The sequence below is a fragment of the Cyanistes caeruleus genome, chromosome 6 (assembly GCF_971803275.1).
Source record: "Cyanistes caeruleus chromosome 6, bCyaCae1.hap1.1, whole genome shotgun sequence".
Lineage (NCBI taxonomy): Eukaryota > Metazoa > Chordata > Aves > Passeriformes > Paridae > Cyanistes > Cyanistes caeruleus.
In genome coordinates this window covers 44,202,031-44,274,119 of record NC_141706.1, presented here as the reverse complement: position 1 = coordinate 44,274,119, position 72,089 = coordinate 44,202,031, and the positions used below count along the sequence as shown (strand labels likewise).

General features: G+C 37.2%; 1 protein-coding gene and 2 long non-coding RNA genes across 11 annotated transcripts; 1 reads left to right on the top strand and 2 right to left on the bottom strand.

Annotated features, from left to right (window-relative positions):
- Nucleotides 1-14,706: 14,706 nt before the first annotated feature.
- LOC147652638 (uncharacterized) lies at nt 14,707-21,819 on the bottom strand. Its single transcript, XR_015288346.1, has 2 exons — nt 18,408-21,819; nt 14,707-17,631 (listed from the first exon to the last, which is right to left on the bottom strand). It is a non-coding gene; the product is annotated as an uncharacterized LOC147652638 (long non-coding RNA).
- Nucleotides 21,820-24,995: 3,176 nt separating this feature from the next.
- LOC111930008 (uncharacterized) lies at nt 24,996-50,663 on the bottom strand. 2 transcript variants are annotated; one of them, XR_002864984.2, is made up of 6 exons: nt 50,486-50,663; nt 49,145-49,325; nt 43,704-43,756; nt 41,119-41,200; nt 40,706-40,779; nt 24,996-31,623 (listed from the first exon to the last, which is right to left on the bottom strand). It is a non-coding gene; the product is annotated as an uncharacterized LOC111930008 (long non-coding RNA). The 2 variants fall into 2 exon arrangements; XR_002864983.2 differs by lacking the exon at nt 24,996-31,623 and adding an exon at nt 37,507-38,106.
- Nucleotides 50,613-66,838, top strand: MBIP (MAP3K12 binding inhibitory protein 1). 8 transcript variants are annotated; one of them, XM_086894112.1, is made up of 11 exons: nt 50,768-50,906; nt 52,033-52,089; nt 55,228-55,347; nt 56,118-56,240; nt 57,013-57,225; nt 57,331-57,427; nt 58,898-58,963; nt 60,641-60,793; nt 63,329-63,426; nt 64,728-64,766; nt 65,908-66,838. In XM_086894112.1, the coding sequence occupies exons 1-11, from the start codon at nt 50,784-50,786 to the stop codon at nt 66,013-66,015; spliced, it is 1,197 nt and encodes a 398-aa protein (XP_086750238.1). In that variant the 5' UTR covers nt 50,768-50,783; the 3' UTR covers nt 66,016-66,838. The 8 variants fall into 8 exon arrangements, with proteins under 8 accessions (XP_086750244.1, XP_086750239.1, XP_086750245.1 ...); XM_086894111.1 differs by having other exon boundaries at nt 65,905-66,838; XM_086894113.1 differs by lacking the exon at nt 52,033-52,089 and having other exon boundaries at nt 50,621-50,906; nt 65,905-66,838.
- The last annotated feature ends 5,251 nt before the right edge of the window (nt 66,839-72,089 follow it).

Below are 72,089 nucleotides of genomic sequence, written 5' to 3'. Positions count from 1 at the left end.
TCCACTCTTTATAAAAGGTCGTTTTCAGGCTATTGAAAGGGCTTATTCCAGGCTATTGACAGGGCAATGACAATCACCCAAATTGTCCTGTTGAATTAATTCCCTACACTGAAACTATTTATTATTTCCTACTATGTAATTGGGGATTGAACAGCAAAAACATTCATATTTTTTCAAAGCTTTTAGGGCATGGTTCCTCATCTCTGTTGGAATCTTTCTTATACTCAGTATCATAGTGAGGCCACTTTGTCATCTTTGAAGGGTCAAAGAGTTCAGGGGGATGACCATGATAACTGGAGAAGGGCAAATGCTGAAACCATCTTCAAAACAGGGGCAATCTGGGAAAGTACAGGCCTTGTTTCAGTCACCAGGACAATCACAGAGTGTCTTCTTGAATGAATACATGGATATAGGAAGGTAGTGGTTATTGGAAAGTCAGCAGTTAAAATTATGCTTTTCCAAATTGCTTTTGATGATGAAATGACTGGATCTGTTGATGAGGGGAGTGCACTGGATTTCATTTCTCTTGTCTTTATCAGGACTTGGACAATCCCTCCAACATTCCTGTGTCCGAGGTGGAATGTTAGGGTCCAGACTGTTGAACAAATGGCTGAGTAAATAACTGTTTGGGTGATCAGGCTCAGCTGGTAGTGATTAGTAAATCCTGCTCTCTCTGGAGGCCAGTTTCAAATGTAGTACAGCAGGCATCTCTCATGGGACTGGTCCTGTTAACCACTTCTATCAATGATCTGAAGCAGACAGTAGAGTTTAATGAGAGTAAAGCTCTCTCATTAGGTGTGATGTGACACCAAGCCAGCAGGACCACTTGATGCATTTGAAGGCAGGGCCACCACCTGAAGGGACTCAAGATGGGCTGGAAGAAGAAGCCAACTTTACAAAATTCAACATGGACATTCAACAGTCTTTCCCCTGGAAGAAAGAATCCCTTGTAGCAGTCCTTCTGTGCTTCAGTTGAGCTGGTGGTCTTGTGGGCAGTGAACTGAGCATGAGCCTTCAGTATGTGACCCTGTGCAAGAGCATCCAGGGCAAAAATCACATCAGTATAGCCAGCAGACTGGAGAATGATTATTCCCCTCTACTCACCCCCCAGAGACCACATCTAGACACTGTCCAGCTAAGGGAGCACCAGTAAAAAGAAAGGTAATGATCAGCCAGAGGGTGTTCAGCAAAGTGACACAGAAATGGTCAGATGTTGGAGCATTTGCCCTGTAAGGAGAGGCTGTGGCACTGGGGATTGTTCAGCCTGGAAAAAACACAGCTTTGGAGGAGTCTAATAGCAGGCCCCCTGTATCTGCAGCGTGGGCATTGTTTCTCTGGACTGACCTACCAGCTTTACATCAACAGCCTCTGGTACTGGCTTTGGGAAGAACACCTGTCAGCCACGATGGTGGTGAGGGTCATTCAACTCTGTATAGAGGAGGTGGAATTTGGGTAGTGCTGCCAAGCAATCAAAATAACAACCTATAGGAAAAGCAATCAATTAAACATCTCAAAGCAAAACGAAACAATACAGGAAAGGACAAAGAGAAGGCACTGATCAATGATTAGAGTAAACCAGCATTTTAGAATTAAAAAAGCATATTTTGAACAGGCAATGAAGAAAATTTTGAACTAGTACACAGGGAAAGAATACCTCCAGAAACATCAAGGTAAATTAGCTCATCACAAACCCAAAGTGGTCAGCAATTTAGAACATCAAACCCTCACTTTGAAAGACTTCACATGTATTCTGAAGTCCTGAGTTTTATTTGTTTTTAATTTTCCCATTAACTGCATTCAATAGAAATGAAGAGTATTTAGTAGCCCACAGAAACTCCCCAACAATTTAAAGGATTGACACTACTACAAACTTTCTGAGAGATTTTGGGCATCTGGGAAAGGTTTCTTATTTGAACATCTCTTAAAGGTGTGGCCTCTTGCCCAGCACAGGAGTAATTTGGAAGCTCTGGAAATTTATAATCCGTATTCCAAAGACACAGGATAGGACCATCCACCATAAAAAACACAGCACTATAAAATAAGGTAAAATATTTACCTGAGACAAAAGCAAGATCATATTTTGTTCTGTTTTCAGAGTATCTGAGCCCTAAATATCTACATGTCACCTTCATCATTGTTGCAATAATTATTACAATGTAAGGCAATTTACTCCAGATTGCTGGATAAGAAGTGAACAGTACTTTCAAACTAATTAAAACAACTCAAGATAATGCAAATTACATCTGAGAACTACAGATAAAAACTCTACTCACACAAATGAAAATCAGTTTAGAACAGCCATTATATTTTATATGCTTACTAGTAAAGAGTTTTTCTGTTTTCAGAAAAATGTGCATGTCTACACATATAATGATCTGTGATAATAAGGAACCTCCACACAGTTGAAAAAATTACAACTTTCTGTTCCTAAGATTGTACATTTGCATATAATTTTTCAAAATATATGCATATTTGTATTAACAAATTATTCATGTTTTCATAAAATTATATATTTAAAATATATGTTCAGGCTTTTGAATGCACTTAATATTTTTGAAAAATGGTGCATAGAGAAATGAAGGAAAGAAACTCCTCCACTTTTTTCAAAAACATTGTTCTATCATCAGTTATTATGAGCAAGTTTATTATGAAATTTTAAAGTTGGTTTTGTGAATTTTCCTGTAGCAGTAACATTACATGAAAAACTTAAAATCACTGTGAAAAATTCAGGGTGATCTAAGACAGCTGTCTGGTAGCAGACCCTGACTTTTGAGGATCAGTCTATGCATTAAAAGGGAGGAAAAGTTCAGCCTTAGCATTATAGTGAAAACTAAGAAGCCGGGAGGTTGGCAACATTTCAGTGAAGATGGAAGCAATGAGGTTTTATGTATATGCATCTTATTTGTTTCCCTCTTAAGGTAATTATTCAAATTGTCCCCCAGCTTTCCAAAAAAAGGAATAAAATAAAATATTATAATAGTAAACTTGAAGAGGTGCTCTCATAATTTTTCACATACTGCCAAGACCATTCAGTCAATGTTTATGACAAATAGCATTTATGGCACCTATCACAATACTTTAAATGTCTTTTTCTAGCGAGAGACTCATCAAAAATGATTAAGGAGATTTTCTACATGTGATGTATTTCTCTTTATTGCAGCCCATGCTTCAGAGACCTGATTACTGGTAAAGCACAGATAAAAGCTATAGCAGAATGGTGGTCAAACAAGTGGAGCCTATAAAGTATGCACTCCTCTTTTGTTTGCTGCTATACAAAAAGTGAATAGACAAGCCCTTTTGCAAACTTGCGGAGGAGCAACTTTTTCCCTACCCCCCACTCCTGGGAATAAGCCATTTTAATTATTGAAGTTTTTTTGTTTAATCTACCACCAACAAGTAATATGAATATTTTATACAACACTGATGAATGCTTAACTAATACAGTTCTTCATACAAATGCAAACTTCCTTTTTACTGGCCTCTGGTGACTATGCATCTAGTGCCAGAGTGGCATCATTCAGCTCCAGTTGCTATAGCATTTTCAAGAACCTCTCTGTTCTTGTCATAAATTATCTTTAAGTGAAAAAAGCTCCAAGGAGGTCTGCAGCAAACTGTATCATATAATGGATTTCTAAGCTTTGGTGGAAAACACTCATCTTACTTATATTCTTCTACCATCAATTGTTTAGTGACCCTTCTTTGGGATACAGATGAGCATAACCCTGAAAAATGTTTGTGTTGTCTTTCTCTTGTTGGCAGCCTGCAGCCTGCATGATCTAATAAATATTGGCAGGACCAAATGAAATAATATAGAAGAGCTTCTCTTCTTTAAAGTCCATAGACCAAGAGACTCTTGTCACTTGTTAATATCTCCATCAAACAGTGAAGTGTTAACATATGTGATACGACCACGCAATCAAGTAAGGACCGATTTGTTGACTAATTAAACCAACACAACAAGCTCTTTAGCACCTACAAGTGACAAGTTTAGAGCAGGCAAGTGGAAACTCTCAATTGAGTCCCCTTTTATGAGACTATCATGCCAAATTCAATTCTGACTGAGTAGTATTTGAATGTACTTGACTTCCACTATGTGCTGACATGCTTACAATAATTCATCATGTGTGACAATAGCCCAATATTAGAGATTTATGATATATACAAAACAGTTACAAATGAAATGTAGCCCTAACATGTGTCTGCTTTACTTATCCACAGCCTATTGATATTATAATTAATGGTCAATTACTTAGGGATAAAGAATAGAAAATAGTCATTACCAGTTTCAGTCATCATCTGTTTTTGGCAAATTCTGGAAGTAAATGAAACCATTTTCATAGTGTTTGGCGGTTGCTGGAAAGTACACTGTTGCTCACTGTTGCAAGAAGGAATGGGTTTGCTATCTGTTTTACAGTTGAAGAGTTATTTTAGGAATAGAGTATTTATTTTATTATTACCATAATGTCAGTAAGTTTTGGAAAGTGTATCTGGGAATAAGAAAATATAGCGAACACTGCATGAGACTATTTTACAGAGATTGCTAGCACCGACCAATTTTACACACACTCAAAGCCAACCCCCAAAGCAATTTAAAAATGCAAATTCAAATTCTTTTCATTGGGAAAGAAGAACTTCCTGTTGATCTTTCACAGTTTTAGGTACTGCCTTAATAATGACAAGATTACTGTGAATCTAATAGTCCAGTTCATGGGGGAGTTCAAACCACTGGGAAAAAGAGATCTGAATCACTTTTGGGTCACTGATTGTGCAAATGGTTATAAATACTCTCCTTTTAAATTTTAATAGTTCAACTGAACTCCCTGAGGTTACTGATATGCTATTGATATATGTTTTGGTATTGATATATTGCAGTATGTGGATCCTTGTCTTCAACAAGCAGCAACCAAAAGCCCAGACACTTCCAGGTTCTCAGAAGGCTCATTCCAAGGTTCAATCTACTCTCCGCTAAACTTTCATCCTTGAGAGAAATGGTGGCTTTCCACAGTCAGGAGAGATTCAGACACCAGGGAAAATATTTTCAGGGATGAATCAAATGGTAGCCACTTTCTTAAGTTCCCAAGGAGACCAATGTGTAGAAGAGGCACTTTCCTGGCTCACCTGTTGAATCCAGTTGGTAGGCCACAGAAGAAGACTCCCTTATCTCAGGATTCTCAATTATAAACCTTCCCTGGAGTATACTCAAAAATGAAATACACTTAGGAGATCTGGTCTAGAGGAAACCACATCTTCAACACACACTTTTTGATAATTGCTCAAGTATGGAAATGAAGTCAGGAAGACAAAAAAAGGAACTCAGAAAAAGCAGAAGTAATCTCCCTAATGTTGCCATTTTAAAGACATGGTCTATCTACTGACCTGGTGTGGAATGCACCCTGTAAACAGATCATTATAGCAATACACAAATGATATAGGCAGTATCTTGGTTTGGGTATTGGCATGCCTGTGCTTGAAAGAAAAGAGGAAAAATGAGAAATAACCTTGGATTTATATCTGGCAAATTGCTCTAACTGTTAATTTCAGCACTGATATTTGCAGAGTGCTTTGACATCATCAGTTGGAAGAATTGCAGAATATTTTTTTTCTGCCTCAGAGGCTGGCAGGGACATAAGGACTTCTTTCCAACCCCAGAGGATAATAATTTCAGTAATCCCATTCATATATTGCTGCTAAGCATCTATTACCAGCAAAACTTTTAATATGATTTTTTTAATGTCTTTAAAAGTGTAGAGTTTGTCCCTAGATGTAAGTGCATTATTTTTCAGTATTCTCAATTCACTTTAAAATTACATCCAAATAACTAAAAAACCCTAATTCATCAAACATATAAAAATAAATTGTCCTAATTTTATATAATAATGATCTGGACTCTAGAAAAGCATATTTTATTTCAGAAGTACAGTCATTCATATTTGGAAAAGAAAAGCTTCGATTCAGTTCTCATTGATATTAGTACAAACAGAGCAACAATGTAACACTGAACTCATACAAACCAACTCCATGTTTAACATACAAATTCATTTAGATATTTTATTACCTTAAATCCTAAAAGCATTAAATAAAAATGCAATTATTTCAGTAACCTTAAAGAAGACGAGATCTTACAGACTTGTGTTGATATTTGCATCTCCAGAGGAATCAATGCAATTTCAACAAAAGAATTGTATCACATTGAGTTGTTTCATATAATGCCATTGCAATGTAAGAGGTTCACAAAGGGTTGATTAAATTTAAGTGGAAGAAACACAATGAGCAAAATTCATCGCTGGTGTAATTCTGTTGTCTCCTGCAGTTCCACCATGAATGGATAGGACCCATGACAGTCTGAGCTTTTTCTGTACTGTGACAACTGAATTAGCTAAATTAAAATCCTTTAAATTCTAAAAAATCCCAGCAACCAAAAATCCAATCCCTGCCCGCATATTATACAAATCAAATAGAATTAAAGAAAATTACATTTAAATAATGTTAAGAATTTGATTTGCTAAGACAAGAACATACACAGAGGAAGCTCCATCACTAACATCCACTGTAATCATTATTGATCTTGTAGGTCACATCAAAAGTGTTTCAAATCTGTCTAAAGATACCAGCTGCATGATAAAACTACTGATATTATTGAGACAAACCTACCATCTATTTTTCTTTCTTTTCGTTGTCTTAAGGGAAGAAGAGAACAGGGGTTTGTTACAGATTTTCAACTGAATTCTTAAAGAATATTTCTAAAAGAGAAGTCAGCAGGAACTACAGATAGTCATTATCTCACAGAGCTGGGGATTTAATTTCTTTTCCCAATTAATCATGTGTAAGATCCATCAGTTGCAATAGCAATTGCAGAGATGGATCAGTAAAGAACATCTAAGTACATTCTATAAGATTTATGTTTGCAGTGGCACATGTGTTTATTAAGTGAAGCTATTTTGAACTGCAGCTAGCACTAGGGCTTCTTGCACCTAGCCTATATTTATTGTGAAAATGAATATGCAGTTCCCCTCCCAGGTACCTCAGAATTGTTCAAAATTTTATTTCTAAAGAGAGTTACCCACTGCTGAAATTCATCTAACCACATCTTTCTTTTTCACACAAAAAGCATAACCTACTTTTATTGGAATAGAATTTGCATACTAGCTCCATCAGCATGGTTTTGGTAATCATACAAATAGCTGCATTCAGTTATTTATTCATTTAGACACTATAATTGGGAGACCAGAAAAGCTTCCAAAAGGAGAGATAAGATACTAGGAAAAAGCCCCTTGAATTTCTTTTAAAATGAAGTCAGCAGATCTCTTAGTTTGTAGATAAATTATTGGATTTGAATGTAAAAGCCTCAGAGAAAAATAGTTCTATGAATGTCAGAATTAGGGAACCTGGTTCTATGGTCTCTCTCCTGTGTTAGCCCTGATGTCTTGTGGCTTGATGGCTGATGTCGTCCCACGATCTTACTGGCAATGAGGACACTTATTTTGCACCCCCGCTCAGCTGCCTGCTTTCATGTATCTCCTACTCAGCTTGAATCTGAAATCGCTCTTTTAAGAATTCCAACCTTTCTGTATAATTTCATTGAAATTAGACTACATATTGAGGAATTACTAAGGGGAGTGGGGAGCAGCAGGAGGAGAGGCAGAGCAATTACACAAACCTTTTTTACCTTTAGAAAAAGCTAAAAGTCCCTCCTATTATTTGGGCTTCCATGACTTCAGAAAGTCCATTTCTTTCACTTTTAATCAATACAGTTGAATCAATATTGGTATATTTTTGGATTATTTTCAATCCACTGTTAAAAAATAACTAAATATTGAAGAAATTATTTAACCCATTTTCAGTAACTGCACAGAGTTGTCTTGTGGAGTAGAAAAGTTACAAGACCAGAGCATATATAGGATGTTTATAGATTCTTTTGTCTGGAATTTTATGTTAAGACTTTTTGAGGTTTGGGGATATTCTTGGGACATATATCAGTAAGAAATTAAAAACTCTATCAATAGGATCATGGTTGAAAGGGTATACTTGGCCATAGTTTTGCAAGTACAATGATTTTTACTTCTAAGAGACAGAATTGTAGTGTAATCAAATTTGAGTAAGCTCATATTAGATCTGGATCAGACTGTATTTCTTCTCCCAACTTGACTCAAAAATATTGCATAGTCTGTTTTATTTAACATCCATATGAAACAAAGAATATGTCAGACAGTGTATTTTTCACTTTATTTTAGATACATAGTGCCATGTAAAATTTCCTTATTCCATTTACACCAGATTTGTATTTGGATAATGTATCAATTTCAATGAAAATATACCTAATTTTTATTGATACAGATTGACTACTGACAGCCTATATTGGCAAATGTCACAATGAGTAACCACAAGTCAATGGATAAAACTAAAGGTGTCAAATCGAATTATTAGTAATTTCTGTTACTTATAACATGCCAGTCTGAGGATATGCCTTTCACTGACAGATTTATGAACATAAACTCTGCCTTGGAGAGTGACAAGACCTGCTAGAGGAGTCTCAGCTGTCTAATGTGACATCAACATCCCTGTCACAATGCTAAATATCTTGGATATCTGCCTGCATTCCCACCTTTCTCTCTCTCTTCCCTTCACCATATTTTTTTCCTTTATTATACTGCCACATAGCAGCACTGGACTTTGATCAAAATGAAGCCGTTTCAAAACTCAGGCTTGCATTTTTGACAAGAAAAGGAAGAATTAAGGGATATGGTAGTTCAGAATGATACAGTTCAATGGCTTCATTAAATTCACTTTCTCTTAATAAAGGTTGAGTAGTGTTGCTATGAACTGATTGAAATAGGTCTATATGCACATGGGCAGTTCCAGCAGTACAGTGAATGCTGGGTATTCAGACCATGTATAGTCTGTGCCCTTGGGTAGTGTTATATACTATGGTGTATATCCATTAGTGCCACTGAATGCTGTAATATGAAGCCTTGCCTGCCTTGAAGCCAAAATGATTGACCTAAATGATGGCTACAGTCTCTCATCATCTTAGCTCCACTCATTAAGATCATAATCCACTGCAAGTCATGGAGTGCTGTTGATTGGAACGGAGTTCATGTCAGCTGTGGGTCTGGCCTGGTGATGTCAGTGGGCCACCTGCAATGCACAAGCTATGTGCAGAAGCTTTGAAGGGGTAGCACCTTAAGAAAAAAATGTTCTTCAGATATTAGAATAGGTCCTGATCTGCTTTAGTTCTTACCAAAACAACAGTTGTTTCATTTACATAAATAAATTGAAGACAATAACTGTGGGTGCCAAACACCATGTCTGTGACAATCTCAGCTCCTGAGGTGTCATCTCATCACCCTGTTTGGGATTACCACTGCCACAGGAAAGGAGGACAAACAGTATTTCAGACAATGAACTTAAGATTTAAGCACAGGATCTCTCTGCTTCAGTGTTACAGCAGTAGTAACCTTTGTCAGCAAGGCTAAGGAACATTTGTGTGTGGTTACACTTGAAAACAGGTCAGTAAGATCTGCCAGTGACATTCCCCAGGAACTGCAGAGATGCTTGCTTCCTTAACTGAGCTTCAGCTCAATCCTCCACCTGAGGAAAATTATTTATGAAAAATAAATAATACTTATGTAAATAACAGCCAGAATGATATTCTATGGGCTGTGTTTTTGTGCTTGGGTTTTTTTTAATAATTTGACCTTGAAACTCAGTAACAGAATTCTTACAGCCAAACATTTTTTTAGTAGAACTCAGGTCAAGTTTAAAACCCTCCACCTCTGGAATCTTGAGATGGAATATTACTTATGTCAAAAGAGAAAATTACTACAGTGACATGAATTTACTAACAGGAGCCTTCCATGTCTTCAGTAGGATTGTTGGTTTCTGTTTAAGTGAAGGCCAGGGATTTGAACAGCAGGGATGTTTGAGCCCAGGACTCAGGTGCATTAGAATAAGCAGAGGATACTCATCAGTTTCCATTTTTAAAATATTATATTAGATTTTGTGAGACAAAGAAACCAATGTAGGACTCCAATCTACAAATCAATTAACATTCATATAGCAAAACACTTAATATATGCTGCTGCTGAAAGGAGAAATCCAGGATATTAATGTGGACTTAATTGTTCCTGTCCATTTGAATGTATCCAGCACTCTCTCCCCATTTTGTAAATGGAAATTGAGACAGAGGCTGAGTGATCCACTTCTGCACACAACAGTAAACAACTATGTTAGTTCAAGACATTTCTTGTTCCATCTGTTCTCCCCTTTCCTTTGAAGAGGTTGCTGCCACCACTGCAGGAAAAGAGATTTGCTCATTCCCCAGCTGCTGCACTTCCTATTTCAACCTCAAACTTTGATAGCCATGAAGTTAATAGCCAGATTAGAATGGCTGAAGTCCAGCTGCATATTCCTTTTGCCATTACTGAGACTGGGTCAGTTATCTGCAGAAGAAAGGTGAGGCAGGGAGCTTACAGTGGTGATGTGCAAGACTACCCCAGCAATAATAACCGAAACTAGCTCTCGGAGCTTGACAATCTAACTCTACAAAAGGACAGCTATGAGTCCCACATAGTCCAGGATTAAAATCCTCAAAATTCTTGTTTGTCCATGAAAGTGTTCCTAAGAAACACATAATTTTCTGTTTTCCTAGGTTTATAAGTGATGGGCTACCCAGTTTCTCCATCTCAATAGTGGCAAACTATCCCATCATGCTAAGACATATCAGGATCTACAAAATGTTCCCCTGTCTGTCACACCTGGATCTCATTCATATAGATCTCATAGAGCACTCTAATAGACCAAGGTCTGCACAAACAGAGGCAGGAAAGAGTACACTGCCTTTTGTAACACAGAGGAATAGGCAGAGGATTTTAATGCATTATGGGAGATTTTTGTTTATATTCTTTCCAAGCTGAAAACTTCAAAGTCTATCTCAAAGTACCAGAAAGCCAAAACTTGTTCTGGGCTTGGTGATGTCTCTCTGTGCTGTGATGGATGGCCACCAGATGAAAGCAGCACATAAAAAGATGGGATGCAATTCTTCAGCTCAGTTGACAGGGCAATACAAACGGTGGAGGGAAGCAGGTAGCTGGGCTTTAACGCCTCCTCTGTTGCCTAGGTATGTATTGTATTCTAGGAATTTACTGAAATTAAGTGCATTTGGTGAACAGAGTTCTGGTGAAGTCACAAGGGAAATCTATGTTGGACTTGAATATCAAGTTTCCCAGCACAGCTAATGCCCCAGCACTAGGTTGTGAGTTTTTTCTGAGCAAAATTTTACATCAAGACAATTCAGTAACCTCAATATTTCCCCAGATCATGGCCAGCATCTTCCAAGACAAAGATCTTAATTGCTAAAGTGTAGCTAGAAAAGCAAAAGAAACCTGTAATATTTTTTATCTTTATTGAATTACTATAATGGCTGGCAGAAGACACAGACTGTACTCTCAGGCCAGCAAAGTTATTTGTCCATCTGCAATAATGGGGGGTTAAATTCCCAGTTGAGAATCAATCTGCCCTAAGAGAAGATTAAAGAAAAATTAGGATTTCATACTTGTAAGGAGAAAATTATAGAGCAAGCTGAAACGAAGGGGTGCAATTTTGAGTGAGGCAAGGGGAACCAACCAACAGAGTTTGTTTCACTCTGGGAAGTAATACCAAGACTATTTTTGGTATTTTGAGACCCTGCCTAAACTCATGTGGCAAGACTGCTGTATGCCTATGCATATGCATATGCATATTCCATTTGGCAATACACTCAATACGGCACTCAGCCACCTACTAAATAATAGAACTTAAAAATGGAAAATCAAATGACAGAAAAATCTATTTCCAGGTATTTAATCAAAGGGAGGCTCGGAGTACAAAGCTCAAGACAGGCCCAGCACACAACTCTGGCTGAACTGTCACTCTACAGCGGGCTTCAAACATCTGCATTACTTTGACTGAAATACCATGAATAATTTATAATAGAATACAGAATTTAAGAAAAATAGATTTTAGAAAAATTAATTCCCCACAGTAATCACCTGGCTTCATGTTTATTAGCAAGGTGCTCTGGGGTAGAAATTCATTGATTTTATGAACCTTTGGGGATGTTTCTTTTTAAAAATTAACATTTCAGCTTGATATTATTTTAGTATTTACCACTCGGTATTGTCTTAGATGTCATCTTGGCAAAGGGCTTCTAAACAACTGCCACTTTTAGCACTGCTGCCAAAAGGCCCCCTTTCACAATAAAGCATGCTGTGCTTTGGCAGGAAATCAATAAAGTGAAAATCTGTTCTCATCATCCATACATTTACCATCACAATCAACAATCAAAGGCAAGACCTGGGTTCTTTATCCACAGGCTCCAGCCTCCCAATTTTCTGCTATGAAAGGCAGCATAAATTAGAACCCTTGGTTCCTGTTAGCTGGGCTTAATGGGTATGATTTATGAACCATTAAATGAGGTTATGTAAATTGATCCTTAGCAGAATGCTAGCACACAGGTGACAGGTGCAGTACATTTGAATGATGAGTCCACAAGGGTTCTGTTCAAATCAGATTTCAGTGACATTCAGTTTTAGGAAGGAGAAATATGTTGTCAACAAGGAAGTGATTTAAATAGTGCCCTGGGTTTGTCAGCAATTATGCTTTTCTTCTTAATTGCTGCAAACTATATAAATTCTAATAGGAAATAAATTACTGATTTACCAGTTAATGACAAGGGGGTATAGACAAGAACGGTTTAAACATTAAAAAAAAAAAAATTGCCTTGTGAGGCCATATTCAGTAATGATTTCATTTATCATATTAAAGTTAACAGCTGCTTTAAAGTCACACAGTAAACTTTGACATGAGCTAAGTTATATTGTTTTTATTGCTAAGCTGAAGGGAACTGGGTTTGTGGTACAGTTATGGATGTTCTTAAAAGGATGAAATCATATATTTGCATAGAAATTAGGATAAATTTTGCTTGATATTTTTGATTAGCTTTTTTTATTTTAATAACCTTGTCAAAAATCAGATCACATTAACTATGTTTAAAGTATCCTGCCGTACCCTGACAGGATTTTTATATTAATGATGAAAATAATCAAAACTAATGATCTGATGTTTGACTTATTTCCTTCTCATTTCCACTTAAAGTGACCATAAGGATTGATTGGCTGCCTTATAATAATGTTTTAATAGGAAAAAATGGAATTGCTTTTGTATGGCATTTAAATCAGTGTCATCAGTGTTCAGACTGCTTTGGTCTGGGTAGGTGGGCTCTTGGAGAACTAGATGTATTTTTGTGATTTTAAGTTCTTCTTTTCCTTAGTCTGGTTAATAGCATGTTCCAGCTAGTGGCATGGCACACCTCTGCTTCACGAGTGTTTGCATCTTTCTTTGAAATGGAATGGAATAAAACAGTGATAGGAATGAAATAGCATGGATAACTCAAGGCTTTGAGGGCAGCAGGTCTAGAGGAAAGATTGTACAGGCAGGTACTTGAAATACATAGGATAGTAGGATGGTGTGAAAATATTTTCAGAGGCTTAGCCATATTAGATCACTTTCATCTGTGGAAGAAAATACACAAGATGAGAGAGAAAGATAAAAAACAAAATACCAGTTACCTGGGAAGCCTACTGAGACCTAAGAAAATCTGAAAAACTTCAAGATATTTACTTGTGTTTTTCTACTTTTGCCAACATGCTCATTGGTTGTGTATTTCCCGTTTTTTTTCAAAATTCAGTGAAGTTTGTTCAAGCAACAAGCATCAGTTGCTAACTGAATTAGCCTCTCCTTTTGTGTTTTACTTCAATGGAGATTCCCTTCAAGGTTCAGCTGCTTACTTACTGCATTGTTCTGCTCAATGCTCATATGTCGCTTGCTGCAATACTTCCCCTTTCACAGACGCTGTCACTTTTATTTCTGTGAAGAGGATCATGAGGAGTGAGTCCAGAGTGTGCAGTGCTTTTGGGGGTGTGGAATGCAAATTAAAAGGATCACAAAGTTGCAATGTGGGTAATGTATAAAAATTATGATGCAGTTTCATCTGTGAGGAGATAAAGTACTGGGATTTATTCTGGGTATTAAGGAAGAATTCCATAGCCTTCCAATCAACAATATACAACAAAGCTATATCAAAGGAATGAAAAAGACAAGCCTTAAAAAGCTAAGGAAAACTGCACTACACTTGTCTATGTTAACCTCATTCAGTATCTTCTGCGACTGCCTTGCCAAACAGCCTTCATCATACAGGATCTTCTGGTGCTTTGGAAGATCCTGTTTCTGTTTCACACTTACAGAAGGGATTGTACACTAAGACAAGACAGTTATTTTTAAAGGTATTAGCCTGATCTAGTCAAAGTTGTCCTTTCCCAACATACAGCCTGCTTTAAGTTTCCACCTTAAAGTCACCATTGCAAGCACAACCCTGTAACTCCAGATACAAAAAAAACCTCTTTTTTTTCTTTTTTTCTTTTTTTTTTCTTGTGTGGAAGTGTCTCACTCAGTGTTTGAGATGGTTGATCTTCATGGGATGGATTACTGCTGAATTTTTCTCTCTATCCACCTGCCTGCTGCATATCCCATGTTCTCTGACAGTTCTTCTCTGACAGGGTCAAGTAGCAAATGCAGCAGAAACTGTATAAGAGGAAAAAATATGTATACTACTTCTGAGCCCTCCTCCAGCCTTTAGTCATTGTCCGCTTAGATAATTCCAGAGCTGCATTCAATTTCTCTACATTTATTAACTTCTGGTTTCCATATTTGTATTCCATATAGTTATCCCATCTACTCTTGAACCCACATTAACTTTACCAAGATATTCCAGATGTCATCTTCTCTCCCTGTACCTCTTTTGAACCTGAACCCATGTGCAGAAATTCAAGACTTAGGACCTGAAGCATGATTAATGCTAAAGCACTGAACTAGAATAAGGATTTTAGTTTCTGGTACCTTGTATTTTACATTTTAATACAAAACAATTTCTGTATATGGTATAGAGATGGTCCCAACCATATAGAGAATATATAGATCAAGACATAAGCAAATGTCTGAAATCCTGACATCTTCTATAAGACATCCTATAAGGATTCCAACTGTATTCACTTGGTTTCATTACTGAAGGAGCATATCCCAAGTAACTGCCTATTGTAAGAAAGGACTCAGCATCTCATTATTGTCCTGTTGAAAATGGAAAGAAAATGGTACCCCAAACTGCATTTTGTAGAGATCTCCAGTTTTGGGTAGAATGGGGTTCTTGACATTTCCTGGAGGCATGTTTTATCCTGGGGTGGATTTCAATATAATGAAGCCCAAGATAGACAATATTAGCCTGAACTGGTAAAACCACACAGTAGAGAAAGTTTTAGAGAGTCAGAAGCTCAGGTCTGAAAGTAGTCTGTTTGTGTGAGTGCAACACAGTGATGCAGGGAAGCCAAAACTCGTGAGTTAACACTACTGCAGTTAGAGAAGTTAAAGGATGCAAATTCAGTTCAGAGGTCTTTACATGATAATGCAAGAAGCATATGATTTAAGTTCCTTTTAGACCTACTTTTGAGTTCTTCATAAACACTCAGACCTGTGCTGCTCTTTCCCTGATGTGTGATATTATCCTTCCTGCGTTCCAGATGGGCAAGCAAAAGTCAAGGAAAATGCATCCTCCATGTACAGCCCGGTTGTCCAGGAAAGGGAATGTGGCAAACACTCTGCTTACTAAAGTTCTCTTTTGCACCAGATTTATGAGTTTATTTTGAATGAAACCAGGCTAGAGGAAAGGGGTTTATTCACCCCTACCTAATGCCCTTCTGTAAAGAGTTCTCCAGTATAAAAGCACTTTGAAATTCCATAATGAAGACTTAGACACTGCCATTAAAGCATAAACTGACAATGACAAGTAAATATGTGTCTCTAGTTTGAAGGACCAAGGACCTAATTTTGTTGTATGTTAACTTCTCAAGGCACTTCATTTTCACAGTAGGGTTTCCAAGGGCTCTAAGATGCAGAGGTCAGAGCTTGGTACAACAGTGAAGCACAAACATGGTATTTGAAAAAGTGATAAAATAAAAATAGCATCCTTTTGTGAAAATGGTTGCTTGTGACTTCTCAGCATCATGCAGGAACTCCATGGAAGAATTTGGGATAAGAAGCAATTAATTAGGACAGCATTTCTTTGCCTTAGTCATCAGGGCTCTGAGTTCCTTCCTACAATTCCCTTTCTCATCAACTGCATGCTTTCTCAGGCTTTAGAAATTAATGAGATAGGGTTATGAGGGGGCAATAACCCAAAACATATAAAATGCATTCATCCTCAGAGCAGTCCCTATGAACAGTGAATTAAGATTAGGTTTTTCATGCTGGAAGAGCTTACAAAATCATGGAATTAAACTAAGTCTATTATTGTACTTTTAATAATAAAGGCAGTCTAAATTCTGGTAATCCTTAGTTTAAGTACTTGAATATATGACCTTTATACAACTCTTCCTATGTGGATTTCTTTAAACTTTGGGTGTTTTATACTTTCCCAAAGTATAAAATCTTAGAATTTGGAAAAACAAACCTTTCATTGCATGTAATTTCATGACCCCACAAGGAATAGGTTCTTCAGTTGGACTGAAATATTTAGGGCCACAGAACCTTTTGCAGCTGATCAAAAGATAGATGAGAAGGTCATGTGAAGTTCTGGTCCCTCAGGATCCCATCTCACGCAGACAGCTATTTTCTCATGTCCCTTCTTCTTTTGTTGTCTTCACTGCATCATTTTGACTGTTAGAGCATCATTACACTCATCCTTCCATCTCCAGTTTCTGTCCTGTTCCTAACTTCTTTTCCAACTGGTCCTTTAGTTTCTCTCCCTTTACTCACCCTACTTTATTCTTCATGTTACCACATCATACCTGCCCTGAAAGTCACAGGGTTTCCTGCCCTCAGCTAAAATGCCAACCATTGCAACACACATCTCTCCCAGCCTCCACCAGCTCTGTCCCAGGTTTACTGCAGAGAAGATCAGTACAGTTTATAAAGGCTCCAAAATCACTGAGCAATTTCACTATGAGGCAGAGAGTACAGAAGTCCTAAGACCCAGCCCTCAACTCATTTTTTTCAAGTGTAGAAGATTATTATCATAGAGTTGGTGTCCTAGATCCTGGGCATTTCTGCTGGAGCCAGGACTCCAAGATGACCTCAACAGGCAATCCCCATTTTGTTGGTTAGAGATACTGCAGAAGGGTCCCTTTTCCAGCAAAGAGCATGGAAAGCTGACACATTTTGTCAAAATTGCTAAATGAATACATAAAAGAAAAAAGAAACTCAACAATTTTTTTTTGCCTAAAATGCCTTCAGCTTCATATTCTAAAAATTACTTTATTTCCATGTACACATGTCACAATATAATCTCCCATGGTGAGACCCAGAGACTTCATCCCCACAAAGGATGAAAGGCTGAGGCAGAAACCAGGCTGCTGTGAAACCGCTCCAGCAGAAGCATTTCAGTGTGGTTATGGAAGAGCAGGAGATCAGGCCACTGTCTCAAGCATCATTAACTGGCTTTTCTTGAGGAGTGATTGTAGTCCAGAGTGAGTATCCATTTAGCTTGTCACTGACTTTTGTCTCCTCATATCAGTTTCTTTTCTTATTCCAAATGACTCATGGAAGAATCTATTTGGAGAGAAGAGGTTCAGGTAGGAAGGAAAAAAAATGTTTCAAAAATCACTTTCTCAACTACTTGCCCCCATCATGGATTTTTCAACAGATTTTTCTCTCTTCTGCTCATTGAAGCAGTAGAAGACAAGGAAGTATATTCATATTGATGATTAGCATTTGTTTAACAACTGCTAGCATTCATGAAAGGATTTCAGACCCAATTACATGACTTTTACAATTACATCTTGCAATTATCTTACATCTATCATCTAGATATATTTCTGTTAAGAATGTTTTTAGCAAGATGCTTCATACAGGATAAATCCTTACATGAGCAAATGGTAGCAGACATTAGAGTGATTTGCTCAACTTTTATTTTTCATCCCACAAAAAATCATTATAAGGTCATAAGAATTTGTTTTAGGTATATTTTTTATTTTATTACTAAATTTTATCAGTTTCCTGAATCTTGTGTCTAATGTCTAATATTACATAAAGCAATGCAATTATATTGCTTCCTTTTCTTATGAATTATATTGCTTCCTTTTCTTATGAATGAATGTACTCAAAGGTCAAAGTTGTTTTTTTTCTCAAACACTAAGTAATTAATTCTTTGCTGTGAGCTTAGTCAATTATTAAAAATAAACCCAAAAAACTTTCCACAAAACAAACGACAATAGCCATAACAACAAAACTTTGAAAAGTGATGTTTTTCAGATATCTCAGGTAGCCTATTGGAGCTATATATTCACACAATATCCACATGGCATTCCCAGCAGTGTGCATTGTACCTATGCTGTGATTTCTGTATTTTCATGCTCCACAGTCAGTTGTTTTTCTTCTCTTTTGGAGACCAGATAAAGTGGGTGATATGCTCTGCTCAGTTCTCTTTAGTCCTCATCCCATGCCTTGACAAAAATCCTTTAGTGTGTCTTCAATTTGCCATTTGACATGAAACACAAGTTACGTCAGTTATCGGCGATGAGCATCCCACACTCTCTCAGTGGCAGGAGAAGAAAGCAATAGCTGCAATAGAGACTGTGAGCATGGCCTGCCATTCATATCCTCCTTGGCACAGCACCAAATAATAATTCTTCATTTCTAGTGAAATTAGGACTACTAGGGCAACAAAACAAACCAAGGGCAACGTCAGGGCAAAGACCAGTCTTCATCTCCTGCATGGTGAGGAAGTTTTGTTTCTTAGAAGAGGTTCAGTAATAGATCCTTTCAGTAACAGTCATGATTCTTTCAACTTTTCTGCAAATGCAGAAAATGCAAATTTCACTGCTATTCGGGTTTTGTACTGACAAGTTCTGAAAAGACCGGAAAGTCAAACTCAGAATAATTTATTCTAAAGCCTGTGTTATGAGTTTAATTTTATAAAGTAAAAATAGTGATCCCAAAATGCTGGGAGCATTTTTGACGAAAGAGCTTCTTACTTCTGCACTTTTAACCAGACTCCTTTTTAAATTTCTGCTCAGATTTATTATTGCATGTGCTAATTTCTTTCTCCATTTATGATTGGTTTGACAGAAAAATTTCTCACTTGCATTTGGCTTGATAATTTGTACTTTGGCAAAATTTTAGCAATTTATTTGCACTAATATTAGTAGAATAGCACCTGCCTCATGCTTGTCCCAGTCAAGAAAGTTCTGGCTTTATATTCCAGGACTTTTGGTAAGTGACAACTTTTTGTGGTGTTTGCTTGAAACTCTAGCAAGGATAATACTGAAGGAAAATTACTCTTTTACAGCTTTATATTAGGAAACAATGGCCACTGAGATAGAATAGAGTTGGTCAGCAGGAAAATAACTTCCACCTAGTGGCTTTCGAGAAAACTGCCATAATAGTGAATTTCTTGAGAAACTCAAATTTCTATTTTTATGTAATTTGGAGGTAATTCTGCCACCACAACCCATTTTCAGTTTTCAGTGACCTCAGATACATTACCTACACATATATAGTGCTTAATATGTAGTTCATGGTAATTTTAGTAACACCATGCTTTTGGATTTATCATATCATCAACATCATTCTGAAAAACTTTAGACTAAAACTTCTTATGATTGCTCATGGCAGACTGACTTTATTCCAGCTTTTCTATTTCATATTGATAACATATTTAAACACCAACTATACTAATATCCCCATACCCACTTCAGAAAAAGCTCTCTGTATTATCCCTGTACTTAAACTACCAGCTCATCAAAATTGTATACACAACCATTTGGGTAGTGTGGCTTAGTGGAATATAAATGACACATAAATCTGGTAAGATGTGAATCCACTGTTTAATTTAAAAAGGAATTATTCAAGAGTTTAGTATTATACACCTACCAGAGCTGAATAAAGAAAAACTCCTGGAAATGAAAACTCAATACATTATTTCTCATGCCATTGAAACAATAACTATTCTGGAGCAGTGATTTCAATATTAATTTGCATGAGCTAAAAACCTGCCACTAGGATACTCTGAACATTTTCTTTTCTCTGTAATGCAAGTAGTAAGAAATTATCTAGGCAGACAGAGGTAAGTTTCTGTACTGTGCAATTAGTGTCATATAAAATTAATGTTGATTATCAAGGATATATGTATTGGTTGAAAAAGGACATGGATAAATGGCATTGCCTGATAATTAATTTCGATTCAATTAAAAAAAAATATATCTTTGGGCTAAATTCCAAAACATAATCCAAACATGACTTTGTAACAGTAATTTTTTCCAAACAAAATAAGCAGCATAAATAGTATAGCAAATGCATTTTTTTAAATCTAGGAAGCAAATAGAGAAGCCCATAATAAGCTGCAGTGAAATTAATTTTATAATTCTTAAATGTCTAAAATAAGATAAATGTGAAAAACTAAATAAGCAGAAAAAAAACATAGCAATTAAAACAAATTTCAGATAATTTCCTTTTCTAGTAAGCTAAACACTACAGTATTTAGTAATATAAACAAGGGAGATAACCATTTCCTGCTGCTGTCTTGTCTTTTATAGAGTCATGTGTATTGAATGTATTTTTTTTTCAAAATTATTGGAAGGTGACCATGGCATATTCTTTGAATACCATGGGAAATTATGCAAGATGCAGAAAAATGAGATTGTTCTTTTTAAGTTAACAACAATTCTCAAAACTATCAGCACACATATTTAACTAATTTACTACAGTGTTCCTGTCAATAAAATGCATAAATACTAATCTCTTAATATTATCAATATATGGGCACTTGAATTTGCAATATTCTCTTAAGACAGCTGATCACCTTGCATTTAACTATTACATACTCTGATTACATACACTGTACCTGGGGTTTTGCAAAAAAAAAAACCAAACAAACAAAAAGGAGCAGAGGAGCAGAGTCAAAACAGTTATATTTGGTTAAAATGTTTCAACTGCCATTTAAAAAAATACTATTGTATTTTGTGCCCACAATGTTTATCCTAGATAGAAAAAGTTAAGTTTATATTTAATTTTGTGTGAAATGGGTATGAAAATGAGTTCAGAATCAACCAGCTCTGTGGAAACTTTGATTGACTAATCCAATCTGTTACTTGGAGTGACTTGGGAGTCAGGGGGACGGAAATATTTTAAACAAATTAATTAAAATAAACAGTTTTGAATCAGATAATTACTATGTGGCAATTTTCATTAATATGTGACTTATCAGGGATGTTTTTAGCAATTTTTTCTTGCATCATAGCTCTTGACATATAATATTTAAGCCATTATCTTTCAAGTGTGCACTATGTGGACAAAGTCAAACCTGTTACATGAAGTGTAACAGCACCATGTGATGAGAATGAGGCTTTAAGTGTATGATGGAAAATCCACAAAGCCAGGCACCTTCCTGAACCCTGACTGTGGCTTCTTTGAAGCTGAATGACCTTTAAATGTAGTAGGAATTCTTCTTACTTTAAAGGGTGGTGAGATCCTATTACTCTCTTTCAAGCCAGCAAGAAAGGGGAAGTTATCCCAGCAGAACCAGGAGTGATGGAGAGGACATGCAGGCCTCTGAAACAGTGCCTCCCTTCATCTCCTTCTTACCTCACCTGGGTGTAAACCTATGCACTAATATTTTCAGAATCTTCCATTTGGATGGTGTGTAATGAGATGTCAGGCACCGTTAGAGGACTGCAGTGCATCCATTTCTATCTGTCTTAAGTTTTCATTACAGCTCAGAAGTAGAATGTCAGTACTTGCTTATTTACTATAATGGGTATATATTTATTCAGGCTAGTGAATTGCAATTAATCTTGTTTATGGAAGAAAAAATTAAACAATTAAGCAATCAAACATACTGTACAAATTAATCAGAAAAGATTACAAGAAAAAAAAATAAATAAAAGGCATATGATTCCTTGACTTTGTTCCAAAGATTTTAAATTCCATTTTGGAATAAGGAAAATCCAAACAACCGGAACACATAAAAGTTTTTAGACAAATAATTTTATAATTACAGGAGATTTTTCACATCATAAAATTGAATTAAAACTCTTTTAATAATTATAAGCAATATAAGCAATTCTCAGTACTGCAAACTGATAGATTTCATATCATGATTCTGAAGTACTTCAGTGAAAATAAAACCTGCACATTCCCACATCCTCCAAATTAGGCAAATAAAACACTCTATAAGCCATGAAAGCCTTATTAAGGTTGTCAAAAATACATCTGGAAGCATCTGGCTATAAAGCAGGAAACGACAAAGGCTGAATGCAAACAAATATCAGCAGTGAGAGAAATACAAAACTGATAGAGTCTAACACCCAGCTGAGTTCTGCTGCCAAGCACTAATCTTAGCCAAGTCCTGCCTCTGGTGCAGGAAGACAGACAATATATAAAGAGCAAGGAGAAGAATATTTTTAAATATTTCTGGGATAGTTATTTTCACAATAGTTATTGAAGGAAGATGTTTTTTGTTCCAATGGGAAAAGTGATGGAACTTGAATAATTTTTTTGCTCTAAAAATAAATACATTTTCATAAGTTTTTCCATTTTATCAAAATCCAGACATATCCATCACCTTTATTTCCTCTCTTTTCTGACAATAGAATACTAACATAGGTTGAGCTGGGGTAAAAAGAAAGAATTTTATTACTAACTGCTCCCCAAAAAGTTAAGTTTTCCATTTCTTCAAAAGAATCACTGCAACTGATTTTTTTTAGAAAGGCTACATTTTAACAACAACCCAACTGCAAAATAATTTTAATAAAAAAAATTTGACAGGAGACTTAAATATGCTTAGTTATTACTTTTCATATGATGCAAATAAACACCAACATCTCTGCTCACCCAAAATCTGAACTTTGCTGACCATCTCAGTGGAGGGAAGGGGGTTGTGTGCATGTGTAGTGCATGAGTGTGCTAGTGTGTGCGTGTACACACCTGTGCATGTATCAGGTGGGACTGGTGAATGTAAACATGTTCATACAAATGCACACAGGGGTGAAATAAGCAGCTTATGGTGAATTTTACAATGGAGAGATGTAGATGTTCTATAATAAATTATCAGAAGTATCTTACAGCCACTACGACACTCCACTATGTAGTACCACCAGCCAGACTATAGAACAGATTTATAAATCCATTGCAGAAAAGTACACAGAGGCAGATGGTCTTCAAGAATCACGTAAGAGGAATGCCAGCCATAATGCTTGCTCTTTTCTCCAAAACCCAGTTTCTCCTGTTGTCACCAGTCAGGTTGAAGTACTTTATATTTACAGCTTAAAGCTCTAAAATGGATTATTTTATTACAGCATAGTATCATGGCACTAGGATATGAAGGCTAGATGATTTATTCACTTTGATGCAAGTAAGGAAAGCTTTTATTTTTAAATTTCTACCGCTCAGTGCAGTGCGTCAAACAATCAGTTTTAATATCTTTAGGGTTAAGTGCACTCTTGTAATTTAGAATTAAATGATTTTTATTAAGCACTTTTGCTGAATATCTACAAGCTTTACAACTCTGCTGATTAAGGATCTGACAGTGACTGGTAAAGCAGCCACCTCCATGAATTAGGGAAGCATTAGGGAATGCATTCTGTCTGTGTTCCTTAGTGCTTAGGGAGTATTTCAAAATAAGTGCAATTTCTGTAAAATGTAGTCATAAAACTACAAGTGAATCAATGTATGTGAGACCTAGTGCTTGCGTTGCATAGTGATATCTTTAACAGATTAAAGGTATGTTTGTCTAGAGTGAGGACAGATAAAATACCCCATGGGTGAAACTTAAAGGGCAGAGTTTCTGAAATATTCCCTTGTAACACTTAAACATCTAAATGCAAAGCAAGCTTTGAATAGCCAAGGTCTAATGGCCAGATTTCCAGTGACAACCCAGATTTGAGGGAGGCCTGGCCCAAAAGCCTGAGCACAGGTCTGGGACCAAGGAATGCCCACTGCATGCTGATATTAACCTCCTCTGCAAGCTTGCACGAGCTCCTTTATTTCCGGAGATGTTGCTCCCTCTGCACTCTCATTAACTTCAATGGGAGCCAAGAATGCACAGCACCTTTGAAAATCAAGCGGCTAAACTCACAGCTTCAGTTACCCATCTATAAAATGAGGCTAAACCTTTCTTACCAGTCTCATAGAGCTGTTGTGAAGATTAATTAGATAATGACTGCAAAGCCCTTTGAACATGAAAAGTGCTAAGAATTGTTGTTACCAAATGATGGCAAAGATTGGGCTATTCTTCATTGCTGTCAAATAATAATAAAGAGATGTGCTAGTCTAAGAAAAGGAGAGGTGGGAAATAAAGGGCAATAATGGCTGCTGTTGTTTGCGCATATGGTACTGAATAATCTTTGCAAGAAGAAGCCAATCTTGTGAAAAGCTATCTACTGTAATGGTGCTAGGGTTATTGACAGGTCTGGCTATAAGTGCAGGTTCCATTAGATACATCAGCCACAATGTATTCGCGGCAAATCTCACTGATGATTGCCCTCCTGCAGAGGGAGAGATAAGACAAACTATGATTGAAGTAAAAATGTAAACAGTTAAAAAAAGAAATAGAAGTCAACCACTGCTCTCCCACAGGGGCAAGGACCAAGGATTGTTGCACCTGCGAGGCAGTAATAACATGAAATGTTAATGTGATATACGATTGTAGCACAGATACTGCTTCAAGCTCTTGCTGAAGAATTTATGTTGTTTAGTATTTTTATATGTATATTAAGTGAAGTGCACTTTCCTAGTCTGGGGCAGTTCAGGGCACAATACTGGTAAACTGAAGGGGTTTCATATGAGTCAAGTTAGCAAGAGCATTCTTTGGCAGCACAAGTTACAGCCTGTGGTTTTTACAGGTCTCCAGCAAAAGCCTCTGAACTAATACCGACCCTCTTAATCTCAGGGTTGTGTTATGAAGTATATGTGCTATGTTTTTCTCTTTTGTGTTTGAAGTTGATACTAGACCCATTACTGTAAAAATATACTATTAATTCATATCAACGCATGATATAAATTCTTCTGTTTGGCAACTGGAAAGAAACTGAGCGATATCTCAGTGCTAAAAAAGTACCTCCTATTTTCTCAGTGATAAGGAATGTTTACAGTAAACACTGACATTAAATGATGCTCAGATTTGAAGAATGGCACAACATTAAATGCAGAGTTTTAAAGCAATTGGTCAAAGAGGCATTCTAAGGTTGATTTATCTGTGTTGCTTAAGAAATAATGCAGTTTGTGTGGCTGGCCCTTCATCTGGCCATTAGTTCTCCTTTCAATCCCCACACTTTACCCCAATGCCCAAATAATTTTCACCCTTTGGGTTAGTTGATGTAACATTCAGCAGAAGCACAGAAGTGGCAAAGAGAATTAATTTCCTCCACATTTAATTAAAATAAAATACTGTCTGGGTAGAACAGAAAGCCTATTCATGGCACAGAGGAGAATTCATTGTCCCTTACACTCAGGAGCAGCCAGCTAATTCAGTGATCACACATGTACTAGCCAGCCAGCCAGCATGTCTGTGCCAGATGTGCTGGCTTTTCCCCAGCTGGCAGCATAAAATACAGAGGTAGGAAACATGGAAAGAATAATACAGAGAGCATGGAGTACATGGAGCTTTTGTTGTACTGGACATGTTGTGCTGGAGATGGAAAGGAGCTGGGGAGAAGGACAACTATGTCAGAAATCAAAGACAGTGGAAAGAGTGCACAGCAGTTTTGTGGAGAGCTAGGTGATGTGATGGAGGAGAGCTAGAAACACAGAGGGAATGACATGTATTGGGAAAGACTTAGAGGACATGGAGAGAGTTAGGATGACAGCAGTGAGTGGGTAGAAGATACAACTCCAAAGAAAATGTGTTTAATGATTTCTACTCTTCATGGAAGAATCTTTTAAAAATACTGTAATGCTCTCAAAGTTTCAGTGATCTGAAAAACATCTAACACATTATAATTTTTCAAAAATGACTACACATTACCAAAGTAAGTAAAAATCTAGTGACCTTATATTTCTTCCAGACAAAATACTGGGATACAGAATAGAATGGGATCTAACCAGTAAGGTTACAAAGACAGTAGCCTAATCCATTTCAGTGAATGAGTTTTCACGGAAAACTAGTGACAGAACTGATTACATCCTTAGATGAAATGAAAAGTTCTGTTGCTAAAGGGAGTTGCTCAGTATAACTGAGCTATTTTACCTTATACTCTGACCTTCTGGTTAAATGTGACACTACATAAAATCTGTGTAGCAAATTTTAACTGGCGTGAAAAGGCTGATACAGCCAGAAAGTAATTGCACAGAGGGCATCATTATATAATGGGGTTCCACATAGATCTATTCTTAGTTCAGTGCTATTCAATATCTTTATCAATGAGACGGAAGAAAATAGAAACTTGTTGTTAGTAAAGGCTGCAGATGCCATATTCATATATAAGAAGTTAGTACGTGACCTGATTTTTAGACGCACTAAACATATTTAGGCAATGAAAAAGGAAGATTTTGGATTAGAAGCTAAAGCCACAAAATATGTGGCTACTGCACTGCCAAGCTTTAAAGCACCTTTTGGGCTAAACTCATCTCAAAATGGGCTTTGTAACAGATAGGGAGAGAAATTAGCCAGCACAGAATGACCCCATTCTTCAGTGCTTAGCCACCGATTTCTGATCTGTCAGATCAGAAGGAAACTGCTTCATCTTAAAACCTTCACAAAGAATTAAGCACTTAATTGCTATTTCATACAACCAAGCTGTCTAGAAGTGAGGGTGCTTGCTTGGCCATGTGGGCTACCAGGGCTGAACATCCCTCTTTGGTGTCAGCAAGCTGGCAGATGCACTTCTCAGGTTCTGGAAAGGTGTCTTTGCTTACAAGTTCGTTTGGATGGAGATGCTTTCCAACTCTCCTATTTAAGCTTAGACATTATACAGAAGTGCACATATGCTCAGACAAGCATTAATGTAGTAGCTACTGCCTCTTCTTCCCTCATCAGCTGATGGTGAGAAACAGATGAGCCCAGTTTTAAAATAAAAGTATTCCATGCCATCATGTTTGTTTTTGAGACAAAATCTGGTGCAAGAGAAAAAATGCGAATAGATAAGCTGATGCTGGTGGCTTCTCTCTTTCTATGCATTTATAAGTATAAAAAAATTAAAAAGCACCAGGATCCTGCACCTTTTTGGTGTGCATAGGAACATGACTAGAGTATGCTACCAGCTCTGTTGGTTTTTATATAAAACTTCACTTTCCATGGAGATAACATAAAGAGGATAGAGAAAGATGGCATGTCTCCACCTCAGGGACATCCCGTACCTAGGTCAGAAGACAGAGAAATATCCCTAGTTAAAACAGACAATTAAAACACAGCCTCAGAGAACTGAAGTTTTTCCTCAGTCTTCACTACTTCTCATTATCTTACATGTTCTTATTTGTCCCCTCTTATTAATTTCCTCTCTCGGGTAATGAATGACAGATTTTTCTATCTCTCCTCATAAAACTTTCTTTAGGCCTAGGAGTAAAGCAAAGGCCTGGCATAGTCATTGCTACAGACAGCAGATATAAATATACTGGAGGAAGGCAGTGGAAAAAAACCCAAAGCATTTTTATCAATTCTGATAATTAAATTGGTGATAATAACAAAGCATACTAACCCCTTTGTCCAAACTACAGGTAGCTAGGGACAGAGGCTGTGCAGACTTCCTGAGCCACAGGTTTATTACAGTGATCCTGGGCAGCTCACTCTCCAGACACATTCCATTTTTGCACTGCTGGAAGTACTAACAAGAGTGCCACATGCAGGTGTATTTTCTATAAAGTAGACCATTACCAGCAAAAAGTAAAGTGAAACTATCAATTCACTTAATGCTGAATACCTGTGAGCATTCAGTTTCTGCCACTTCTGGGCGCTGATGGCTACATTTGAATATCTGTAGATGTTTATGACCTACTTTCTGGCTTGTGACCACCTGATGAGCTGGCCTCCAAAGAGCTGGCTAAGCTCCTCTGTGGGCATTGCTGCATTGCAGGACAGGGTCCCTCTGTGCTCTCTGAGTGAGCCACCAGTAGCTGTATCTTATCTCGTCTCTCAGCTTGTGTAGAAGTTTTGGAATCTAAAAAGTGATTTTGGATGTTGTTTTCAGGGCCATTTTATAGTCCTGTTGGACTGCAGGAGCAAAAAGACCCTCTTCATGTTTAGAATATGTTCCTTTATTTATGCCTGTCATTATTTTTAATAACTTCTGAACCAAATTGTCTTAGTGTCCTGCAATAACAAAATAGCACAATAACTGTTTAGTTGAAGTGAGACTTCCTTGCATAGGGGATGCTGTGTCTGGGCTGTGATGCTGGGTGAGATACCCGAACTGGCCTTAAACGACTTAGCTGCAGTCTAGCCATTCCAGCACAGCTGTCAGCTTGGATCAATTTTCCCTTCCAAAAAAATGCTGCCATCAGGAGGAACGCTTTGTGGCTGAGCTATCTTGATCCCCCACTACATTTGCAGCAGGGATCTAGACTATTTATATTCTTCAGCAAACAGCAAAGAAAGAGCACTCCTGAACTGGGAACCAATGTGCACCCCATTCCTGTTCTAACTAATGTCAGGAAGAGTTGGGTAGTCCTCTGAAAGAGTTCCTCATCTAGATGACTGGCGTGGATGCACTGTGGAAAACAGCTGCAACAAAAGTCAGATATTTTATTAGAAATGGTGGAGTTTGAAATAAAATTGAAATCATTTTACCTTACATGATTTTCTGCCAGTTTATGTATTTAAATACTTCTTCAACAAAGAATGGAGCTCTCCCCAGCAAAGGTAATTAGTAGCTATCAGTGTGCAATACAAAAATGTTTTTCTCATTTTGCTCCTACTAAGAGCACCACTGCGTATCACATTAACACTGTCTGATGGCAACAGATGACGGCTATAAAAAATCCAACAAGAAAATTAACAGTAATGCTTAAAAAATCATCACTAAAGACCTGATCTTGCTAATTGATATTTAGGATGAGCCATCAAATTAGTTCTTTGAAAGAGGGTTGGCTGCTGTTCTTACATTACTGAGATTGCTGTGTTGTAGACTTGTGATGGTATCAAGCTGTAAAAAATGCGAATTAATGACCATTGACACACAGATGCAGAAACAACTACAGCTATGTTATCACATGCCCAGTAGTGTCCTTACCATCTACACTGCCCAGTCACTCTCCATCCCTCAGGGTGCACTTTGAGCTCTTCCACTGATAGCAAGTGGGGAACCTCAGAGCACCCAGCCTTCAGAGTATTATGGGCAGTTCAATGGTACACAGAAGCCTGACTTCATGCTGTCCTGTGAAACCTCAAGTTTGGCCCAAACTGCAGTTCACACTCCACCTGAATACACAAAACAACACAGCACAAATGTTTCATCTTAATAGTGTCAAATGGCTGAGATAGGGGCACACAACTTCTCATCCCAGTAGGAGGCTCATCTGCTTCTTTTCAAATGGAAATTGGATGGAAGAGACTGCTCATTTAAAACAGTTACATCTGTGCAGAGATCACTGCCTGTTCTGGCAAGCTAGTGTGCAGACCAGCCAGGGAAAACGCTGAGACACGCCTCAAGCAAGGCTAAAGATGGACAGTTTGTAGTTGTGTACAAGAAGGTACAGCATCACTCACTGATGAAAGAGGAAAGCATCAAAGACTTGAATACAGGCATATTCTCTAAACAGCTGCAAATTAAATATTCAAGCTATTCATCCTGTGCAGGCCCTCTTACAGATGGACTCACAGAAACCTCCACTGTCAAGAGTCACCACATAGCGACAGTAAGACATCTCATGCTGGGGACAGTGTGAGACCACTGCCAGCAAAGGGTAACTATCCAGCACTTGATAGCCATGGCCAGGAGCCTCTCTGTTCCTAAAATAAGATGGAAGAACAAAGTTGAATGGGGCCATAAGAGAAAACTCAGGGGAGAAGGATGGGAGTAGACAGGAAACTAAGAAAAAATTGTTTTCCAAGGAGATGGTGGAAGCTCTCTGGCAGGTGGGGAGCAGGCAGTTGCATGCTTCCCCATACATTTCCTTTGTGCTCATGTGAAGTGAATGACTGTTGCTTTAAATCCTCTTTGCTGTCAAAAAAAGAATTGAGAAGAAATGTGTATAATTATACACAGAATATTAATCTTCTTCCTGGTGATCTACAACTCTAGCATATTCATCACACTGGAACTGTGCTCAAAAGTATTTTCATCTGATTAAAACCGCTGATTCATCGATGCATGTAATCCTTTCCTAATAGTATGTATATAAATGGCTCTTAACAATTTGCACATCAGTTTTTCCTCATTTTTCATTGTTATATGATTTTTCTTAAACACTGAGTGCCATTCTGAACTTTTATGTTTTGATTGAGCTTTTTGGAGAAGTAAGGTGCAGTGATCTAGGCTACAGATTGAAGAAGCTTAAAAACCTAACATCTGATTTTAGCTCTGGCCACAAATTCCCTTTGTAGCTTTGAATAATTCAGTCCAGTCTTGCCTGCTCTGGGATCAATGCTACAGTCACCTTCAACCCTGGACCCACAATATTTTTAGGAATAGTGAATACTTTAACTTGATCACCAGCCATGTACCTCACTATTGCAAACTCTGCCACAGCTCAGGGTATGAAGTTCAGTCTGACTCTCACTGTACCACACCTTTCCACACTTCTGCAGAAATTTGCACTGGAAGATAATTACACACTCTCACCATAAATGTAGCCATTTGCTATTCTTTGCTTCTGAGTCCTTCTGTACCTCCTTCCTTTACTATTTATAGGTGGCTGCTTGCCTAGGAGACAAGGCTGTCACATGATTCACAGCAGGAAATGCCTTGCCCCACAAGGAAACTTGGGATAAATCTTACCTTTATGTTCATGAAATAGAAATCCTTTGCTATCAACTTTTGTTTACACCAAATACCAAACATCCCATAGATATATGATGCAAACAAGAAAAAATGGCTAATGGGACTTCAAATGTCTGAGAATAACTATCACAGACATATGCTTAGCATGTATATTTGTAGTAGTGTCAATATCATGCTTGTCAAACCCTTCAAAGCTGGAACCCAGTCCTATAGGCCAGAGATATTACCAGTTAAAATTCTCACTACTTAAACACCTCTTTCTACACATGTTCACTAATGCTCAGCAGCAGCCCCCTTTCAGCAGCAGCATAAGGCCCTCACATGTCCACTTCCTCTTGTTCACAGCAAGAACCTGGGTGCATCTCACCTAAGCCTTTTGAGAAATCTGAAATAGTAGCTGTGCTCAGAGCATGTGAAGTGTGTACCTAGGAGACTGATTCTGTGTGGAAATTAATGATGGATATTTATGTTATTAAAACCAAAGACAAGTACTGACCTGCTTTTTGTACCTTACCCTGGTGATCAGAGCATTTCTCCCAAGTTCAGCTCTCTCCTTAGGCTGAGAGACAAAGCAAGGTCAAAACCACAGCTTCCAAGAGCTTCACCGTTTGGCAGAAATCTCTTCTTGGGACACAAATTCTACACTGGTTGCTGGAGCTGTTAAATGGCAGTCCTAAAATGTGCACAGTCTTGTGAGTACTTGAGGAAACAGATCATACTCCAATCCCCAGTTCTCTCCATCTCCTTTTTCTTCAGAAATTACTTAAGCATTTCATGCTAGGAAAAGATGCAGAGTTCTTCAGCCCACGTGGAAAGAAGTTTGTAAAGGGTTATTTATACAGCTGGAATTGTGAGAATCTGGAAATCAGTCTTTCTCTTGTGTTAGCTCAGGCAGCTTCGTGCTCACCTGCTGCAAACATTCTGAGTTAATGAACTCCTCCCATATCTTGATCCTGAGTAGTTAAAAACTTGTAATACTCAGTAATATGATATCCAAGAGTCTTTATGAATTTAACTACTAGGACAAAAGTTTCCATTCTGAATATGCAAATGTCTTCAGTGCCTCTGAAAATTAGATCAAGTCTCTATCTAGTCAGTGCCTAATTTTACAGTTGATGCTCTGAAATGTTTGCCCAACCTCTGTATTTTCTGGTTTTTGTTTGTAAAAATGGAACATTAATACTTAATTGCTTCTCAAAACTTTGTGGGAATTAATGCTTCTAAAGCATTTCAAGAATGAAAAGGACCACATAAACTGACAACTACTGTAATTAAGTATGAATTATTTAAAATGAAAATTTGTATTGCAAATGAAGTGCTGGAGGAATGTATTGAACAAACCACCAAAAACTTCACAAAAATTACTAATCAAAACACAAGGCTTAGACATCTTGCAGTACCACCTCTTAACAAAGTACTGAACATCAACTGAGCTGTAGCAATTGACCATATATACACATAGCCTTATTTTGATGGAAAGCAGTTGCATGTGAAATATTTCACCTTGCATTTGGTTCAGCCAGGAGGATGCTTACGGTCACTCAGTTAGCACTGACTTAATGAGGAGCCCTCAAAAGTAATTTCATAGCAGCTGCTAGTGACTGACAGCCTGCTGTTGTCTTGTGTCCTCTTTTTGCAGTATCCAGACATTTTTCCCTTCCACTATTCCAAAAAATAGTTTCTGTGGGGCAGTAACCACTTTTTATTATATATATATATTATTATTATATATTATTATATATATTGTTTTATTACATGGACATAGAACAGTTAGGTTTAAACTCCTGTAGTGACATATGATCCAGTACAGAGAAATGTCAGCGTCACCACTACTGCTACTAAACTTATTTGAAAACAAATGTAACACTTGAGGGGCGGAGCTACCAAGCTATTGGTTTTTATCCGGTGTACATAGAGCACACAGACCATGACACCTACAAGTGTTGCTACAAGAAGCATTGTTAATATCCAACTTTTTAAACAGTATTGTTGTACATGCCCTCCATCTAATTTTTTCCCCCACTTATTTCGTATCTTAGTTTTGGAGCACTGAGAATGAAAGGAATATATATTAAATAGCAAGGATATCTCTTTAACTTTGTGCTAGTGTTCTTTCCAAATCGGTCCCATGAACACTGTCTTTCAGTTTAAAAGACAATGCAGTAAACAAAGTGATTTCACCCTTTTGCATTACTGTTAAATTTCTTACTGGATTTTTTTTAATAGCTCTTTCGCTATTTGTAAAACAACACCTCTTTTAAAGACCATTTAAGGTATGCATAGGATTTACATTGAATAGCTCAAGTGAGTGCATTCTCGATGAAACATAGATGGTTTGGGGAAAGGGAAATTAATAATTAATGTATGTTATAATAATATATTCACATTTAATAACAACATTCCACTAATAAACAGCTAACAATATTCAATACTTCTGAAATCCCCCACCTCCAAACGTGGGTATTATTACTTCAAGTTTTGCAGACACTTCACAAAGTTGTTCTAGTCAGCAAAAGGCCTGACGGCTGGAAAATAGCCAATATAATGTCATTATTGAAGATGGACTCAAGGAACACTTCAGAAAATTATAGACTATTTAGTTTTGATGCCTTTTTGGAGGAGGGAATCTTAAAAAGCATTTCTGGACATTAAATGGGAACCATTTAGGAAAGCTCAGCTTGATGAAGGATAGCTAATATTGCCTCAGGAATGAAAGGTCATGCTTCACTACTGAATTTCTTTCAGGTTATACATAATCAGAGGACAAAAAGGTACCATACATTTTGTTTTCACTTTCAGAAAGTATTCAGGAATTTTTTTAATCAAGGACTAATATATTGTACTATAATGTTGGTAGGAGGAGAAAATAAGTAATTTTTCTAAGAGGAAAACTTTATTATTCTGAAACAAATAGGAGTAAAACACAGGTATTAATGATAGGGGTTTGAACTTCCATTTTATATATATTTTGTGACAATAAGAAATAACAACATTAGGCTATCCAAACCCACATCATTTAAGTCCCAACAGAGTACTTAAGCATGTATATAACTCTAAGCAGATGCTGAAGCAGTATTGTTAATGTAAGTGGAATTACTCAGGTGCTTTAATGATTTACAGAGGTTCAGCCCCTTCGAATATAAGGTCCTAGAATCCAGATTTAAAAATAGTATTTTTGTATGCAAAAATAAATAATTTCTGCAACATGTTCACCAGGGAGCTAATCTGATAATAACAGCACACAGTTTCTTAACCTCTCTCTTCTCTACCACTAACAATTCACTCACAGGTTTCTGATCCATCCAGCATCATGATGCTACCCTTTACAATTTGTTGTACCTCAGCTCAGAAAATTTTGTGTGCTTTAAAATATGAGCATGTAGTATCATCAAGATTTGTCAGAAACAACTGAAAATTTTGAGTTTCTCTATGCTTGAACACCAGAGAAATAAACCTTTTAAATATGTACTCTACAGCAACCAGGTAAGTACTTACACACCTGAAAATCAATCCCATTTTAAAGAAGCCCCAAATTTAACTTGAAAAAATGGAGATACCCAAGACTGTGAGAAGTAACCCTTCTTGAAATCCTTGACTAAGATAAATAAATTAAAGGACCTAAGTTTAATTGTGCAGCACACACAATAGAAATTTTTTTTAGGATGTGAAATAATGAAATTTAGATTACTATATATCTGTTCAGGTAGTTTCATTATTGTGTCCATTTGCATTAAACATATCACTATCAAAAGACCCAACTACATAATATACACTGGAGCAGATTTAGCTAAAAAACTTTCCCTATTTCTTTCTCTAATCTTTTTCTATTTCCTCTTCAGTATCAGTAGCAGTTTGAGATTGCAATTTGAATGTTAAATTTCATGCTGGAAATTTACAGCTGACTGCAATTCTGGAAATATTATGACAAAACAGAATTAGTTTGCACAGAAGTACTTTGTTTTTGGCTTCTTCCAAGATGTATGCAGACATTTGTTTGAGGCCCAAATGCTATAGATAGTATGTTATAAACACGTTAATGTCAAATTGTCCTTCAAACCCTTACTTCTTTTGAGTGTCAGATAAGAGGAATCCTAACCAGGATAAACAAGGTGAAGACTGACAAAATTAAAGGAATGTCAACATGCAGGAAGATTTTCAAAAATTACTCTTGACATAGCCTTAATCTGAGAATTCAAACATTCTCCAAATCATGTGCAGTGCTCTGAAAATAAAGTACAAGAAGAACACCAGATAGACCTCTGTCTCAAAGAAATCAGAGGAGGTGTTGCCCTTACAAGACAGAGTGGAAGAGGAAGTAAATGAGCACTTACACAGTACAAAACACAGAGATGTAGAGAATAGGATCAAGACTTTGAGGAGAAAAGACTTTGAAAAGAAGAAAATATGGAATTTCAAAGGCACCACTGCTAGAAGCCCAACTAAAAAAAAGTGGGGGGGATTTGGGTGGGGGGAAGACTGAAATAGCTCATTTGTGATCCTAAAATTAATCTCACTGGTGTTAGCCATCTCAGGCAAAAATGCCTGAGAAGAAACCAGACACTGAGTCACCTGCATTGTATGGTTACGGGATTCAAACAAGCAACATATGGTTTTATATGGCCTGGTTTGGCCATAGAATATGGAAGCTGAAAGGAATTCTCTCAATAGGATAGCCAGAATCAAAAATCTGTGATGTTGTCTATAACCCAGAGGATATTGAACAAACCCAGAAATTCAGATGAGAATTCTCTCAGAAGCAGTGTGCTAAAGCTCAACCTGTATGTAGCTCTTTAGTTTCTCAGTTTCAAGAGTTTTCTAAGGATGCCTTAAGTTCAGATCAGGAGTTACATCAAGCTACTGATGTAATTGATATTTCTAGACAAATGATTCAAAATCACCATCAGGCATGTATTTTCCACCTTTAAGAATGCCTGTCTTAGGAACTGCATGTTTATCTCAGCAGGGACTCAGTGACACACCATCTGTAATTCGTTTCAGCATTGCTTTGGAAAGACTTCTGAAATACTATGATCACGCTGGTAACACCAGCTGCCCAAATCAATATTTTACAAAATTGAGTTGTTGAATCTTTCTAATGGTCTTCTTTGGGGGAGAGGACCCTTATCATCTCTGGTCTTCAGCAATAAAATACAGATTTTCAGTGTGGGACTGTGCTCTCCCCTCATCCTGCAATTTCATTCAGTCACATGCCTGTCAGTAGTTCTACAGTCCAGACCCATAACCAGGCTACTAATTCTGTGACTTCTGTGAAACATGTCACGAGAGACAAAATGCTAGCAAGATTCCCTTGACATTCTGCTGTACCTCTATCTCTTTAACCTTTTTCTGGCCTCTAATTGTGATTTCCTTGAAGGTGAGGATTCCATTGATGTTCTTCTATTAATAATGAAATGAAAAGATGTTGGCATAAACTGTTTCCTTCTCTTGAAAACTAATTCATTGGAACTAAATACATGAGTTTTAGGAAGAAATCAAACTACAGCTACGGCATATGTGCAATGCAGTCTGTAACTCAAATGATATAATTCTGCTTCTGGACCAGACCACATGGGAGTATAAACATACTGTATATTTCTGAGAATACAAAGTTTAGCCTGGCCAGATGTACATATGATAATTGTAACTGTGGCGTGATGTGAACTATATGCAGATGTATACAGGAGCATTGAATAATAGTAGAGACTTTTTTCATGTGCTATTGTTTCAGCCTGTTTTCAGCAGTTTGTTTAATTTCAAAGTTAAATTAAAAAATCTCAAGACATTAAATTTGTCTTTAAGTTGAGGTAGTTTGTGTCTTGGCTATTTAAAGCTGATCAGATGGGTATGCCTGGCAAGCCAGAGCTCATGAGTTCAAGCACTGTAAATTCATATGCTTTTCTGCACACTACCTTCTTTCAGTAAAGAAACCCAGAAACCAAGTTAAAGTTGATTCATCCAAGTTCTATGAGGTTTTTACTAAAGAAGGATGAAGATTAACCAATGTCTCTATTTTGGGCAAATCAATGTCTAACAAGACTTAACAGTTTAAACTAAATTCTACATAAATTCAAACTAGAGAACACTTTTTTTTTTTCATTTTACTTATAATAATTGAAACATCATATTCAGCATTTCGGTAGTTTTTTTATCTCTGGAAATTTTATAATCAAGATTAGCTTTTTTTCTCAAATATACACTCTAATTTCCAAAGGAATTAATGCCAGGAAAATCTTATATGTTATGTGGGAGGTCCAGCTAGAGAATTGCAATGGTTTCTACTGGCTTTATACTATACAAACAAGCTAAGAACCTGTGACTGAATAGTTGTTGCTACACCACTCCTGTTTGGGGAATAAGCATTATGGTCACAATGCTCTTTCAGTGGCAAAGCTCTTTTTAACTGCAGGCTAAAGTATCAGAGCTTAGAAAGAGATTTCTAGTTTGTCAGGATCACCCATTCTGGCTCTTCGTATTTCTTTAATAATTTCACATTTCATTCCCATTTTCCTATATCCATGTCACATAACAAAATCACAAAAAATTATCAACACCTTGGTAAATTCACCCATTTATTTATTTTCTAATATACTGATCTGTCATGTATAAATTAAGCATTAAAGTTTAGTAATTCAGTGATCAATATATGACTCATATGTTTGCCCAGGTAGTGAAACTGAAAAATAAGCATTCAATAATATATCTTGCCCACTATTACAACTTGAAATAATATTGTAAGAAGCCCATAGCGAGAAGAAGATTGACTATCACCTAAGACACAAATCAGGTGTCTTTTGATCACAGAAAAGTCATATTTAAAGCTAATTTTCAGTAGTTAAAAACTGAAAAATAAGGCTATTACAGCATTTTCTGACTATACAAAAAGGAAGAGTGCTCAAGTATATCACTGTATGTAGTTTAAATATCAGTCTTCCACTTTTTGTTCCAAGACTGGTGCAATTTCACCTTGGAGACAGCTTTAGCATAGGGTTTATGCATCAAATCAGCTTTCCTACTTTTCAAAAGCACAGATGTGTCAGGATCTGTCACCCTTTTATCTTTGTGAAGAATGCTAGGCTAAACTGAATCTGATTCTTGGGCAAATGTAAAAACTGATGAGGATGCAAGGGATCCCAACCTTTGTAAACACTGGCATAATCTGCAGAGGGACAAAGAGAGAGAGAAAGAGAATGTGAGACACTGGTGAAAGAATTCACAGTGCTTAGGAGCCCCAATTATGGACCAAGATCCTGTTTGCATTGTTTAATAACAAAAGATGGTTCTTGCCCCAAGGCACTTCAATAAATGTGGATTTGAAATTAATTTTCAAGGAATGCTAGGGTAATTGTGTGTGCACTGTGTTTAACATATAAGGCAACACACTTTTGGAAATGGCATGTATTGGTGGAATAAAGCCAGCCTGAGCCTGTGTATTGTTAGACTCCATTCGGAAGATAAAAATTATTGTATGATATTGAACAAAGACATAATCTCTCCATTAATAAAATTCAACTTTTAAATGCCTTTCTATATTAGCTATAGAATTTATGCACCTAACACTATCTGAATGAGAAAAATAAAACGTTTTGCATTCTGTCATGGAATGACCTTGATAACCATAAGAGAAATTAGAAAATATGTTCTATATTTGTTATGGCAAATGTATTCTCTGAAGTATTACAGTAATCATTTTTAAGATCACAGTAATTTAACAGTTCCTCAGTTGTTCAAGTACTCTGGCCTTGGATGATTGCTTGAACCTTCACATACACATTACCTGCAAAGTCTTTTTAAACGTTTTTAATACTTCAAACTGTATTTTCCTGAATACATGTTTAAAGGTAGTGTGGTTTAAGGAAGGCCAGATGAAGATACTTCATGATCTTTCATCCCACATCTAAAGTAAAATGAAACTATGTCCACAGACACAGTGTTCACTCATAATTTTTACAAAAATGTTTTTATTTTCCTCTTCAATGAAAGAAAAAAGTGAGCTCTCAAAGAAGAGACATCTTTCACACTGAGCAGGAAGAAGCATTGTTTCACTCTCATAGGCTTGGATCTAGGAAATAAATTCTCCACCATTAGACACCATAACTCAATTCTTCTCAGTGCTGGTAATGGGTGAACTTGTCTCTGTATCTTACTACAAAATCATTACAAACAGTGAATATCACTGCTGGCACCCTTGGGGTATTACCATTCCCTTATGCACCAGTGATCTTCCTGATAGCTGTAATGTTTGGCAGAATGCTTTGGGAATTTTCACTTCTTTCCCATGTGGTTTTTTTTCTGCCACTCTCCACCCCTTTCTGTAAGCTGATCATGTGAAGCTACTCATGGAAATGTCATTCCTCCCCAGACCTCCCCAGCTTCTTTGACCTAGAGCACTGTAAACAGCTTCGATGTTCCATGCAGACAATGAAATAATGTAACATATGAAACTATTGGAGAAGCCCAAACCCTTCTCAGATATAAGGCTTTGGCTCCACTTCTGGTCCCTGAAAGTGTCAGTGACAGTAGACACCAAGCCAGAACTCCCTCTCACACTCCTACTTTCCTTTTTTCCCCAAACTATTTCAAGTTCTTGGTCCTATACAGTGCAACTCTCTTCTTTCCAAAGCTATTTCCTATGTAAGCCATCACCTGGCTTCTTTCTTCCTCAGATGTCTTTCTCCCCTTCAGCCAAGGTTCCCAAAGTCCAATCTCTTGCACCTGTTTGCACATGGAGACCAGCAGCATTAGGCTGGAAGTGTCTGCACAGCGTTCATGGGTGCGTATCTGCATGTCTACAGAAAAGTGCATCTCTCTGGGGACAGTCACAGGACGGTGCATGTATTGGATCACATCACTTCTTGTGAGACCTAATTTGCGAACCTCAATCAGAAAGGAGCTGTTGGACACATCTGAGCCCTAATAAGAGGAAGAGAGTTTCACAGAGCTCTGACTAACATAATACTGCACTCCCAAACTACAAAAGCCAGTTGTTCTCTCTTGGCTATTACAGGACCACAGAATTTCCTCCTTAGCTCGAAAGATTCATCTTCCTTTCTCTACCAGAGTCCGTCAGCAAACCTGAGCAGATCTCCCACAGACTTTCTCTGAGGATAGGTGATTATTTATATATTTTTATATTTATAGGTGATGTATTTCTATAGAGTCTACACTTTCCCAGCATTTTACATCCTCAAGCCCACCCTTTGCATCCACAGTAGAAAATGCAGCAAGTACTTCTTTCTTCTGAGCATTCACGATGAATTCAGAGCAAGACTTCCTCTGTTTTCTGCCTGCCAAAGCATTGTGTACTTGAGTACACTCTAAAATTTCCCAGAGGTACTTCCAAAGGTTGTGCAAGGCTATGATTCAGAGAAATGGTGCTGAACATCTATGTCAGAAAGTGAGCTGTGCTCAGCTGTGTACATTGGCTCAGCTGTTATGCAGACACCTGGCAGATAGAGACCTTCAGCTGCCATCTGTGCTGCTTGTATTGTGCAATCACATCTCTGTAATCTAAGAGCAAAAATGGAGGGAAAGAAGTAGCAATAATGGTGGAGAAAGGAGAGAGCAGTAAGTTTCATATAACCTCTAATATCAAGAAGTGTAGGTCACGGAGCAGTTGATTTTGCTTGCCACAAAAGCAATTTTCATAGTAGGTGATATACAAAATTATCCTAGACACATTCATTTTTTTAGAATAATCAAGGAGAATTACACACACATAAAACTCTTGTCATATATAGGGAAGTAACAGTCTTTACCAGAGGAACTGTCAGAAGCCTTCTTCCATAGAATCCTTAAGAGACATCACAAGAAGTTGTTAGGTTTGTGTAATCTGCAGAGGGTAAAAAATTTTGAGTGACACTATTGGTAGCTACTTTTTACAGCAGCACCTCTACTTGCTGATAACTATCCCTTACCTTCTACTGTAAAATGAAGAGAAAAAAAAATTTAATGTCTACTGGTAAGAGGTGGTTTTATACTTTAATACCTAGCTCTGTATCACATACACAGGAGCAAATCCCAAACCCAGAAATTTAAGACATGGAAAAGCAGTAGTGCAGAAGCAATGTAGTACAGTGGTGGTCTCCTCATGCTTTTTGGGCTAAAAGGGAGACAACCAAATGCCCAAACAGACTGAGAGTTCTTGCAGTTAACATAACCTCTTCTTTACCTTCCCAGCCTTCCACAGAATTCTTCAGAGCTTTCCAAGTTGAGCAGGGCTTCTCTCAGTATTAAAAGGTTTCAGAAAGGGGCTATGTGGAATAAATGGGGTAAATTAGTAAATTCATTTATACAATGGCAATCATGCCTTCAGCTTTTGTAATTGGGCTTTTGTTACTAGGCCTTTTCATATGTCTTTTTCTTAGACGTAACCTTATGTGTGAGAGCTAAAGCAGTTCTCCTATAGACAGCCCTCTGCTCCTCAGATGCCAGGTACAGATTAGCTAAGAAATTATTTCTCCCTCAATTTTCATCTCTGTGTTTGGTTTCTGTATCTGGTTTTGATCAGGTTTAGATGGATTATATGTTTATTCTTGTATTTAGAAACTTTTTGGAACCATATGTGTATGTTAATCCAGAAACACATACTAATATGAATATATATATAATTTACTTTCACTTGTTTTTTACAAATTACTTATTGCATCTAGTCTTCAGACCAAGACCACGCTCTTCCTACTTGTTAGTACATTGAATATGTAATGCAGTAAGATTGAACATTAAGATTATACTTCAAACTATTCTGCAGTTCTACAAAACATTAAATAATATTTCATAATCTGTGATTAATTTTGGTTCTTTACATAGTTGCTAAGGTAACATGCTGGAGTTTGTGATTCAGTTTTATTCATAACATTTTAAAAATAAAAGACTTATAACATTAAGCTGTATTTATTATTTCTATAACCTCTGCAATTCTCTGTGGACTTCTGTGTAAGAGACAAAGGCAGTCTGGTGTTCTGGACTACCTTTTCTCAGAGGAAATAATGTAGGGTAAGGTACATGGCACCAGACATTAGTTCATTAATGTCTTACTGCTCTTCCAGAAGACTCAGATATTGGAGGATTTTATAATCTATCAAAATTCCTTTGTTTTGCTAGTACATGCTTGTCCCTCCTGCACGATTGGTCCAACATTTTGTATCGTTCTTTGTTGAAACCCCTCTCATACATGTCTGAACCAGGTACATCCTTTCCTCATCAGGAGAAGCAGCAAGCTCCTTGTGGCCTGACCCTGCTGTTCTGTACTGAAGTGTCTCCTATCTTACTCCTTCTCAGGCAAGCTTGGGAAGCATCTCTATTGCATGCTAGGCCAAGCACAATCATCTGGGAAGGTTTTGCTGCCTGTGCTTTTCACCCTGCCATTTGTGCCTTCAGTTCCTTGTGTTCAAGGGTTTCTGTGCATGCAACACACTTCAGTATTTATTTTAATGATTCATTAATATTTTAAAACACAAATCTCTTGTAATCACAGAATTTCATAATTTATTTAGGAAGTCAGGTGAACACCAAATGACTACGGATTGTAGTTTCACCACACGGAGGCTATTCTGAAGATACAATTTTTAATTTTGAGCCCTAGGAAAGACCTTTCTCACCAATCACTTCAGTTACTCAAACTTGCTGCTTCCATTGAATTGGGAAAATAGTATGACAGCATGAAGTGATTATTAAGTTTAATGTTTTTGTTCACCTAGTTTACTGCTTTCCCATCTACCCTTTACTTGCAGAGGACTTAAAATAAGATAGAAACTGAAGGAAGCACTCTTATCCTGCTGTTGTCTATTTAGCTTTCATTAAGCAAGTTGGTGCACAGTTCACACTCATTCTCAAAACCAGCCCATCATCTAAAAGTATTTAAGTAGGACTCTGCATTATATACCAACCTCTGCAACACTAGTATTAACTACTGACATCTGCCAAGGCTGACTAGTAAGTGCTTTACAGTATCAATTCATCCCAAGCAAAAAGCATGTTTGAGTGCTGCAGTGCTCTTGTTAACACCAATGAGAAGTATCAGAGCTCATATGACACCTAGCAGAAATTAGTACCCACATTCAAAGAAAAGCTTTTGTTATTTTCCAGAGTATTATGTGGACTTTATTGAGATGACTGCATCTGACACCTGCTGTAATATAAAATGCAGCTATAATTAGCCAACTGATGCTCTCCACAGTTTAGGTCGAATCCCTTCTGTGGGAATTATGCTTTAAAATATTCAGAACTCCAAGTGGCTCTCATTACATTTAATTTTTACTTAGAATTAGGTGGTCTAGAAAAAAAATTTAGGTTTGTAATAGCCCCCCGCTGAATGCCACACAGCAACGTGAAAACCCATAGATTTTTTTCCAAATAAAAAAATGAGAACAAGCAGACTACACTACAGCCTTCAATTGAAGTCTGGCTTTGCTTAATTGTACTTTTTGCACTCATCAGTCTCTCCTCTTCAGAGCAAGCTACAAAAATTGCCTGAATAGCCAAAGAAAAGTTTCCCACAGTCACTGGTCACAGAAAAACACCATTGTCCTTCCTCACAGTTTGATGGACAACATTTCTATAAATGGGTAGCCAGTCTGTCAATGGTACCCTTGCTGAAAAGGCAAAAGAAGAGAACAGATTCTGCCAATATCTGACAAAGCATGTTAACACATAATCAGGCATTCACTAGTCAGGCAGCTGCCCCTGGGACCTTCATAACACAGGTGCCTTTAAGCCATTTCCTATTCACAGATAAAGGAAACAAGCAGGAGATACCTGGGAAAGGAGCAGTCTATTGTCGCCTGTCAAATGTCCATCTTCTAGGCTGCCTGTAAAAAAACAGAAAGAACACAAAAGAAACTTCAGCCTGAACTGCTAAATTATAAAACAGCAAAATACTCTCCAAGTCCATAACTTTAATCTTCATTTAAATAATAATTTAAAAGGTTACCATGTCTTATAAGATGTACCTTCTTCATTCTTTTTCTGCATCAAACGGAGCAAAAGATCAGTCATGCCCCCAAGGCCAACAACTAGAATAAAGTCAGCAGTAGCTATCCCTGGACTCTCACCTTCACTCTCTGCACCTTTGGTATGGTTTGTCCATGCCTAACCTGTTCTCTTCTTCACCTAGCTGAGATTATTAAATTAATCTTTACACTGAGGAAACTGGAATTTTCTGAGAGAATCAGTTTAGTGTGAATAAAAGTCAATTAAACTACAGAAAAAGACTCTTTTCTTATTTTTTTAAACAACTTTACCTTAGCGAGCCTAACAAACAAGTGACATTTCATAGTCAATGTAATCTAAAGGCCACTCAGTGACCACTTTAGCAGCGACTAGATCATGATAAGACAACAATTAGCTTTACGTAAAGGAAAATATTTGTATTTTGTGATGGTGCAAAAGATGTCTATTTCATACACTCAGCATATTAAATGCTAAAAACTATAGTCCCAAGCAGGAACTCAGTTTATATTTAAGTAGTTTCATTTCTTTTTCAGGGTAATTTTAGTAGCATTGCCTGTGTGTTTAATGCTAAACACAAGAAACACATTAAAAAGCTTTATCTAATTCTATGGAAGTTCTTGGTGGAAGCAATTCATGGAAGCAATACCTAGAAAATTGTTTTAGGAGATGCATCACAACAACTGGAATTCCCAGATTTTGTTGAGAGGCTCCTGCAGGTAATGCACTGTCTCTGAAACATAAACTAGTGCCATGAAGCACAAAACACTTGAAGCAGAAAACAGAATATTACACGGTACGAACAAATAAGAGTGCAAAACTCTTCTGTACACTTGCATATGAAACAGTATTGATGTCTTGCCTCCTCCTCAAGCAAGTTTTCCAAAGAGCCTAGTTATGATTTCTCGCAACTACAATTCTCATAGCAGATCTACTCTTTCATAAAGACTGTGTGTGTGTGTATATATGCATATATATGTGTATGTGTATATATATATATATATATATATATATATAAATATATATCTGAAATTTAAACAGGAAAGTTTCTAAGTGCCTGCAAGAAAGTTATTCAAATTGAATTCACAGTGATAATGAAATTAAGAGGAACTGAATAATTAATAAGCTTAAGGTAAAATTCAGTATGATAAAATGTAAATAAAAAAAAACATTTATGATAACTTTTGCCAGTTTTTCTTGGTCACTTTTCGGAGTTCTGTACTATGAGGTCTCCTAACATTGCCCATACCTGTTCAGCTTAGCTACAGTGACACTTCTCAACTTTTTAGAAGGTCTGCTTTTTCTCTGTTGAATCAGTCTCAGGTTTACAACCTAGGCCCAGTCTTGCAAAGGCTTTTACACACAGGCTTAGCCTTATGCACATGAATAGTCCTTTAGAATTCAGTAGAATGATTTGTGCACAAAGTAAGCAGGTGCATGACCAGCTTCACTGAAAGTTTGGGACCCAAACTTCATATTCCTTATTAACAAATGCCTCTTCTGCTTTAGAAAAATATTGACAGTGTAAAAGATGAGTGTGAGCCTTTATTCATTTACTATAATACAAATAACTTTATAGTTACTTTATATCCAAAATGGGCATTATGTATTTGGTATGAACACAGAGGGATATATCCAGAGAAGCTTACAGGATTCAAGTACTTATCTTTGTCATATGGATATATGAATTCCTTAAGGTTAATTTGAAAAGCTCAACACAACTACATAATATAGGCCCCTAATTTCAACTATTAGTTTACAAATCTCATATCTAAACTAGATCTGGATCTGGTTTTTGAAGTCTGCCAGGGGGCTGCCAGAACATGGAATGATCAATCAGACCAATAATGACAGATGTGGTCTATTTGATGATAACAGTCTAGCTCCTGGGGTATAGAAATTTATAACTTGAACTGTTGAAGCAGGAGATAAACTTAAATTTTAGTAATATAAAAATTTATTTCTGTTCCACAGAAAAGGCTAAGAAGACTGTAATGTTTAGAAAAGGACTTGGCTCTCAGCTAAGCTCAGTGAAAAGCTTGTACACTGCACAACTGAAGAATCTTATTTAAAACATTCCTAAGCATCCGTCACTATTATTTACTTTAAAATAATAGTCAAATTATACTAATAAAGATGCAAACTACAGCTTTTAAAATCAAGCACTCAGCAATCAAAGAACCCCAATAGTTAAATTTTCTGTGAAATAAATATGCTATATTCCTGTTTCCTTGTTAAATATAGATTTTCAAGTGTCCCGTTAAACTTGAGTTAAATATATAATACGTACGGCATGTACATATTAATGCAATGGAAAATTATTAATTTTTAGTCTGTCTTCAGCTATGAATGCTTAATTTCACAATGCTTGTGTCAAAGTACTGACAGTCTGCAAAAAGGGGAAACACTGTGAGCATAGACACCTGCTCTGCAAGGCACCTTCTACATTTTTATGTGATAGTCTCACAAGAAAATGATAGGAAAGAGATTTATAATCAAATCTTTCAAAGTAGCTATAGAAGTCTAGAATTTGCAAACACAGAATAATTATAATAATGGGTCACTGACTTCCTAAGAAGAGCTGTTGAGCTAGGACTTGCAGGGGTCAGTTCTCAATCCCAAATTATATAACTGAATTGAAGGATTTTGTGCAGAGTGCTAATCACATTTTCAGATGGTGGCAAGAAAGGGGGCAGGCAGGTATATAAAATTCAAATATGTTGTAAAACTACTAAAGAAAGAAAATGAAAATAAAGACCCAAGTAAGGAAGAGCATGAAGCAGTATTAGAAAATCACAAGGGTAAAAAAATTCAGAAAAGAAGGCTCATGGGTATATGTGTGTGCCAGGATAAGGACACTAAACAGAATGCAGGCAACAGCATTGTGAATGTTAGGAACAATCAAATTACTGCAAGTCATAAATACAAGATACTTATAGGTTTATTGGTTTGCCTTTCTTTTCTAATGGCAAATCAGGGCTGTATTTCCACCAAGACATTTTGTTAAAAACCCCATTCCAACCCTGTCTGAACAGGGCATTCTAAACTTTGATAAAGTGAAAGAAACACCAAAAGGTCAGCAGAGACATTTGCTTTGAAGGAATTCAGCTCCTACTGGAGAACTAGATTTGCAATTCAGAGCCTTATTTGATGAAGTTAATAAGCACATGACTACATTTTAGGGATGCAGGCTGAGGTTTTTTTTCAGCTGGGGTAGTACTTAAAATTAGGCACCAGTTTAAGTATCTTGTGAACCAGGATCTATAAACTTTGTTGGAGTGATGCCTTTTCCCTGGGTACTTGGGAAGCAACAGAAGTGACGTGCTCTTAATTCTGAAATCAATGCTTGGATAAATAAATAAAATCTTTTATTTTGGAGGGACTTGGTAATTTCCTATTTTAACCCTAATTAATTATTTAATGAATATGATACTATCAATTTTCTTTTTACAACTTAGATAATTTAGAGCAGTACTGATAATCTGAATATTAGAAAAAACTACATTTACAGCAGTTGGTGTCAAATTGAACCATTTTCCTGGGGCACTGGGCAGAATTCAGAGTATTGTTTTAATCTTTGAAGTTCCAAATTATTTCAGTTTATTTATTTTTTTTTTCTGAAGCATTGCTTCTTTTGCCTTTCTCTGTGCTACAGCTGACATAAGCAGAAGTACACAGCTTAAGCTTTTCAATTCAGGAGAAAAATCTGCTTATACGTTACACAGCCTCCTTAGCTCAGCACTTCACTCTTTGGCACAACAAACCTCAATGACTGGTACATTCTGCCAAGCACCCACCTTTCTTTGGGTGTTAGTTAGGAACAAAGTTCAAGTGTGAGATCAGAAATTATCGTACTGTAATATTCAGCAGAAGAAACTGCTAGCAATTATGACAACAGTGACCAACAAAGAGAACTTGTGTCAATTAACTGAGGTTTACTGTGATTTTAAATTGCTTAAAGGCACCTACACTTGGAAAGAGGTGAATATGTTTATCATTTTACAAACAAAATAAAAAGAAGCAATAGTCCAAAACCAAAAGAAAATGGTTTCCTGTTTCAAAACCTTTTTACTCAAATCACAACATTTGATATTTAAGAACTTAGTGGGTTTGTGCTTATATTTTTCAAGGTGGTTTCAGTGGGAGAGGCTTTTATGTGCCTCAATATTCCATTCAGGGATCAAAGCTGCAGAAGATTTAATATTATCATGACAACTCTATCCCTGAGTGTTGAAAACAACTCCAGATTATTCCCACCCTTGTTTGTCATATTATTAAAATATCTGGACATTACTGCCAAGTTAGACATTTTTAAATCTTCTGATTCCTCTTTCTAAACAAGTATCTCTATCTCTGGCAGTCCACTTCTTGCCAGTTTTCTATAAATTTATTCCAAATTACCAGCATCTTTCCAGCAATGAGAGCTTCCAAAATTTCATTGTTTCACCAGCTTTAGTAAGCACGCCATGTAATTTCCTCTGTCTTTATGGAGGCCTGGATTTACTGTGGCCAGCTTTACTTCCAGAGGCGATTACAAGTGCATTCATTTTTACTGAGCACTACATGCAGTGAGCATATAATCATCTTCTGGAGCCACTCCACTCTGGTCTGTCTCTTCCATTAGATATGAAGGTTTAACATCTTTGCCTTAGCTGTATTTGCACATTCTTTTCCCCATGCACTCATTTTCTCACATGCTCTCATTCTCCTAACCTCTTAAATCAACTTGGATTATTTCTGTTCTGTTCATGTTTGTTTAATGCATTGCATAATTTAATCTGTGAAACTTCAGATGATACCAAATTTATTCAACTAGCAGTTGAAACCCAGATTAAGGTCTTCTGAGACAGAGCAAGTAGGAAGAAAATCTTTCCCCATAGGAATCATTACCATTTCTCTAAGAGAAGACATTTACAAACAGGAAGAAGGCCAAGATCCCGTTTCTGCTTAGTAAATAAAAGGTGGGCATCAATAACTCTACTGACTACTTCATGGTCTTTTGCCTACTTTTCTTCTAATGACCACTAAAAAAATAATAGTGTATCACCCCCACTGTCTCTTGAAATCCTCCACGTTCATTAAATCTCTCCTATATTTCAATGTATCTTTCTGATATTTATATGCTTATCTGTTTATTTTTCATTTGAAATGCTTTTTGCCCCAAAACAACCTCTGGCTACAGGTAAAGATAACATGTTCAAAAGCAAAGGAAAGATCTTAGGTCTCTCAGTTAGGAAAGCTACACGTACCCATTGCTAAAGTAGACACATCTGCTCCATCACTCCTGGAAAGATGGATTTTTCCAAACTGGAATCTGTCAGGTAGCTGAGCACTCATCATTTGAAGTTAAAAATTGGTTCAAATGCCTGGACTTGGTCAGTCTTTTCAGGTCATTGGGAATTCAGTCAGGACAAACTGTCTCCTGCAACACTGAGAAACAGCAAGCAGTGCCAGGTTGTTAACATCTGTGGTCCATATTCTGCTCTGGCCAGCAGAACATTTATGTGTTAATTCAGTGTTGTAGTGCTGGTGGGGAAGAGGAAAGAGCAACGTATTTTCCTTTATTTTTGAAAGCTTCGTGATTTGATCCAAATGACATGATTACATTTTGCAGGGCTCTCCAGCTGCATGTTCAGAGACAAAACTGCAAGAGACAAGGCAGGTTGAAGCAGCCCTTGATCATGAGCTGGAATTAGTATTGCTGCACAGAAATGCAAAACAAAATTTCACCTATTTTTTTAATTGACTACCATATTCTGTGCATGTGTTGTTTTTTTTTACAAAAACTGTGTATTTTCAGGAATTAAGTAAATTTCTAGTAAATTTAAGTAAATTTCTATGTGTTTCAGAGCTTCTAAATCCCATTCTGTCAAAAGTATTTCTGAATCCAAAGAATGGCCCTCATCAACTGAATTCAAACAAATGCCTTCTAGTTCACCCTATATACGATATTCTTGCAAAATGCAGATATCCAAGCAATATATTTATAATCATTAGCACTGAAGTCCTCTTTGGAACTAATTTTTCTCTGGAACTGAGCAGAGCTTTCTCTGCTTGAGTCTCCTCAAATGTTGTGGGTTGCTAGTGCTGAAAGCCTTGTTTAGTAGGATTCATTTTCACTATATCAAGGTATGTCTAATCTGGAAAGGAACCCCCAAAACACCTGATTTTCATCTGACTTTCTAATATTTTTATTTAAGAATGTTTTAACATTTGTGTTTACAACTGCACTCACCCTTTTTCAATGGAATAAAAAAGTATTGGTAGAGGGTCAGGGAACAGAAGGAAGTACAAAGATCAAAATTAGGCTATCAAAACAGACATCAGGTAGGAAACCTTTATAAGCATTTATACTGTCTTAGGAAAAAAATTTACAACTAAACTGCCTTACAGGAAGAGAATTTTGCAATCCCCATAGAGTGCTCTGACAAGCCCTGCAGTCTGATTTAAAAACAACCCTGCTGCAAGCAGAAGAGTCAAGGCTTTGAGCAACACACATGAACGCAAAAAAGCGCCGCGGAAACAAGGGCGGCAATCTGATCTACTGAAATAAACACTGGTGATCCTCTCCCCCACGAAGGAGCACTCACTGCAGGCGTGCACTCACTGCAGGCGTGCACACCAAGCGCCCGCGCTGGCAGCGCCCGGAGAGGCCCGGCCGGAGCTGGGGCACAGCCGAGGCTGAGGGAGCGCGCGGCCGGCCGGGAGCGCGCCCCCACAGCGGCCCCGGGAGCGCGCCCCCACAGCGGCCCGGGGAACGCGGCCCCCGGACGGGCCGGTGCTGGGAAGCCCCTCCATTGGCTGCCGCTCCTGTCCATCAGCGCATGGGGCGGGGCCAGAGCCAAGCGTTCGTCATCGCGGGGCGACGGCGCGGCCCGGCCCGGTGTCATGGCGGCGGCGGTGGTAGCCCCCAGTCCGCTCCCGCCCGGCGCCCGCGCTCCGCAGGTCGACCCTGCTGCCTCCGAGGTAGCGAGCAGCGCCCTGCGCTGTCTGGCCGGGCTGGCGGGGCAGGTGAGTGAGGGGCGGGCAGAGGGAGAGGTTCTGGGCGGAGCTGGGCTGGGCGCCGCGCCCGCCTCACATCACTTCGCTCTGGGGGCCCGCGCAGGGCTAGCTGCTGCTTCTCCCCGGCCTACGTGACCCTCGTGGGCTCCAGGGATAGAGCACGGCGCCGGAGAGGACATAAGTCCGCCACAAACAAGGGAGCTGCCTCGTTTGTGGAGGCTGTTCGCGCCTGGCTTCTGGCTGGGGCGGCGGTGCCGCCTGCCTCCCCCTCTCCCTCCGGCCGGGGCAGCCCCAGGGTGCGTGGCTGCTGCTGCTGCTTCTCGACCACAGCCAGGACCGGGCCTTTGCCTGGCAGTAACGGGACGTCGGGTGTCACTTTGTAGTTTGACGGATGATCTCTTCCATGGGAAAGTGCAATTTGCTTAATTGCTGTATCGTAATTAATTTCTCTGAATTGAAAAGCTACTGAAAGCTTGCGGTGCATTAAATCAAGATAAATGATCAGGAGGTTGAAGTTAGCCCTGCCTTGGTTTCATATGCTATGAAACACACAGTTTATGTGAGGGTCAGACTTTTTAGAGGTGCTCTTCTCTATGGTACTTAAGTTGAAACGCCTACTTTTTGTTTAGTAATGTCTGTGAATTTTGTAACACACAGTAGTGGTGGAAGGCCCTTATCAGGAGAAGGTTTTAGTAATAACTTAATTATTGCTATAAATAATTTGAAGATTAATTTTCCTCTATGGAAATATTTATGTAGTTCCGTGAAGGCAGTAGAGGCACACTCTTATTTCAAGAATTAGCAGTTTGAAGGTTTGAGGCCAGATAATACACAATATCTGCAGGAGCTAGTGTAACTTAATGTATGTTTGGTACAGAAATGGGCTCTTAGATGCAGAGACAGTTTAGGAGTAGCTGCTGGCTGATTTGAAGGTATTTTTTAGATTGTTTCATCTCTCATCTGCATAGAACTCTATTATATTTGCTTCTCACCTCCAGGTATGCTAACAGTTGTCTCTGCTTTCAAACAAAAGGCAGTCAAAATTAAGGGCTTGATAATTCAGGCATGTGCTTCAGAGTCTCAGTTTTCTTATCTCTAAAATTATTAAAAACTACCTTTTTTGGCTTTTGAACAGGAGTACAGTGTTAAACAGTGTGATGTTCAGGCACAGCTAACTCGTAGGACTACTAAGGTATGAAAACTATCTGTTGAGGTTTAAAGGCCCCATAATTATTCCTGCTGAAAATTCCGAATGTGATCAATGAAGAGCTAGTGACTGTCAGTTTATCTAGTTGTGAGGACAACACTATGAATGACAGAACACATCAGAGAAAAGTTGGAGCTCTTGTATTTATGAAATATACAGACTAAGGAGAAAGTTTCCTAAACTTTTAACTAGGCTATTCATCACAAGTTTAATTTAATGTTTCTAAACCTACCTTAAAAACTTGCTTTTCTCTTGTGACTTCAGCAGCTTACTTTTTCTTCAGAGCTGCCTCTACAGCTAGCATGTTACTGGAAAGGCCCTAGTGATTTTTAAAAATAACTGGGTGTCCACAGACAACAGTGAGAGAGCCATTTAGAGTTGCTACATCCCCTCAGTAGAATTACAGTAGCTATAGTGCAGAGTATAATTGTCTTCTTTAGTGTTTGGAGTGTCTTCTTTCCATGACAACAGACACATTTTACTGTCCAGTGTACTGGTTAGATAAGGATCTGGTTGCTCCATCTTAGCTGTTTAGGTCCTTTTAATTACTCAGTTATGATCCTTTCCAGTTGCCGAGTTACACACTTGTCTGCCACTGCTTGAGTTCTGACAGATTTAACTGCTGTGTTAACCCCCTTGTAGATTCTAGCAAACTGTCTTGCATTTTTGACTGAAACTACGGATTCCCCATTTCCCTTTTATAGAGATGACTGAGCATGTGCCAAGTTGTTAGTGGTCACAGTTTGTGATTCATTATAGTAATTTAAGTTGGATTTATGCTAGTAAAATGGGCTGTAACCAGCAATATTTCTAGCACAAGATTTTTTTTACTGGAGCAATCAATGGCAGTACATGGCCAGGAGGACATCTGAGAATAACAACTCTTAAAACCAATATAGCTGATCCTAAAAAGTTCTTTAAGTTTCAAGTGATAGCCTGTGTTTTCATAAAACAAATTTCAAAGGGCTGAAATTACTTACGATCCTGTAAATTGAATAGGCTGTAACCAATCAGACAAAGGCTTTGAAGTTATTAAAACACTGAATTTATAAATCTGTTTGTAACTGTTCTAATAAGCAATAGGATGTGAAAGACTGAGAACTTACTCTATTGTACTAGAAACTTTTGTTGATGTAGGAGGGCTTTATTCTTTACTTTTATTTAAAAGCAGTGTCTGTGAGTTAAAAAAAATGATTGGCCTCTAAATTATTCTAAGTTAGAGGTTCTGTTGGTTTTTGTGCATTGAACCACCTGGACAGGAGTTTTCCATTATGATATGAAAGCACATACCAGCTTACTCTTTTTGAAAAAAGAGGCTTATTAGGGAATTGCAGTAGCACTTCTATTTTGTTTCATTTGGATGATGTAATCTACACCTTTTTTTCCCTGTCAGTAGACTGTAATATAGCATGTAGGAGATACTACTCTAGAAACTTTGGGCAGAAATATGTGTATCAGATGATGATGTGCACAGTGGCTTAATTCCTAAAATAAATTTTATTCTTACTAAATTCTAAATACATTCTTAATTTTGAAACTTGTTCAAGACTAGTGTATCCTAGAACATTGCTTTTCCTACGTCCTGTGTAGTTAGCTTAAGTACTAAACAGGAATAATAATTTGTGTGAAAATTACCTAAAATACTTTATGTATCTAGTCAGACTGTCTCCTTTGCTATGTAATTTGGGAACTAATCCTGAATTTAGCACAATCTATTTACTAAAGAAGGAAGCTTCAGGCTTATAGTTCTTCACAAAATGGTCAATGCTGGGATTTGAAACCAGCATGGGAAGCTTATCATCCACAGCTTTGCCTTCAGAGTGATGGAGGCATTCTTCTGTCCAGTTCTCAGAGTTTGCTCATACACTTTGTGGTGGCCTCAGGAGAATGTTTATACACATTCTCTGTTCATGTTTATAGTATTTGATGCTGTTAGAAGTTAAATGTCTTTAGACCATGAGTTAGACGTCGCTTTTGTCATCTTCCTGAGGTACCTTTTAATGTTTCCACCCCCACTTTTTTTTTTTTTTTTTTTTTTTAATGGAAGGAATGAGGAATAGATGTACAAATATGCATATGAATTGGGATTTCAGTGTTACAAGCAGAATATCTGTAGGTCCTCTTGATTTCAAACAAGAATTTTACCTGTATTTAGAATTTGGGGTATCACTTGCAGGATGTTTGGTTGGAGAACAAACTACTTGGCTTTGGGAAATGAAAGGGATCATCTCTTTAAGATCTTGAGAAGTGCTTTAATGTAACAAAAAAGACAAAATTATGTGTGAAAGTGTTTTAGCTCATTAGTTTATGGACAATCATCTTTGTATTAGAAAGTGTATTTTTAGCTTATAGAAGATACACATTTCTTTTAAATAATACTTCAAATTCATTATGTGTATTTTTCTTTATTGTCTTGGGAGTTAAACATTGCAGTTCCTTGGCAGTGAGAACAGACTGTGGCAATTGTTCATTTCAATACGAATGCATGTACAGGAAAATAGTGTGATTTGATAACTGGTTTAATAGTGGTCCTGTGTAATCTATTGAGATATTAAAAAAATACATACTTTTATGCACTTAATTTTAATATAAAAATTCCTTTGTATTAGCATCCAGTAAAAATTTAAAAATGTGCCATGGTCTTACATCAAGACATAGGTCATGCGGGCATAGATAATCTTGCAGCTTTGGAACAAAATATGTGAATTTACAGGAGACTGCTATCCTGGGTCATGTTTCTTCATATTGGTAGTTCTAGTATCTATTAAAAAAAAAGATGGTATGAGTAATTAACATGAACAATATCCTTTCATACAAGAATTAATTAAATAAAGAAAAGGACCAAAGTAATACAATGAAAGTATGATGAGTAAGGAATTTTTAGTTTTAGAATATATTCTACAAATACTAGCTTACTTGGGACTATGATAGCTGCTTGGACTATAATTAATGTCAAATCTTTCTAATGTTCTCATCTAAAATTGGAATGGATCTATATGAAACTGAGCATAATTATTTTGTAGAAGCTGAGCATAATTGTTATTTTGTAGAAGTTTTGCATGCTTTTTTGATGTTAATACAGAAAATGTATATTTTTATTGTGTCTGCTTTGCCCTGTTGAAGCTTAATCTCGGAGAGGATATTGTGAAAGTTGTAATCGATTGGAGCAAGCTTCAGAGCACATCAGCACTTCAGCCAGCCTTGCTCTTTAGTGCACTTCAGCAGCATATTTTATGTTTACAGGTAAATATTTCATGGGACACATTTGACTTGACAAAAGTGATCAACAACTAAAAGTAATCTCAACTGTAAAATTCCAGTAATTTTGATCATCCGTTGCTGTGTTGAACAAAAAAGGAATGCAAAAATGTTAAATGCTTGGGATTCCACTATGCTCCATAGGTACTTACATTTACAGATTTTTCAGATTAGTGGTGGGAATAGCCACTGTAGGTGAGCAGGCTGAATAAATGCAGCCTCATTGATTTCTAGACTTGCATTGTAAATGTGATACATTTCCATCTATGGTGGGTTATAATTAAGCAATAAGACACGGCAGGTGTGTGTCATGCTATGATAATGATTCCATGCGTTGGGTGAGTTTTGAGGCTCATAGAGTGCTTTCAGTGGTTCAAGAAGTGGCATTATCCCAGCATGACACATCCTGGAGTGTCTTACTGCAATTAAATATATTTTCAGCGTAGGTTTTTTTTTTTTTAAAGAGTAATTTCTTTGACATTAATGTCTCATCTTGCCAAGTAGCCAGTCACCATTACTGTCATTTCTTTTAACTATTTGAAACTTTCCAACCCTGCCAAAAGTAATTTAGTTGCATGACAGGGAGGGCGAGCAGTTTGTTAGCTGGCAACTGAGCAGTGTTTTGACCTTGAGAGTTCATGTGTAGAAGATGGGATTTGAGTACTACTTTTTTGCTTCAGCTAGTCAATGAATTATTTGAGGCGCATAGTACTGAGAGGATGAAAAGGGAAGATTCTGTATTTTCTTGTTTGTAGGTAAACAGAAGACCCTTTGTTTTCCAGACATCCACCACACATCTTTGGTGTGATGAGCAGAAAGAGAAAATATGCAAGATAAAAGCAAATAAAATTTGTATCCAACATATAAGAATGCTGCAAGTAGGAATTTAATTCCATTTCAGAAAATGTGACTGCTAAATGTCATGTTGTCTTTAAAAAAATTAAAATAATTTATAGAAAGAAAATGAGCAGTGAAATTCAGAGTAGATGAAACTGATGGAAATTAAAAAGAGACAGAAACTTACATATGTACTGAGGTTTTGATGTTATAGGTACGTAAGAGTTATTGCAGTAAAATAAGCATTTTTCCTGCCACAAAAGTCAGTGCCTTTTCTCATTTGATTCATGACCTAAGCAGATAATCAACCGTGTCAAGCAAAGCATGTGTTCATGGTAATGCCTACGAATTTCATGTCTGTGCTCTCTCATTCACTTGGGCAACTGTGGTTTCAAGTGGAGAATATAGTGCTGATGTGATAAAGGAAAGGCTTTACAGTGTAAGAGCACTGGATTTCATGTTAAGGAGGAAAAATACTAAGCCTTACTGTTCTGAGTGAGCATTTGAATGACATGTTAATTAAGTGGCATCGATGCCAGCGATTGAAGCTTTGATTTAGCTAGTAACATGGAAGTATGGGCAGATTTTTACAGAAATTTGGGAGTTTTCCTCTATGAACCTCTAAAAGACACGGGTCAAAAAGAATCGTGGTGTACTCAATATTTGGAACTTCTTTTTAATCTTATAATGTTGCAATTCCCAAAATCATCTCCACTGTTTTGGTTTGGAAATTGTAATAGTACTCATCTTCTTGGCTTTGGGACATTTGGACTTTTATTTTGTTAACCCTAATACACTGTTTTCTTTGTTCAGCCTCTCTTAGAAAAACTCCAGTCATTGATCAAAGAGGAAAATATAGGCCATGTTGAACCTACAGGTAAAACAGAAAGCCGAACGTGTTTAGATGTTTATGATGGTAACAGTCAGACTGAAGAAAAATATGGAAGTTATGACTTGAGAGATCTGAAGGATGCTCATTTTAATTTTGATCCAGAAGTGGTCCAAATAAAAGCTGGAAAAGCAGAAGTAAGTGATTTATGTGAGTTTAAAAACAGAAAAATAAAAGACCTTTCTAAATTTTAAATTTAAAGAATGAAAGAGATACATGCCATCATGTTTATTTACCTGCAGATTGACAGGAGGATATCAGCCTTCATCGAGAGGAAACAAGCCGAGATCAATGAGAATAATGTCAGAGAATTTTGCAATGTTATTGATTGTAATCAAGGTAACTGGCTAGCCAGACTTTAATCTTCATACCAATTTAAGTTGTGTGGGGTTTGTTTGGTTTTTCTTGTTTGTTTTCTTTGTTGTTGTTTTGTTGGGGTTTTTGTGGGGGTTTTTTTGTTCTTCTTATTTTTCAAAAGCACTAATCTGTATTTAATATGGAACTTTTTTTTAAGAGTAACTTTGTTTTAAAATTAGATTTTAAAATTTAAAACTTGCATGTGCACTGCAGATGTCAGATAGAAAAATAAATTGAGTAGTCACTGGATGACAATGTTTAATGCATCCCATACAGAAAGATTATATCTATTATTGTGTAAATTTGAAGAACTGCTATCTTAGATCAGATGATTTTGTAGCTTTTGTTCCCAGTGTCTCAACTAGATGTTCCTCCAAAGTAAATGGAATTGCGATTCAGAAATGCCTTATGAATTGTGTATTTAAATTGAAGTTAATTTAGTGCTAGTTAAATTACAAAGTAGTATTTTTTACAATGAATTTGAATTACTAGCTACTTGAAATGACTTTTTCTTTTTAACATTGTTCACATTGTAGTACAATTGGCTGTATCTGTAACCAATCTTAAATCCATCTGGCAGACTGGATCCCATTTACAGGATCAGTAACTGTAGCCAAATGCATCTTTGAAGTTAAGACAGTTTTATATATATAAAACTGTAAGTAGCACAGAGATATTTTCTAAGTACTTGTGAACCCACATATGCATTGTCTCTGAGGTACTTAAGCTCTTAGAGATCAAAGCTTATTGTTCAGTAAGCTTCTTAGAGAGTTTGACTGCTTGAATGTTAGTTGGAATGCAAAGGACATCTGAGGTTTAGTAGAATATGCTAGATAGTGAAATCCTGTTTCCCAAAATTGTTAATTATGTACAGAAGAATTGATAATAAGACCTGTCACATTATTCAGACTTTGGTGTAATGAACAGAGATTAAAATACAAACATTAGAATAAATTAAGGTTGTCTATACTATAGGTTTTTATGGTTAAGCAAATGAAAGAAGTCACATGGATCAGAATAAATGCAGAAAAGTTTAGGAAAGAATGCTGGTGAGTAAACTGGATCAGTGGAAAAATAGATTTTCAGAAAAGGAATAAAACCAGAATAACAGTGGTAAGTAGGAAAAAGGCTTCTGAACATGAAAAAGGAGATAAGTTCTAGAGAAATGCAGTGAGAAGTAAGAACCAGATACACTTGGTCCTGATCCAGTAAACTTCTATATACATGTGTGCCTATACTTATATAAATGACTTATCCAATTAAGAGCAGTAGGTCCATGCGACTGTGTGGAACTATTAATGGGCAAGCGTTTACAAGTATTTCTGGGGTTTTTTTATTGTTTGAAGCATTTTAATTAGATTTGTTTAAAGCATCAAAGCTGATAGTGGTTAGAATATTTTCAACTACAAATATGTAATTTGGACCTCACTTGTTATATCATTATTTATTTAGAAAATAGCTGTGCCAGAACAGATGCAATTTTCACACCCTATCCTGGATTTAAAAGTCATATAAAGGGTAAGCAACTCTTTTAATACCCATTTAAGTGTCCAGATATAACAGCAATGATAAGTTTTTGATATCAAAATTTTTTATAGAATGCTCAAAAATGCAAACTTAACGTATTGATTTTTGACTCCAGTGAATACTTTTACATCTTCATTTATGTCTTCAAGGATTTAAATTCCTTAACTGCTTCAGTAAATTAATGTTTAGGCACTAAAGACTGAAAAAAAGTAGCCTATTTTCATTGTTGGAAAGGAAATGTGGAAAAGATAAAGCAGGACAAAGAGGCTGAACAATATTTAGTTTTTCTTCTAAGGTGAAGCCATCAGTAAGGAACTGAGATTGAATAGGATTATCTTCTATTTTTCTTTAGTTGGTATAAGTGTATTTTGGGACAGTGGAAGTTCTAAGACATAGATTTATAAGAAATGACAAGCTGGAGAATGAGTTTTTCACTGCATTGTTTTTTGGAAAGGAATTAATAATATAAAAATTATGTCTAACAGAAGTTGTGTAAAAAATACTGGTTGTTCATCTGCTGCTCTCTAGGTGTACGCAAGTTACCCATCTTGACAAACAAACAAAATACCCAAAATGAGAATGAAAGTAAGCCTCTTTTGCATTTTTGGAAGTGGCAATATTCAGTTATCTGCTTGATGTTGGTTATAGAAACCAATTAATTTTTTGGAGTTCTATAATCCAGAATAATACTGTAAAGCACAGTAAAAAGTATTGAAGGGTATGGTGAGCTGAGAAGAAAATGGGGAAATGAGTTTGATTTTAGAATTTTTCACAAAGAACCTCTTTCAATAGTCACTGTTTTAAAGTGAGTGTTAATTTGTTGGTTGGATGGCAGCATAATACAGGAAAAAAGGGAAATTTGCACTTCAAGGAACAGTTCATAACTGAAATGTGAAAAACACTTAGAAAGGAATTGGAAGTAAAACCAGCATAAATTAAAGCAAGAATGTGGCATGTGGCCTTCATGAAGTATTAAGTAGGATGGTGTGAGTGTGGGTATGTGCTTTAGCATCTGGCCAATATAGTTTTTAAATCTGCAGTACACTGCAGTAGTTCTGTGAGGAGGAATTACTTAAGTAATTACTTAAGGAATTACTCTGATTTAATGAGAAGTGAGCAAATCTTCTGATGAAGACATGGCTCAGCATGGGTAAAAGACAGTCCCAGATGCAGCTGAAGAGTGACTAAAGCTTTTACCCAAATGACAAAAATTAGAAGTGAACTTTGTTTGTATTGGTTCTTCCAGTTGTGTACCTCCCTTCATCTTCATGTATTTATGATACTTCCTGTAATATTAGGTCTGGCCTTTTCTTTGCATTCATAAAAGCTCACATGTACAACTGCTGATATAAATATCAAGGTTTCTGCTGTTTATCAGCAGCTGATGACAAATTCTTGACACTGCCATTCTACATGACTGTATGACTAATTCTTTTACTTTGCATATATAAAATCCAAGGGTTATGTTAGGTTTAGTTACTCATGCAAAAAAATAAGAAAATGCTTTTACTTGAACTTTTGATCTCAGTGTGTGGGACCCTTCACATGCAAGACTTTTGTAAAACTGATCTAACACAGCTTTTCATGCTTCAATATTTTGATTCTTTTAGTAAGATCTCCTTTGTGTTTCATGTGCATATATTTGAAATTTATTTTCTCTATATCTAGTTTCTAGGGTAGTAAATACGTATGGACCTCAGACTAGATCTGAAGGAACGCATGGGTCCAGTCACAAAGCCAGTGTACCCATGCATGATTGTGGAAACCAAGCTGTCGAGGAGAGATTGCAAAACATTGAGGCACACTTACGGTTACAAACAGGTTTGTATGATGTTTTAATTTTGACATTGGTGTGTAGTTTTATACTGCAGTTACAATTACTGTGGTGAAACTGGGCAAGTCCATAAAAACTGATGCTGTAAAAAAAGTGGATGGATCCACTGAAGGATTTAGTTCACCCCAAGTACAGTGATCTAGTGTTTAGGGCTTTATGCCCAAAATGGAACCCAGGTTTATGCCCAGTTTGAGATGCTGAGTTAGTACACTTGTACACTTTCTGTAGCGGCAATAAGAGAAAGGCACATCAGAACAGGATTTAAAGTAATATGGAATATCTGGAGATTTGGGTTCTCAGTAGCCACTGGAGTCCTGCCTTGACCCACTGAACAGGAAAAGCTGAGTTTAGGACTAAGGGCTGCTTCATGGACAACGTGTGGGCTGGTGGTAGAATCAACACAAAGGATGACCTGAAACCTTTTCCTAAAGATGGGTGTTTCCAGAAATACATTTAGGCGTAAAGCTTATTTCCCAGAATGTGGTACGCTTGTTGTCACTATTTGTCTTTAGACATGCAAACATGAGTCCATACCTTTCACTAAAATAAATGCCATAGCCATCAGGCTACTGATGTTTCTTAGGTAGTTTCTTTCCTCACCCCAGACCCAGTTTTCCATAATATGGCACTGAGGCACAATGATGCTCTTGTCAAGGAGGAATTAGACTTTTTCTTGAAAATTATTTTCAAAACAGAAGCCAAATGTCCATCTAGTAAAGTGAATTTTCTACACATTATACTGCAGACACACTTGATTTTTTTTGTCTTCTGAATGCTGAATAGATGCCAATCCATTATCTTAAAAATATTTGAAATGTTGACTAGTTTGCTAGATTCCTGTGACTGCATAGCGGATTAAAGTTCTCTGGCAGCAAGGGAAGAGTAAGATACGCATAGATACTCGTCTCAAAAATGTGCTGGCTTTTGTGCATGGAAATAGAATTTGGAAGTGGCTGGCCAGCATTAGGGTTCCAGTGTGTAGCTTTGGAATCTATGCATATCAGGGACAACAATTGGAGGTAGCTAAGGAGGGATCCTTGCTTCCAGGTTGTGCCTATAAAAGGTAATTGAATTTTGTTTGAAGGAATGGATCAGCTAAACTAAACTATAGTATAGGTTAAGAAGATGGAAACATGCCACACCAGCTCAGCTCCTGTTCAAATCAGCATTAATGGGGAACGTCTCAATATTATTTGGTGCATACCCCAGCAGCTGTGCAAAAAAATACTCATCTGAGCAGGTAACATACCTCAGCTACCTGTTCCGTGAGTTTTTGCTTCCAGCAACAGAAAGAGTTAATCTTGACTCACTGGCTGCTTTTCAGAGCATCTTCTAGTTTTAGTACTGCTCTTTTCCCTTTACATTAAGAGAAAGCAATATTAAGAGTGATAGATTAGCCAATTTAATTAGTAGGTGCTGAGTGTTGAGAACAGAACTGAAGGAGTGAAGCTACCTGGACGATTGTTTCTTTGAAGAGACAAAATAGATGAATGGCAAAAGAAAGAAAACCAAAAAACCCAAACCCCACATTAGTGCTTATTTTGGTCGTTTGTGGACTAGAACTGTCTTGTCTGGAAGACCCAGAAATAATAGGAAATGAGTGTCAAAAAGTAAAAGCTTGCTATGGCCTTGGTTGTCAATGCAGTCCAGAACCAGACTATCATTTTAATTGGAATAGCCAGTACTTAGTTGTGATAAACAGTTATTTTATACAGTTATTTAATTATAGAATACTATGGAGTGCAAATAAGATGCTTACTAAGGCTGATCTTTTGATCAGTTCTGTTTTTACATGGGGAAACATGCCCAAGCTTCTGTAGTATAGATGAAAACAGCAAACGGGTTGAGGTGGGATTTTTTTGGTGTTGTTGCTTTTGTGGTGTGAGTGGGTTTTGTTGTGGCGTTTTTGGTTGGGGTGGTTCTTGGGTGAGCTTGGGGCTTTTTTGTTTGTTTGGTCATTTTTTTGATTTATTTTTCCAGTCCTCTGTTACTCAATTCAATACACACATTCCCAACTCCTGTTCTCCCATCTGTGGTCAGGCAAAAGCTGTATTCTTTGTCAAGCACAACTCATACTTGTCCTCTAACCTCTGATGCTCAGTGGAGATTGTTCTGAAAGAAACCTATCTTAGATATCAAAGCTGAATTAATGTGTGGTCTGCCATCTCATCTGTTCTCTCCTAATGCTGGTGTCAGCTTTGAAGTGGCAACATTTCACATATGACCAATGTATTGTTAAGAGTCGTCATTAGTTGTTTCAGGAACCTTGACAGACAGACATATTTCAGCCAACTACATGGAGTTGTCTTACTGCTTTCATTGACTGCACTGGCTTATCAATCAGGTTTTACCCTGGATCATATTAATTATCCTTCCTTTATATTATTCCATCCATTTATTTTGTTCAGCTACTGGTTGATAGCTAATCTTGAAGAATTCAAATATCAAACTTTCAGTCTTTAGTTAAATAAGTTATTCAAGCGCTTTTCCTGATTTCTTTGCATTACTACTGATGTATTTAGGTGGTCCAGTTCCAAGAGACATTTATCAGAGAATTAAGAAGCTTGAAGATAAAATCCTTGAGCTGGAAGGACTGTCTCCTGAATATTTTCAATCTGTAGTAAGAAATTTTTTCACCTTCTTTCGGCATATCTAAGTGTGTTTGTGCCTTTTGTGCTTGAATCTTTGATGAGATTCAGTGAAAAACTTAAGAGAGCAGACACATTTAATAAACAGCTCTGGCTTGGTGTAATGGTTATATTGCATGTAGACCATCCAATCAAGTTCATATTTAACTAATTTCTTACTCAAAAGAAGAAAGTATCTGTTGGGGAAAAAATTGCTGCCACCCAAGCTTAACTAATTTGTAAGAAATGTGTCAGAGAGATTGTATTTCGCCCCTTTGCCTTAAAATCTGAAGTGCTCCTTATGTCAAGAAAATTGACTGAAGTTTTGATTTTTGATATAAATCATTAATGGCTTAAAACAGCTGAAATCATTCAGGCTTCTGTACATGATCTGATTGCTAACAATACATGAATAACTTCCAAAAGGATGAGAGAGTAAACTTGCTTCATATGATTCTGTGATTTAGTTTTCTTTATTTCTGGTTTTCAGGAAGGGTTCTGTCTCTCTCTGAATAGTACAGCTTAACCTTCACTCACCAAAGGGTATTAGGACAGAGAATATTAGTTTTTACTACATTAAGCTTTTTTTTGACTTAAGAAATTTCTTGTCTGTTATCTTGCTCTTCTTTCCCCATGTAGCACTAGGAGTGTTTCTTTTACTGTTGATTGCATTTTAATTTACATCTTCTCCCTTGAGACCAGCCAAAGCAGAGTCAATTAATAAAAATCAATAGCAATAGTAAGCATTTTGTTTAATTTTTTAATTGTGTTGGAGATCAGTAAAGTTCTTTATTTGTGAGGTTATTCCTTCGAATGGCTGAAAACCAGAAGTTAAAACAGTTACACTTTCATAAGCTGAAATTTCTATTAAAAACGCTTTAGGATCTCTAGAATGAGGATCAGGGAAAAAATTGTGACAGTGGCAATAGTAGTGTTGCACAGTAATTAGCACATTTTATCCAAAGTTTTGCATAAATACTGGTGTGGATATAGGCAAATTTTAGGGACAAAAATATTGACAGTTTCAAAAGCTCAATTCTGTCTGAAGGAAGCTTCAGTTAAATTGATAGTTGTTGACTGCCAAGTATGGGGAAGCTTCAACAGCTTCTGACTGCTCTCCAGTAGTATTTCTCATGATCCAAAGTACTTAATTAGAAAAAAGGTTTCTTTAATCCATGGAATGGCAGTCAGTGTTTTTTCTATACTTTAAAGACTCTTGACAGAGTTGTTACAGAATTATTTGTGATCTTCTGTCAGTGCAACATTAAGTCTGTTTTGATTGTCTTTTCTTCAGAGCTGTTCTGGCAAGAGGCGAAAGGTTCAATCTCCCCATGTAAGTGCTATTAACTCTTGTTTTTCTTAAGTTTAGTTTTGAGTGGAAAGTATAGAGAAGTTCTTGGAAGCAAGTATGTAAGTTCTCAGAAGCAGCAGCATCAGTATTGGATAGCTTGCTGCCAAAGAGAGGGAAGGAGACAGAAAGCTAATGGAGGTTACAATGAAATGAGTTTTCTAAGAATATATACTAGGGTTTTTACCAGTTAGGACAATGACAGAATAAAACAAATGTGTAATGCTGTTAATCAAGCTGAGAGTAACAGGCAATTTCTGTATTCTGATCAGCCTTCTATTAATGTCTTCTGGGGTTCTTTTGTGACTTAGTGGTTTGTGTTGATTCAAATTTTTTTCTTTCAATTTGCTTTATTGGTTTATGAAAATACAAAAGTAGAAAGGCTGGCTTGGCAGAAGATTTGCAGAGGGACCCAACATTATAGGAGATATTAACCTGTTAGTAAGACTTGCCATTTTCACAACACCTTTACATAAGGGATTGCATTTACCATGTACCTCTTAGGCCACAAAAGAGAAGTTATCATTGGTGCAGGTGGGACTATGGCTGGAACCTTGTCTGCTCCTAGCTATCACCCTTGGAGACAGATGGATTGGGGAGAATGCTTAGAATGGAATATGGGTCATCTTGGACTTGAGAAAGTAGGCTTATTTAGGAGAAAAAAATGACCTGCATAGAGTGAAATATTTTTATAAAAAGAATGATGACCAGCTTGTCTAAGACGACATAAAAAAATTGTGAGGTCAAGTGGCACAGAGGAACTTGATGTTGGGCAGTAGGAAAAAAACCACTTTTAGCTGTAAACCCAAGTTCTGCAAAATCTAGGTAGTCTCATCCAGTGTTTTAACATGAAGGGATTTCTTGGGTTTTTTTATGAGCAGATTAAACAAGCATCTAATAAAAGTAGCATGAATATATTGATCCATGATTAGGACTGTCTTTCTTGCAAGTTTACATTCTTTTTCCTTCAAATTCAAATAGGCAAAGACTAGATTCAGACAATTCTGCAGAAGTAGTTCTGTCACTTAGTGCAATATGCAGTGACCTCAAGTATCAAGTGGTAAGCCACTTCTCTAGCAATTATGAGATGTAAATGATTGTGATTTTTATTTTGTTCTTTTAGCAGAGCTATTCACTGGCTGAACTTGATGAAAAGATCAATGCTATAAAACAGGCATTACTGAGGAAAACAAAAGAAAGCAAGTCCAAGGAGGCTGAGCAGCTTCTTCGATAAAAGTGTTTTCAGAATCCTCATCATGATTTACACATACCTGAACCATAGATCTGAGTAGTATTCATCAGACATGACTAGCAATGAAGACAAAGCATTGCACATAAGCTCCTTTTGGATGATCTTGAAAGCTTTCAGACTAACTTGTTTAAAAGCAGCTTTATTAGTGAAATAGTTACTTTAAAATGAAGAATGTTTCAGGAAGAATAATAATAATAATCTGTTCCCTTCTGTTATAAAGGAGGACTGCAGCATTGTTAGTATTTGAAAAGTCTTAACACAAAAGCTACATGTCACATGCAATTCTTGGTGATTAAGTATTCAAAAGGACTATCTTTTGGATACTGTTCATGAAAGTAGTTTGCATAGACCTGTGAAATTAAATTAAATACTTCCTCAGAAATAAACTGACTTGGGGAAAAAAATTACCAAAACCTTGCAGAAGGCATGCTTTCCTGTGGGTTTTTTTCTGTATTTAGCACTGTTTTTACAGCTGTTAGAAATGCAGCAAATTGCATTTTTGTGTGACAGGTATTTATGGAAATTCTATATGTGTAAATAAAAACAACTGTTCTTCACTTTCAGCGTCTTGTGGAAATTCAGATTTCATAACCTTTTCACAGTGTATTCTAAAAACCATCCCAGAGGAGAATTTGAGGAGCATGCCAACAAGGCACCAACTTCCATTCCATATGCATGCTTACATGACTTTTGAAGCATGAATGTTAGCTTAAAGTCAGACCTTTGGCCAGACAGTGGAGATTGTGTTGTGACTTTTTGTTTGGTTTTGTTTGTTTTTTAATAAACTGTTTTCTATTTATACAAATTCTTTTATTTACTGTGTCATTATTTCAGTTTAGAAGAAAAGTGGCTGTTACTGAGGGAGTTTCATGTAAACTGCTCTGCTTACAGCTGTCAAATTTTTGATGTCCCTGTATCAGTTTTTTTGACAGGTGATATGAACAGTACTGACTTGACACAGCCTTTGGAAGAATAGTAGGTGTTTTCTGTGACCTTGTCTTTTTATCCAGAACAACATTTGTTATAGAAACTGCAGCTCATTTCTCTGGAGGTGAACCAGCAGAGATGGGAGAGAAAGCTACTTGAGCTCTTGTCTTGGGCTCCAGGAAGGATGAAGTATGCTAGTGACCCCTAAGGTGCTCCTTCTAGGAAGATATCTCAGATACAACAATGGATACACAGAGGTACTGGTGCAGTTGGAAGATTGTCATGTGTCATGTTACATATCAGTACAGTCTTCTACAGAGACAACTTTTGTTATTTTGCCATTGTTCAACATCCTATTACAGTATTTTATGAGGGATGTTTTGGTGAAGCAGCACAGTGAGGTGCAACTTTCTTACTTCAAGTAGATAAGCTTTACTTCTTTTTTTGGCCCTCTGGCAGGGGAGCCAGAGTTTGAAAGAGTACAATGTGGGTAGAGTTGTGACACCACACACTTCAAACAGTAATTGAAAGAATGGTAGGAGGTGGCTGTTACAGGGCCAGGAGGAATGCCTGAAGGGATTTAGCTTTTATAATGCAGTAGCCTCCACTCATGTGCCTTGCAATACTGGTAGCACATGGTGCATTTGCTGTAAAGGTATTTCTGCAGTATGTAATTTCCTTTGGAAAATTCTGGAGCGAAGCTCTAGAAAATATTACTTGGCAGATCCTAGGCCTAAAATATTTGTCTAGTATTAAAATTCTGTGTTGTTGGTTTACATTAGGACAAGCTTGTATGTATACATAGCCTACAATCCTCATCAGGGGTCAGTTCTTGAAATGAATTGCAAACTTCTGATTTCCTCAAGAGATACTGGTTACTGATACAAAGACCACATTAATTGTTTCAAACTGGCTTTTTCTGTAGTGAATTATGAGCTACTTGAAAGATGTCTTGCTTTGTAACTCTCCTCTTTCTTAAGATGACAGTCAGGTAGCAGTTAAGTGTTAAAAATAATGAATAGCTAAGGAAACAACAGCAGATGTACTCTGGATGGTAATTTATTAACCCTATATAATCTATCAAATGCGTGTGACAGAAAAACTTGATAAAAGTCATGTGGCATTCATCTTTGTTCCTAGTCTTTTGCCGTTCTTTAGTTTCAAGTTCTTACTTTCTTGAATGCTTAATGTCAATGTGCCTAGACTGTAAAAATTCAGGGGCAAGATATTCTCTGCTCTGAGCTGAATGTTAAACAAACTTGCATATTTCAGAGGTTTGCCAGGCTGTTGCAAGTTTCCCTTCCTCTGCTGTATGACTTTATGCAAAGAAACATAGAGGAACAGGCTGCTCTTCTCTGGTTCAGTGCTACTGGTCTTACCAGATTATCCTTCCTTACCTTTTGTCTCCTTGGGTTTTACCTTCTCAACTAAATTCCACTGTCAGGACTGTTTCTCCAGAAAGATGCGCCTGTTGCTATACAATAGATGTTCCTTCCATGTTGCAGCCAAGAAGAGGTGTACAAAAGTACAGAAGTACAAAAGCACTTACGTTCTTGCACAGGCAAACTTCAGAGAAATAGACTGGTGGAGTCACACCCTTCCATCCCTGAGAGAAATGCAGCAGATGGAAGCTTAGCAAGAGTCAGAAGAACCCTGAGCCTCTTGCCATCAGGCAGGAGGGGACCTAAAAGACAGGAGGGATTGGAAACAAGTCCCTGTTTGAAAGGCAGGAGAATCCCCTACCAGCCTCTTGCCTTCTCAGGTGCACTTGTAGAACTCAAGCAAATGCTAGTGAAGGTGAAGGTCCACCCAAGGGTTTACCCAGAGCAAGTCAGTCAGCCAGACACATTGCAACTATGGATTTTAAGAAAGGAAGAAGGGTAATTATTGTAGTGATGTCCTTCTCAGGGAAATGGGGGACCATGTACACTGGCTGGATCCATCCCAAAGTCTGCTGCTTCCCTGGGGTTCAAGTAAGAAATGTTACGAGGTGATGAACAACATCTGATTATTACCCACTTCTAATTGACTTATCAGTCAGTCAGGGTTGTCAGTAATGAGGCAGGAGAGAAGTTCCAGGGCAGTTAAAGACTTCAGGATGCTAAGATAACTGGTTGAAGGGATAGGATCACAGGTGGTGTTTTCCTCAGTCCCTTTGGTAACAGGGAAGAATGATAAAAGTGAGCTTTTTGCCTTTCCAGTTTTCACTGTAAGTGACTTAATGGCATCCTTGTACTCTTCCTGAGTTGCCTGCCCCTTTTTTCAAAGGGTATAAACTCCTGGTTTTCCCCTGAGTTCCAGAAAAGCTCCCTTTTCAGCCAGTCTGGTTGTCTTCCCTGCTGGCTTGCCTGTGAGTGCATAGGGACAGCCTGCTCCTGCACCTTCTTACAGTATGCCAGTCTTTACACCACATGTTGATCAGGTGGGTTCTCATGTTCCCATTATCATTCTTCCCTGTTACCACCCATATTTGTGTTACACAATATTAATTTTGGATAGAAGGTGTTCCCATTTGGGAAATCTTACACCAAACGTAACTGCAACTGATTGCAGGATGATACATTGCAAGGTTCAGATGAAATCCTGCAAACCTTTCCCTCACACGTCCAATTAAAATTCCAGATAATTAGGAATTGCATTGCTTAATTAATTTACCCAGAACAGGGTTATAATTTTTCTAGTGTACAGCTATTCCACACTATCAAAAACTGCAGCCTTACTGTGCTGTAAACTGACAAGAAAAGAAAGAATGACCATCTAATGTATGTCCTGCTGGCGAGAGATTGCAAAGCCTTCCAGGTTGCCAAGGCACTTACCTGAGCTGCATCTCTACTGCCCCGGTGTTTGCAAGGAGCATGCTTTGAAAGAAATGCTAAAAATCCCTGTAGCCAACCAAGAACTGAAATGACAACTTTGTTTCCAGGACAAGAACTCAAGAAGGACTTTACTCCGAAGTTCAATATACAAAATTCACATATAAAATTCTTTCTCCTTATTTATGCTTACTTGAAAGCTGATCTATTGATTTTTCCAGGTTTTGTCAGAGTCCAATAGCCTGTGTTTCATGCTGCACCTCAGTTATTAAGGGCTTCCAGTTACAAGATAAAAAGGATAATTGTACAACACTGTAAATTTGGAATTAATTATTTGAGTAAAATGTCTAAGAGCATCACTATTATGCCAAGAACATTTGTCTCACATTGCTGTAGAGAGGTAGTAAAACATTGGAGCTTGTGTTACAGTTCTGCAATGTGTGCATGATCAGTTTCTTTGCTTCAGGCTCCCCTGAGTAGGGAGCGATTCAGCTCTAGGAGGCTAATTTCTTGCAGTTGAGTGCAGGATTTTAATAAATAAACCCAAAAGTGAAGTGCCCTTTTGAACAGCCCTCATATCAGCAGGTAATATCAGTAATTTAGAAAACTCAAACCATTCACCATTCTATCCAATGTATTGTGATCAGTCCTGGATTATTTATTTATTAATTTAATACATCACAATTTATCTCTTTTGTTTTAATTAAGACCTTACAACAATACTGAGAAGTTTTAACCCCAGAGTGCTGAAAATTAATTTTTTGAAGGACGAGTAGTCAAAATACTGAATAAAAGTAAATTTTTGATTGATCAGTTTACAAATCATTTGCACCAGTGAGAATAAACAATGCATTTTCTACAGTAGCAGGTGCTGTAGCAGTAGCCATCCTCTCCTCAATGAAAACCTGGAGAGAGGGCTTTGAAGGGGCAATAAAAAGTCTCTGGAAAGATTCCCTTACAGATACCTTTTCCCTTGCCCCATAAAGGCGCGTGTTTTCCATAACCCTTCCTGTTGAAAAGTTATCAAATGCTCCAGGCTCCTGTAGCTGTAGGGCTCTCCCTTCAGCCATTCTCTCACAGGAACCCACATAATCCTCTCACAATTGCTCACTACCTCAAAGCATGACAGAAAGTGGATGAAACTATCCCCAGCCCTGCGGCTTCCTAAGGATCCCGGCAACCCAAGGATCCAGCCTCGGTCCAAAGGGGACTGGGCTATGCCTTGCCCTTGCTGCCAGCATTGCACTAGCCCAGATAAGGTGCTCCTGTGGTTAGGAGGAGGGTTTGATGCCACATCAGATAATCTATCCCACCCAAAAGCAGTGAGACCCAGCTCAACGGGTCTCCAGGAGACAAGTTTTCTTGACACTTCGTCCTAGGATATATGAATTTGACTTCTGACTTTAAATGCTATCTGATGGGGGAGAGGTAGGAGAACATACTGTAGAAAATCTAATGATTCAGAAATAGGAAAAAAAGAAAGCACAACTTAACTGCTTCTGTAGATCTAATGAAACTGCTTTGTCATGGACAAAACACTTAAAAATAACAATGAAAAGAATAGGCATTGTTTGAAGGTATTATTTAGAAATCATCTAATTCTTTAAAGGTTAATTAGTGTAATTTACCCATCTTGATTATTAAAAAGGGTTATTCATGAACAATAAACATAAGAGTTCAATCCATTTTATTTCCACGGTTGATTCATCCACATCTGATTAACTTTTTATGACCATCTAATTGATTTGTAGAATTCTGTCCAGTACAGATGGGCTACTGTTCATGACTACTTTCATAGCATTTATATTATTGTTGCTCTGATTTTTATTCAAGGCCAAACAGAGGGGAATACGAGAGCGTGATGTTCACCTAAACATAACAATGACATTAAATTTCTATTTGGCTCTGAGACAAGAATAGACTTGTAGAGACAATCTACTATGAATACAAATAAGTTGTTTATACATAAATATAATAACATTTCTTACTTAATTATGAACTATTTCACCGGTTCTACAATGTGCTGTTATCAAGTTTTGTAGCAACAGCCAGGCGAAATCAATTGTCACAAACTCATTTGCCTCAAAACTAGAATTATACACCTACTAATGCTTGTGAGAGAAAACAAGCTGTGCCTCTGTAGCCTGTTCTGTGATAATTCTAATAACCCTCTAATATGCAGTCTCTTATACAGCTGTACATGCATATGCTACATTATTTCATACATCGTTAATACATACAGAATTTTCCATTTAATGGAAACTGTTACTCCCCCTTGAGTCGTCAAGGCCAGTGGAGGCTGGATAGCAGCTTCCC

What these genes read in the sequence shown, in the direction of transcription:
- MBIP (XM_086894111.1), top strand. Translation starts at nt 50,784, where the DNA reads ATGGCGGCGGCGGTGGTAGCCCCCAGTCCGCTCCCGCCCGGCGCCCGC. An exon ending in AACATATAAGAATGCTGCAA is followed by an intron (nt 56,241 to 57,012) that starts GTAGGAATTTAA and finishes TTCTTTGTTCAG; the next exon opens with CCTCTCTTAGAAAAACTCCA. An exon ending in ATTTAAAAGTCATATAAAGG is followed by an intron (nt 58,964 to 60,640) that starts GTAAGCAACTCT and finishes CTCTATATCTAG; the next exon opens with TTTCTAGGGTAGTAAATACG.